The sequence below is a fragment of the Sturnira hondurensis genome, unplaced genomic scaffold (genome assembly GCF_014824575.4).
Source record: "Sturnira hondurensis isolate 20B ecotype Veracruz unplaced genomic scaffold, ASM1482457v3 Scaffold0020903, whole genome shotgun sequence".
Taxonomy (NCBI): Eukaryota; Metazoa; Chordata; class Mammalia; order Chiroptera; family Phyllostomidae; genus Sturnira; species Sturnira hondurensis.
The window spans coordinates 907,367-962,964 of NW_028093534.1; the positions used below are offsets into that span (position 1 = coordinate 907,367).

The 55,598-nt window shown below is 50.4% G+C and overlaps 2 protein-coding genes across 4 annotated transcripts in view; both read left to right on the plus strand.

Moving 5' to 3' along the window:
* Nucleotides 1–4,755: 4,755 nt before the first annotated feature.
* On the plus strand, nt 4,756–35,171 carry GALNT6 (polypeptide N-acetylgalactosaminyltransferase 6). Of its 3 annotated transcripts, XM_037030898.1 has the most exons (14): nt 4,756–4,843; nt 6,756–6,853; nt 8,955–9,092; nt 11,381–11,502; nt 14,761–15,353; nt 16,860–17,032; nt 23,393–23,542; nt 24,601–24,835; nt 28,379–28,496; nt 29,821–30,021; nt 30,567–30,698; nt 31,269–31,370; nt 32,420–32,572; nt 33,536–35,171. In XM_037030898.1, exons 5-14 carry the CDS (start codon nt 14,863–14,865, stop codon nt 33,647–33,649), a joined length of 1,869 nt encoding a protein of 622 aa, XP_036886793.1. In that variant the 5' UTR covers nt 4,756–4,843; nt 6,756–6,853; nt 8,955–9,092; nt 11,381–11,502; nt 14,761–14,862; the 3' UTR covers nt 33,650–35,171. The 3 variants fall into 3 exon arrangements, with proteins under 3 accessions (XP_036886793.1, XP_036886794.1, XP_036886795.1); XM_037030899.1 differs by lacking the exon at nt 8,955–9,092; XM_037030900.1 differs by lacking the exons at nt 4,756–4,843; nt 6,756–6,853 and having other exon boundaries at nt 8,945–9,092.
* A 6,985-nt stretch (nt 35,172–42,156) lies between these two features.
* Nucleotides 42,157–55,598, plus strand: part of CELA1 (chymotrypsin like elastase 1) — a 15,121-nt gene continuing 1,679 nt past the window's right edge. Inside the window, exons 1-6 of the mRNA XM_037031014.1 lie at nt 42,157–42,206; nt 42,809–42,891; nt 44,020–44,120; nt 45,001–45,126; nt 47,884–48,020; nt 49,249–49,394. Of these exons, the coding sequence (XP_036886909.1) occupies nt 42,167–42,206; nt 42,809–42,891; nt 44,020–44,120; nt 45,001–45,126; nt 47,884–48,020; nt 49,249–49,394 (633 nt within the window). The 5' untranslated portion in view covers nt 42,157–42,166. The remainder of the gene's footprint in view (nt 42,207–42,808; nt 42,892–44,019; nt 44,121–45,000; nt 45,127–47,883; nt 48,021–49,248; nt 49,395–55,598) is intronic.

Consider the following 55,598-nt stretch of genomic DNA (forward strand, 5'->3'; position numbering starts at 1 on the left):
TGAATTATACATGCGTAGACAAAAATAGAATGTATTATACCAAAATAGTAACAGTGGTTGTCTCTAGGTACCTTAATTATGGGTAGTGTATTTTCTTCTTTGTTTTTCTGTGCTTTCTAAACATATGATATTTGGGTAATTAATAAAAACAATAAATATGATATTACTCGCCCCCCAGCCCTTCTAACCCTTCTCCCTTTCTCGCACTCCCCTCCATTCTCTTTAGGTTCTTTGTCCAGACCCCAATCCAGTGCCACGATGAAGCCTGAGAAAAAAGAAAATTTGCTTTAATACAAGCAAACTCATAATGATACTTTCAAAATCTAATTCCTTGTTTATTTTATTTTCAGCTAAGAAACTGTATGTTTGAAAAATTTCTCTGGACCAAGTGATGATCTTAAATAAATTTTAATTAAGCTGAAGTAAAGTCGTAGTAAATTCTGTTTGTGTATAAATAAAATATTTAATTTAAATTAATGTTGTGGGTTTTAATATACCTATTTTTTTTGTCATTTGCAGGTCCTTCCGAGGCCCCCTGTCGGGGGTTAATATACCTAATTTTCAATATTTCAACTAATTTAACGAACTAGAAAAAAATAAGCATTTAAAAAATTACAGATAAAGCTCTGGCTGGTGTGGCTCGCTGAACTGAGCACCAGGCTGTGAACCGAAAGGTCGCCGGTTCAGTTCCCAGTCACAGCACATGCCTGGGTTGGAGGCCAGGTCCCCAGTTGGTGGTGTGCATGCAGAAGGCAGCTGATCATTGTGTCTCTCACACATTGCTGTTTCTTTCTTTCTCTTTCTCCCTCCCTTCCCCTCTCTCTAAAAGTAGGTTAAAATCTTTAAAAAAACACACACAGAGAAACACAAATATGGTATACACAGTTTTTCTTTTGCCTCAAGCTCCAATATAGCTAGGTCAGTAGAATCACTGTTCTTATTTTAAATTGTTGATGTTTTGTGGATGTTGATGTTTTGATGTTGATTTTTAATTAATTTTGATTTTTAAAAATATTATATTAAATATTATTAAATATTGAATTATTTGTATTACTGAATTTTGTGGTGCCCCCTTTTAACTTTGCATCCAAAGCAAGAACCTCACTCACCTTACCCTAGTCCTGTCTCTGCCCCAGTCATAATCCTTTTTACATTTATCTACTTCCTTTCCTAGACTATGGGTGTCCTGGGGAGAAAAATGTGGCTTATTTATCTTTGTGTCTGTGTCCTACGCAATAGCCAGCATAGAAGCTACCAAGCATGGGCTTCAACATTGTTTTGTAGAAGGTAGGAAAGGAAGAAGGAAAACAGCTAATGATAATAACTAACATTCTAATATTTACTTAGTGCTTATTGTATACCAGGCAGTGGGTTAAATAAACATTTTATTCATTTTAATCTAACAACTCAATAATAAAAATAATATGCCCACTTTACAGATGAGGAAATTGAGGCACACAGAGGTGAGGGAATCATAATGAATGAGTGGTTATGGCAGAACTTGGAGCAGCTCTGATCAGGTTTCTTGCTTCGACCGCTTCTCTTCTGGGCGTGGGAATGAGATGAGGCGGCAGAAAGGGGCACACAGGGAGAAAACAGATGAAGAAGCAGACATGGTGGAACTAAATTGTCACACGTTCATCTCAGCTATTTATTTGCTTGAGCCTCACAACCCCAAGCATCATTAACCCCACTTTACAGTTAACAAACTGAGATGTAAGAAAGTTACAGTGGCCCTGGCTGGTGTAGCTCAGTGGATTGAGCGCGGGCCTGCAAACCAGAGGATCGCAGTTCGATTCCCAGTCAGGGCACATGCCTGGGTTGCAGGCCAATTCCTGGCAGGGGGCACTCGATACATTGTGTGTCCCCAACAGAGGCAACCATACACTGATATTTCTCTCCCTCTCTCCTTCCCTTCCCCTCTAAAGATAAATAAATTAAATTTTTAAAAAAAGAAAGTTACAGGGACTTATTTGGTTCCTTCTGGGGTTAGCTACCCTCCCGGGTGGAGGACAAAAGTCACAGGTAGGGCGGACATGTTGTCAGCAGGCCACCTGCCCTCTCTTCCAACCTCCCTAGCAAGCTCAGGGTGGCTTCCTCTGCAAACTTTGTCTGCAAAGTGGAGCCAGCACCTCCTCCACTTGAGCAAAGAGCAAATCTCCCTCATCCTGCCCCACCCAGAGGTGGGTGTCCCCTTACCAGGCGCCACGTGTAGAAGGCCACGTGTAGAAGGAAGAGGCTTGATGAGGACCAAAGCCGACATCACAGCTTCAGGGAGCAGCTCTTGTCTCACCAGCTTCCACTGACCTGCTCCCCACAGCATTTCCTGCTGTGGGGTGGGGGAGCCCCTGAAGCACACGGATGTGAAAAGCAAAATCCAACACCCCAACACAAAATCTAAAATGGCCCAGAAATAAAAATAAGATTGTGAGAAAAAAACGAAATTCAGAGAATGCAGGCATGTTTTGCAGAAAAGCGTCATGATGGCGAGTTTCGGGCAGAAATACACAAGATGATTTCTGGACAGAACTGAAAGCAGGGAGGAAGGAAACGTATCTTCCATTGTACATCTTTTTAATGCTTGATCTTTTAAACCATATGCCTATATAACTTTTTCAATTAAAGCAATCTTTTTAAAAGTGGCCAGCCACCAATGGCAGGCTGAAGTCACAGTCGCTGTTGTGCAGTGAGTGGCTCGCCTGCAGACCGTCCTGAACCTGAGGGCAGGGCGGCGGAGCAGCTCGCTGTGTGACACATGAGGGGTGGGTCCCACATCCTGTAGACGTGTGCCTCCAAATCAGGCAGCTAATGATTCTGAGGACTCAAAGTCACGTTTAAAATCAGAGTCAGCTGAAATAAAACCGGATGAGTAATTTGCTTCCGGAAAGTGGTGCACAGAATACAGACCAATGCTGCTTCCTTGGGACACTGACATGGAGTCCGTGGTCATGACCCTCCAGGGGAAGAGTGTGAATCCAGCCTAGCCTGTCACCCTCAGGTCAGGCTGGGTCCAGACTGAGGCTCCAGGGCTGGGTGAGAAGCACATGACCCCTGGGAGTCACAGAGCAGAGTTAGAGGAAGGGTGGAGCGAAAAAAGTAGGGCCAGACCTGGAAGGGAGAGCCCAGCGCTCAGAGAGCAAGAGAAACGAGGGGCGTCACCCCGCGGTCTTCGATAGAGAATGTCCCTTATTCCGAGAAAGATGGCCGTCAGGTAAGACAAGTACCGAGAATGGAGGCCACTGGAGCCCTGGGGGGCTGTCGCGGGGCTAAAATGCACCGTCAGGCAACCACTGTGGAAAGTCTTTCTTGGGGAATTTAAACCCCAGAAAGTCTCGAGTGTGAAAGAAAGGGAGTTGGGGGCGGGGGGGGGGAGGGGGGAGGTTGGATTACTCAGAGACCTGGAGAAGGAAGAGGTAGGGGCTGCGCCGAAGGAGTGGACAGGTTCTAGTTCTAGAAGAACCAGAACCCTAGTTCTAGTTCTTCCGCTCCTCTGGGAACGCCCGTCTTTCAGCGTTCCCCTGATCCCGTGGGCCTGGGCAAGGTCTCCTCCACCGTCCTCCGGCCTGTCTCTCCAGACTCGATCCCTGGAAAGCCTCTGGCCTCCCGCACAGCTCAGTTCTACCGTGGGGTCCCAGATTAGAAAATAAGATTGCTTCTTCATCCAACCGTTCCCCTGCCTGTCCTGGTTCAGGTCTGACTGTCTTCTTGCTTGGACCTCCTCACTCACACCTCCGCTCCCAGGTCTTGTAAACTTAAGAAAAATTCAAACAAACTTGTGTGAGTATCAAAACAAAAGAAAAACACAATTAGTGGTTTCAGATTGTATCACAGAAAACTTTCACATTATCAGGGCTATTTGCAGTCCACTGTGCTACTGCCCTATTACGGAGATAAAGACCCTGGGAGGCGGACAGGACAGCGAGCAGCCTGAAGGGGAGGTTCCGGGTGGCCCTGCGGCGGGTGGGCTGACCTGGATCCCGATCCCAGCCCTGCCACCCCAGGCGCCATGGTCCTCAAGGTTGAGTGTGCACCAGAACCGCTTGGAGGGCTTTGAAAAACGCAAATCTCTGGGCCCCATCCCCAGAGACTGGCATTATTCAGGTCTGGGTGGGGACCCAAGAATCCACCTTCCTAACTAATCATCCGATGCTACTGATGCTGCTGGTCCGGGAGCCCCCTGCGAGCATCCGTGTAGCTGGGCGATCAGCCGCCCCCCGTGCGCATTCTGGACGGTAATGGTAGGCACTCGCTCCTGCTGCTGTGTGCAGGGGAGGAGTCCTTTGCCCGGGACTACCCCGCCAATGAGCAGCAAACACGAGACGGAGCCCCGGGCTCCTCACCACCTGCCCCGGGCTTAACCCTCCGGCGCCGCTGCCTCGGGCTCCGAGCGTTCCCGCCGCGCGGCCGCCGAGGATGCGGTTCCCTGCGCGCGCGGATCCGCGCCGCCCGCAGGACCGCTGATGCCCTCCTACTTTGGGGTGGGTGGGAGTCCTCCAATCTTTTCCGGCGGAGGCCGCACCTTGGAGGGAGCTGAGATCTGGAAAAGCTGGGCTCCTGGCAGCGGCCAGGAGGCGGAGGGGAGAATTTATGGAACCCGGGGCCGCCACCTGACAGTTGTGCTCCCAGCCTCCGGGGGGGCCCTGGGAGCCGGGGGACGAGGCGCGGCCCGCCGCGGCGCTCCGGGGCGCGGCGGGCCGCCGCCTGCACCCAGCCTGGGAGGGGCGGGCAGGACGCGCTCCAGTGGCCTCGCAGATCCTGCCCCGGCCCCGCCCTCCAGGACGTCCCGTCAGAAAACCCACGAGCTGCTCGGCCGCGCGGCGGCGGCTCGGCCTCGGCGCAACAGGTAAGTCTCGGAAGCTGCTCCCAGGGCCTCCTGCGACCCTCACAGGCCCTTGCGACCCTCCCCCTGACTTGAAACCCTGAGCTGTCCCCCTTCTTGAGACCTCCAGTCTCTCGCTTCTGCCACGTCCTTGCTTTCTCCCACCTCCTCCTCCTCACCACACCCCACAATAAAATGGAGAGGGTGGGCCAGACTGGTCCTAATCAGTCGTGGTGGCTTCTAGCTCCTCCTGTGGTAGGATCCCCTCCTCCTTTGCCCCTTAAAGGATGAGTGCAAGAAAAGCCCAGGACTCTGGCTTGTAGGGGTGGGGCAGGAGAGGGACAAGCCCTCGCCCTCCCTCCAGGGCTCTCCACCTCTTCCCTTCACTCACCCAGGCTTCTGAGTACATCTTGCGCGCCCAGCCTCCCCTGGGTGGGCCACCCTCTGTGCCCTGCTACAGGAACTCTTTCACAGAGGTGACCTCCTGCCAGGTGACCTCCCTGTGCAGACGGGGCAAGGCAGGAGAAGCCTCCTGGGGGTCTCAGAAGTCTCCCCTCTGGGGCCTTGGGCCTTTTGCAAGTGGGAGCGCTGTGACATTGTGGGGAGGGAGTCTGATGTATCTTCATGATTGTGGCTGTCGCCAACTTCCCCATTTCCCCGTCATTTGTTCCAAGCCCTAGCTAACCAAAAGGAGAAACTGTCACTTGCCCCAAGACCCTGATCTCGGCAGAGGGTAGTAGGACAGAGCTCTCCTGTGTGTGTGGATGTGTGTGTGTGTGGGGGGGGGTCACTTTGCCACCAACACTTAGAACAGACCCCCTCTATTAGCCAACAACCTATTGCAACATCCCAGGGAGCGTTTGGATACTGTGCTCTCAGCATGCCCCCAGGCCCACGGAGGTTAGCTACTCTGGAGATGCCAAAGAACCTGGGGCTTGTGGTCATTTTACTAGAGGTGGGTGTCTCCCACCCAGGCCCTGTTCTTGTGGACAGATCAGCTGTGTCCCTACCCATCACAGGAAAGGTAAAAAGGATGAGGCCGGCAAATTCACAGGATGGATGGTATATGCTACATACTTTGCTTCAAATTATCCAGCAAAAGTCCGTGTGATTGCAGGGACTTCCCTCGCTCCTGTTCCTCAAGAATCCCATTCATTTTAGGCATCCAGAGGTAACACTTTAGGGACACCAGGGCAGAAAAAAAGAACAGAACTGTCAAAGGGAAGAGGTAGTCTGAAGCTGGCACGACCACGAGGGATTCTGGATTCACCGCCATGGTCTCATCCTTGGTAATGACTGCCCACAGTTAGCAGGACGGCTGACTCCCCCCCACAGCAGCAGAGAAGAGCTCAGGTGTGAAAAGGGAGGCCCTCATATGTGTCAGATGACCTCTGAGATCGGAAACATCTTAGCCCAAGTTCAGGTGGGAGAAAACCGGACAGGAGCTATGGCCATGGGCTTAGTCCCTGTAGCCATTGCCTAGAACAGAAGTCAGGAGTAGGAGGGGCAGTAAACCCTAGCGCCGAGGGCCTCTCAGTTCCCAAAGGCAGTGGGTAAGATGGAGGCAGGCGGCTGACTCAGCCCTGTCGCTAGTTTAGTTGTCCAACCTTAGCCAAATCACATAAACACTCCCTGGGTGGAGAGCAAATGAGAAGGTGTGTATGAAAGAGCTTTGGCAAAGCTCTAAGCACTAGCCAAATGCAAGGCAGGGATGTGTCATGGGTAAGGCAATGGGTGGGCTTTGGAGAGACGTGGGCCCGAGTGCAAATCCTGCCTCTGCTACTTCCTAGCTATGAGACTTTGGTCAAGTTACTTTAGCTCGCTGTGCTTCAGTTTCCTGTGTAAAATGGAGAAGATAACTGTTACTTGACTTGGTGTGGTAAGTAGTAATTTTTAAAGTGGTGGTACTGTCCTAACACTCCCCTGGCTCTCACAGACTCGTTCCAGCGTCCCCAGCCCTGGGAGTGAAGCGGAGGACCAGAGCAGGTGCCTGTGCGCCGGGGGCCCCAGCAAATCGCTGTGCCAAAGACTTGGGTAAACTCAGCTCTTCCTGCAGCCCCTGCTCCTCTCTGGGAAATCCCAAAATGTCCGTTTTCATTTGATGGGAATGGGAGTGAGGGTTTGAATAAGGGAGAGGTCAAGTGCAGGGCAGTGACTGTCTCTGTCGAGCTCAATGCTATAATTGTGCTGTTGAAAAGGCTTGCACAGTGAACAAGGATGAGTTCAGTCTGGAGGGAAAAAGCACTCTCAGAAGACTCTTTTGTGGCACCTAAGAGCCCTGTGGGTCAGGTTATTCTTCTGTACCCTGGGCAACCTGGTCCTGAAGCCTACACAGAGATTCGAAGGAAGGAAGAAACCCAATCCTCCCTGTCAGCTCTACATCTGACATATAACAGAGAACAAAGGACAGATGAGAGCAGCGGAACAGTACAACTGAATCCCTCAGGGCAGAGGGATCCCGAAGGGGTGGGAAGGCCAGGTGGGTTGCATTCTAGAGGCAGAAACTGGGGGCCAGGATTTAAGGGCTGGGAAAAGAGCGAGCAAACAGCACCTGGGTGGCTTAGTGTCTAGACCTGTTACTCTCCCTCCTAAAATCTAGTGGGGAAGTCCCACGTGGGGAAATGTGGGTAGTGAAACTTGGTAACAAATGCACCTTGATACGGAGGGCAGGAAGATACGCCTTAGTCTAAGAAGGCTGCTTGGAGGAGGGGAGTTTGGAATCCGAATGTGAAAGAGAATAGAAACAGGGCTTGCTTAGCAAGAAGATGAGGGAAAGGCGGTGGAGAGGAACGATAGCCAGTGAGCGGGAGACGTGGATATGGCTGTTCTGGTTGTGAAAGGGAGAGGGAGGCCTGAGGCAAAGGACGCTGGCTGGCAACTTGTGCTTATCCTCCAGATGTTGGGTGATAAGGGCGAGTTCTCTTATGAGGGTTTGGGGAGGAAGAGGAGGATCCAGGAGGCAGGGAATGAATCAGCAGAATTCGGCAGCGGGTGGGGCGAACCTGATACTGAGAAAGGATTCCAAACTCTGCACTGGGGGAGTGGGGCAGAGGTGGTTGTTTCTAGGATTTCGGTGCTGCTGGCTGCAGTGGGGAAACTGGGAATGCCGGCTAGGGGAGCGGGCGGAACACACACCCTGACTTCAGGGTGCGGCACGTTGGGTCTCTGGTGGCCCTACGTGGACGGTGGGCGGAGGAGAGAAGGCAACACTCAGTTCCACCCCCACCGCAGTCCGGAGAGCAGTCCAAGCCCTTAGGGATACTTTTCCTTTTAATCCCCCTTTATCCTCCCTCCGCACCCCCCAGCCAACAGGTGATAAGACTCAATTCAAGTTTTTTAGTTTAGTTTTTTGGAGGGTTTTTTTTTTTTGCCTTCTATCAAACCTGGCCTGTCAGCAGGGTTTGGGAAATGCCACCTGGCGCCCACCTGAAGTTTCCTCCTCCATCCCCGGATCCCGAGGAGCCAGCAGCCTCTTGGTTCGAGTGCAGTTGCACATTCCTGCCGGCCTGTCGGGGCCTGCAAGGGACTCCGGTGAACACCTGTGATCTAGCTCTGGGACTTCCGGTTGGGTCCCATATTATTTTGATTTTTCAGGGACTTTCACAAAATTGTAATAAAGTGACAAATATTTACTGAGTGCCCACTGTATACATGCCAAGTGTATGTGCCAGTATATGTCTATACTGTTCTAGGTTTACAGTGTGCACAGAGTTGGGTAGGTTATTTTCAACTGAAAACCTGTTGTTTGGGTTTACTTCAGCTTAAAATGTTATACGAACATAAAATGAACCTGGATGTGCTGGGGAAAGAACTTAACAGACTAGCTACAGAAATAACCTACACTGTGTCTTTCTCGGCAAATAAGCCAAAGCAGCTGAAATGTCTTAAAGGTGTAATTATGGGGGAAAGTGAAAACCTTGCAGCGTTCTGTAAGCAGAAGGGTCGGAGCCGGGAGGAGAGGCTTGAAGGAGATGGTTTGCTACCTTGTTCTCAGCCTGCCAGCAGAGGAAGCGAAATGTGTGTGTGTGAAGGCAAGGAAGAACGGGATGATGTTCAGCCAAGGCTGCCTCTTGGCCCCCCTGCCCCCACCAGTAGGTTGAAATTGACTTGTTCCCTCCCCGTCGGTGGTGTCCAGCTCCATGCACCTGCACCCTGGGTGAGAGAGGTGACAGTCACCTCTTTTCAAGAAACCTGTGATGGAGCCTTAGTGTGACCAACCTGAACAAACATCCCTGTGGCGGTGCCTCACTTCCTGGCTGCCACGTCTCCGGAGGTGAGCCACTCAGTGGATAAACAGAAAGAAACCTTGTTACAAAGAGGTCACCTGGCCAGCAAGGGTGTGTTTTGTGTGATTTACCCTGGCTTTCATAAAAGCTGAAACTTTGTTTGGGACTTCCAGTTTGGGCGTCTTTAAAGCATTTGTTGTCTGGAGTGGGGTTTGGGATGGGGTTAGGGATCTGAGAGTAAAGTTGGGACACTCAGGAAAACAGCCCTGGCCCACGCTCAGGAGATCCAAACCCAGTCCCCAACCCCCCCAGGGGACCTCCAGGGGTAGGTGAGATGTGGGAACAGAGCAGTGGCCGTCTGCTTCTGGGAGCCACGAGCTGCGGGGCAATGTAGAAGTCACCCAACCACTCCGGCCTCACCTGTACAATCTGAGGATGCCAGACCGGCAGGCCGACCGAGTCAGAGCAGCGCTAAGGCCTAACACCAGAATATCATGTGACCCGGCGCTTGGTGGAGTGAGTGCTCTCAAAAGATCACCCGGTGAAGTGGGTGCTCACCCTTGCCGCCGTCACCAGGCTGCCCTCGTCTCTTTTAACAAGAGTTCATGGACTACTTACTATATAGTGAACTTGCGCTAGACTTTGCAAGTGATGAAGAGGCGAACACAACCTGGCCTGTCTGGCCCAGGAGGTCACAGAGGTGTGAGAGAGAACAGACTGCTCCCACACGGGGAAGGCTGTGATGGGGTAGCGAGGAGATGTGTAAACAGGCCGCTAAGGGTTGGGCCGGCGGGTGGGGAGAGGGATTCTGCTACAGGTCTGAGAAGGCGTCTGGGGGACAGGCTGTGTCAGTCACTGGCTTTCAGATCTCTGTGACTGGAGCACAGTAAGAAAGACATTTTGCCACAAAATTTCATGCCCACTTAACGTGTGACAGGGTACCCCAGAAGACTTGGGGCAGTTTTGCGCCTTTATCACATCAGAGGTATGAATTCTACAAATGAACAAAAAACACAATTTGAAATGTAATAATTTACATTTTTTACCTTTATGAATTTTTGAATTAAAAAATTCCCATCTGAGTTTGTATCGGGAAATGTTTATCATCAGTGGATTGAGACGAACATTAAAATAAAAATTTATTTTTCCAAATTCATAAAACTCAATAAGGGAAAAGAAATTTACTTATTTTTTTAAGATTTTATTTATTTTTAGGGAGAGGGGAAGGGAGGGCAAAAGAGAGGGAAAAAACATCAATGTATGATTGCTTCTCATGTGTCCCCCACTGGGGACCTGGCCTGCAACCCAGGCATGTGCCCTGACTGGGAATTGAACTAGCGACCCTTTGCTTCACAGCCCGTGCTCAATCCACTGAGCCACACCAGCCAGGGCAGGTAAGAGAAATTTAAATAAATTTTCAAATTATGTTCTTTGGAAGTCTGTAGTGTTTCTATGTCTGAAGTTATTACAGTGTAAGACTCCTTAAGACTTTTGGAGCACTATATAATATGTGTAGTAACTGAAAGGAAATGTTTAACAAAACATTGTCTATTTTACATGTGACCTACTTTGATTTTTTTGTTCTGTTCCATTCTAATTTTAAAGAATTTTTTCACACTGACTTGCAACAGTCTAAATGTATTTCACAACCTCATAGTGGGGTGTGGTCAGCAGTTTCATAGACACTGAGCTTCGGGAAGGCTCAGTTCCCTTAGACCAGTGACGGAAGGTGAATTTGTGTCCTGGCATCATCTCAGTACTGAAACGCAGGATGGTCTGAGGTGTTGAAATCCCCAGAGTAGCTGGAGGAAAAAGAACTGGGCATGAACACTCAGCAGCAGCAGGCGGGGAGTGGTGTGGGCTGTGGGCGCACTTGCCAGTGCACCTGGTGGCCGCGCCGTGGGAACGCGAAGGTGAGGGAACTACACAGGACCCCTCGGGGGAAGAGCCTATGAAGCCCTGCACTTGGTGCATAGAAGAGGGGCTATTGCCTCCCCGAGGCTGGTGGAAGGGCAACCTCCCCGACCTTGCTAACCACACTTCTGGGAATCATCTACTGGGAGGGCGGGAATCCTTAATCCCCGTCTTCTGTCTGCCATGGGATTATGTGTCTCTTCTAAGTGACTCTTTTCCTATCACCCACATGCTGAGCAAACAAACTAGAGAACAAGGGCCTTGCTGCCAAGGCTAATCACAGGTGTCTCCTTTCATTTCAGGATGTGGTTAGTACCTTGAGGAATTGCAGACTCTAGAGAGAAAGCCTTGACCACTAGGTTGGATTGAGAGAATGTATGCCAGGGAAGGGCTCAATTTAACCCTGGGTCTCTTTCTTCAGGGGAAATAAAAGGCATAAAGGCCAACCACACTTCGAGGGACCATGACATAATATCAGGAAGTGGGGTTGAAGTGACCTGGGTGATTCTGAGTGAGTTGGTCAAGGAGGCCTTCCTGGAAGAGGTGAGTCTTAAGCACTTGACTAAGCTGTTAACACTGTTGTTTCTTTGGGAGAAGGTTACATTCTTTTATTTTCCTTTTTTTTTTCCAATCTGTTCACCCACAGAGCCCTCTGGCACCTCTCCCCACCCCCTCTCCAGCTGTCAGCCTGTTCTTTATGGGACTGTTTCTGTTTCAGGGAAGCATGCCTGCAGGACAGGTTGACACTGTCATGGCAGACACTTCCCATCCTGTTCTGTGTGTGCTTCGCTGGGGCAGTTACAGGGTTTCCAAGGTGTCTAACCCCAGCAGAACTGCTTGTGCTGGCCCAGCACAGCTCGACACCTGGAGCAGGAAACTCATTCTGCATTGAGTCCCCATCTCCTCCTCAAAGCCTGCTTCAAGCCCACAGGGAGCTCTGCCTTTTCCACCTGGGCACTCACTGTCTGTGCTAGTGTTTTAATGTTATTACTTCCCAAATAGGCGATACAGTTGGGTTCAAAGTACAAACAGGTGTTCAGTGAAGATGTTTTCCCTGCTCCTCCTCCTCCCAGACAGGTGCTACCTAGACCCAGTGGTGCCAGTTTTTGTCCTCCAGCTAGACCCTAAAATCCCGGGGGGAAAGCAATCCTTTCATACCTCGTGCCCCAGCCGGACTGAACTGTCCCACCCATCACCCAAGGGGGTTTTTTCTGGCTCCACAGCCTCCCTTCACCATCAGCACTGTTGCCATCTTGGGGCACATCCCAAGCCCCTCTTAAGTGGCCATCCAGCTGCCAATCAGGTCCATCTCCCAGGTGCCTGGCCCCAGCTATCATGTGGTCCTTCCCACAGTGCCAAGCTCCCTCTGACCCTGTATTGCTCCTCATACTTCAGGTTGGTGGCAGACTGCTTGGCATGATGACTTGGTGGCAGCTGCCTCCCCAGGCCCATCCTCTACTTCTTCCATCAGACTTCATTCTCCCACAACCCCAGTCTGCCTGCTGTTCTCTGATTGGCTATGCTGTCTCCTGCCTCTAGGCCTCCGTGTGTGCCCACTTCACCTGGCCAGCTCCTACTTGTGGGTTAGTGCTCAGCCCAGCCTCCTCCCCATCGGGACCTCTTCTCAGATGTCACCCTCCCCCACCCACTGAGTTTCTTGTATCTTCTGTCTGCACCCAAGGGTGCCTCTCTTAAGTCTCACTGAGTGATCTGTATTTAAAATCTGACTCCCCCAGTTGACTGGATGCTTCTTGAAGGTTGGGCCTGCTCACCTCCGTGTCTCCCCAGTCCGGCAGAGTACCTGGCACATAGCAGGTGCTCTCCCAACACTGGCAGAGTGAACAATCTCCTCTCCTGTCTCCTAGGCAACATCTAACACAAAATAGATGCTCAGAGAGATTTCATTTTATTTGATTTTTGATGCTGCGCCTGAGTCTGATGTTGTAAAAGAAAACCACCTGTCTCCCCCACCCAGAGTGACTCATGCTCCCCCTTGAGATCATGTTCCCCAGAGCCAAGTGGCTCCAGACGGCAGGCTTCTCTGCGGGCAGGAGCTTTCGTGTTTAAGCAACATAATTAAATAGCTCAAATGAAGTTACTTTTAAGCAAGACATGCCACAGGGGAATGAGTGTGGCTTTGGCCAAGGACCAGGTGCTTGAGGAAAATTGCTGGAAAGCTGAGCAGGGATTTATTAATTATAAGGATAGAAATGGGTACCATTTACTGAGGGATTAGTGTGTGCCAGGCACTCTGCCGAGGGTTTTATGTACATTAGCTCTAATTCAATCCTCACCATGCCCTGTGAGTTAGGTACTAGTTATCCCCACTTTACGGATGAGGAAATTGAGGCTTAGAGAGATGAAGTAATTTGCCCAAGGGTCACATAGCCACTGATGAAAAAAACTAACACTTTTTCAGAATCTACTGTGAGCAGGGACAACTAAGCTTTTTCCACATCTGTTTCATTGAACTTACTAACCCTCGTAACAACCCTAGGAGGCAGGCGCTATTATTACTAGAAGGGGCAGAACTGGGATTTGTGTGCATGTCTGCTGCCATGAGCATCTGGTACTTAACGAGGGAACCTCGTGTTCCAGAGCTCTCCACAGAAAATCTCACAAGCGTCCTCTGAGCCGTGGGACGATGTGTCGCAAACACTGAAGCTCAGTCCTGCCTGGAAGGTGTTGTCATAGAATCGAGATATCCATGTCTTATTAAATATGCGTAGATGCAGAAGAATATTTATAAAATATGTTTAGGCTATAAGGAATAACAGTGCCAGTAGCGGCCACCTCCCACTTTAAGAAAAAGCACTTTACTTTGAAGTTTGGTGTGCCTTTATTCCCATAAGTTTCCTCCCTCCTCAGAAACTCTGGTTTCACTGTTCCTCTAGTTTTCTTTCTTTTTTGTTTTGTTTATTTATTTTTAGAGAGAGGAAGGGAGGGAGAAAGAGAGGGAGAGAAACATCGATGTGTGGTTGCCTCTCAAGCGCCCCCTGCTGGGGACCCTGCTCACAACCCAGGCATGTGCCCTGATTGGGAATCCAACCAGCAACCCTTTGGTTTGCAGGCTGGCACTCAATCCACTGAGCCACACCAGCCAGGCCTCTTTAGTTTGTTTTTTTTTTTATAGCTTTACCACATATTTATTTTTGTATTCATGAACAATATTTTGTATTCATTTTTGTTTTCGTAAACAATATAGTTTAGTTTTAAATTTTACAGATTTCTATAAATGGAACCATACCGTATGTATCTTCTGCCACTTGCTTTTTTTACCCAACATAACATCTGGGATGTTGCATGTAGAAGTGGTTCAGTCTTTGTCATGCTGTCGCGTACTCCAAAATGTGGATATATTTTACAAACTATTTATTCATTCTACTGCTGATGGACATTTGGATGGTTGCTGTCTTTGCCATTTTAGTCAGTGTGCCTAGAAACTTTCCAGTGCATGCCTCCCGGCTCATGTGCACCGGGGTCTGTCTGGAATATCAAACTAGGAGTGGAATTGTCAAATTGTTTCCTAAAGTGGTTATGTCCGTTCATCTCTGCATTTAGAATTTCAGGGTTCTGATTCTTCTATATCCATTATTGTCAGAATCTTAGGGCAGGAAAGAAACACTGATTCCAGTCTCCTCATTTTATGGATGGAGGAAATTTAGGTGCAAGAGAGTTAAGTGACTGGATAAGGTGATGTTACTATTCAGGAACTGAGCCTGCTCTTGAACCTCAACCCCCCTGACTCCCTCTCTACCCCTATCTTGGCTTATTTGTCTCCCTCATCTCCTCCCTTCTCAGGCGTAGGCCCCAAGGCGTGGCCACCACGACACGTCAAACTGTTTCCAGGGCCGGGCCCAGCGCTAGAGCTGACTCAGCCCGGGTCCCCGCTGGTCCCAGAGGATGAGACTCTTCCGCAGACGCCACATGCCCCTGCGCCTGGCCATGGTGGGCAGCGCCTTCGTGCTCTTCCTCTTCATCCTGCAGAGGGATGTAAGCAACAGGGAGCAGGCCACAGAGAAGCCGTGGCTGAAGTCCCTGGTGAGCCAGAAGGACCACGTCCTGGACCTCATGCTGGGAGCCATGAACAACCTCAAGGATTCGATGCCCAAGCTCCAGATCAGGGCTCCAGAGCCCCAGAAGGCACTGGTCTCCACAAACACATCCTGCCTCCCTGGGTTCTATACCCCAGCTGAACTGAAGCCCTTCTGGGAACGACCGCCACAGGACCCCAAAAGCCCTGGGGCGGACGGGAAAGCATTTCAGAAGGACCAGTGGACCCCACTGGAGACCCGGGAAAAGGAAGAAGGCTATAAGAAGCACTGCTTCAATGCCTTCGCCAGTGACCGGATCTCCCTGCAGAGGGCCTTGGGGCCCGACACTCGACCCCCTGAGTAAGTAGCACCCAGAGGTGTGGGGTGAGGCCCGGGCTCTGCTGAAATTGTGGCTGGTGTGGCCGTGGCCGTGGTTGTGGGCCAAGTACCAAGTAAAGAACTGATAGGGGTTTTTATATATAGGCCAGGACTTCCTCCACACCCTCACTCCTTCTCCTGACCAGTTGTCCTTGTCCCAGGGTTTGGGGTTCAAGACTAATTTGGTCAGGCCAGAGGGGCAGGGAAACCTGTGAGAGGAAAACACACTCATGAAGGTGACAGGGTACAGAAAGGGGAGCTTGGGGCCGGGGACTGGGCCCTGGCAGAGGGGTGACTGAGAGGGACTGATTCCAGGCCACAGATTCGGTGGCCTTGCCCTCTGCTGGGGCCTGCCCCAGAACGTGGGGCTCTGCTGCCGAGCTGTTGGGGAGGGGGCGTTTCCCGACAGCAGCCCGAGTGGTCGGGACCATGCCCACACCTCCTGACGTTCGCCCTCCAGCGAAGGCGCACAGGCCCGGGACTTGGTTCCAGCCTTGACTGGAAGCTGTGTGCATGCTCAGTCCTGGTACCGAGCCAGCGCTGAGACCTCCGAGCTGCAAGCCGCCTCACTCCCACGTGGTCGTGGCTGTGACCACACTGTCCTCAAGTCAAAAATTCTGTGTCTGTCTTGCTCAGACTTGTCTTCCCTGACACAAGAATTATACCCTTTCCAGTGTGTCATCACATGGCAGCTCCCATCCCTAAATTCATGATCCTTTAGGGTTCTGGGGTCCTCAGAACTTGGCCAAGTATTACAGTCCTAGAAGTTGGCGCCACTTGGAATTGTCACGAGCGCCTCATCAGGGAAGGGTTCAGGGCTGTTCAGGTGGCCAGAGGTGGCTCCTCAGGAAATCTTTCCGACCAGCAGGCGGGGTGAGAACGGGAGTTAGGCCACGTGTTCCTTTGAGGTCCAGGATCCGAGCGTGTCCACAATCCCCCAGAGCCGGAGTGTCAGGAGGGCAGCAGCATGGCCAGGCGCTGGAGGGTTTGAAGTGGGCAAGGGGAGAGAGACGGTCACAGGAAACTGATTGTGACAGCGGTGTCCAATCACAGGGACTAATGAGGAAACGCATTAGAGGAGAACTGTCAAGTGTAACGAGAACATGAAAATTGCAGTCACTTTTCTCAGATGTCAGATTTGCCTTTTATTACTTCCCCTCTGGGGCCTCAGGATGGGATGACGCTTTACGCACTACATGTCGCACTGAGGAAGACAGTCAGCCTTGGGAACTCCTGCAGCAGGTCGGAGAAGCCAGAGGGGGCACAGGAGGAGCCCTCCGTGTCCCCACCGGGTGCCAAGTCAGCTCTGTGGAACCGGGTTTTGGAGTGGGTTGGCTGGCACCCGTGCCGAGGCTCAGAGTGGGTGGCGAATACAGGCTGAGCTGGGAACAGGGAGCAGCAGGTGGTTATGGGTGTCGTGCACACACACGCCCAACCCCCCAACTCTGAGGGACTGGGAGAGCTGCATCTACACTTTCGTCCTTCCAGGTGTGTCGACCAGAAGTTTCGGCGCTGCCCGCCACTGCCCACCACCAGCGTCATCATTGTGTTTCACAACGAGGCCTGGTCCACGCTGCTGCGGACGGTGTACAGCGTCCTGCACACCAGCCCTGCCATCCTGCTGAGGGAGATCATCCTGGTGGATGACGCCAGCACTGAGGGTGAGGCTAGGGGTGGCCCTGAGGCGGGGGCTGGTGTGCCACCTGCTATTCTGGGAGGGAGGGCATGGTCTCTCAAGGGAGCAGGCACCTTCCCTGTCTGCTGCCTGGCACCACAGCTCATCATAAAGGCCAGGACCAAGGAGAAGGCGGGTGAGGAGCAAGAAGGTAGGGGACAGGCGGCAGGGAGGCCATATTGCTAGAGCCTGGGCTTCATTCCCACTACACCCACAGAGCTCCAAGAGCTTGGGAGTTGGTGCTTCTAAGACTCCCTTTGAGGAATCGCTGGGGGAGGTCAGGGCAGAGCCTGGGGATGGGCCTTTCCGCTGCCTCCTCCCCACCACACGGCCCCTCTGCCCCTGCGAGATTCCACCTCCGACGTGCTCCTTGTTAGAGCTGGTGATAGGTAACTGCTCACCAAACACCCTTTAAAACAATTTCACAAACATCTGGAGTATTCTGTGGCTGGCAACGACGTAGGCATGGAGGCTACCACGATGAGTAACAAATGAGGCAGAGCTTGCCCTGAAAAAGCTAACGACCCCCACCGAGCAGGTGGCTCCTCGCCATACCAGCCACATCAGTGTGGCCCATAATGCAAGCCCAACAGACAGGAAAGGGCGTGGACTTGGGAGGCCAGCACCTGGGAATTCGAGTCCCAATTCTGCCTCTTAACTCTGCGACCTGGGGCCAGATACTTAGCCTCTCTGAGCCTCAGTTTCCTCTCCTGGAAATGAAGGCAGTTGACTCCGTCCCGTGGTGAACCAGGGATCAGAGACAGGTGATAAATAATTCATGGGACACCGAGTACTTAGCATGGAGTCGAACTCCGTATGCATCAGCTTCAGTTTAGCCTTTGCATGGGAGCAGCGCGTAGCCAGGAGACGTTATTTCTATGCGCTCGGCTCGGGCGGCCCACAATGGGAGACAGATTGCAGCTGGGCCTGAAAGCGCCAGTGTCTGGGGAGAGAAGCAGCGCTGACGGGCATTCCCAGAAGAGACCATTGCACAGACGGTCTGGAGACCGTCCTGGAGACATGTGCATTTGTGAACGATTGAGAGGGGCGATGTGGCTGAAGCTTAGGTTTGTTTTAGAAAGTGACACTAAAAAAGATGCTGAATTGAAACTTGTGTCGTGCTGAAAGTATTTATTTAGAAAAAAATTAGCAGTCATTGAAGATATTTCAGGTGGAGAGTGACGTCGTCTCAGAGGGATGGCAGTTTGGGGGGAGGGTAATTGTCAGGAAGATGGGCGGGTACTCGAGTCTGGGCTGGAGGTTCCTATGGTCCCCTGAGAGTGGGATGATGAGGCCAGAACCAGGAAAGGGGCTGCGGGACTGATGCATCGTCATTAGCCCGGGAGTCTCCGGGAGGTGAGCCCTCCTCCTGGGTGGCACGTGGTGTCTAGGGCTCTCCCAGGTTGGCCTCCCGGCCGTGAACCATGTTCCCACAGCGACGCAGACCGACACCGCACTTCCCAGTGTGCGTCCAGGCCACTCCTGTAGAGCTGCCGCTGCTCCTGACCTTCCCCCAGGCTCCCTCCTGCCTTGTAGATCAGGAGCCCGCTAAGTGGAGTAAGACTGGGTGAGGCAGTGGAAGGAGCTGAGTGTGAGCACGGCCCAGTCCATTTCGGTGGTGAGTTCACCTGTCCCCGGGGAGGGCAGACACCAGCGGCACTTATAAAGCAGAGGCAAATGGGCGTCACAAATTTAGTGACAGAGCCCAGAGCGTCTGGTGGACTAGGAGTGTGAGATTAGGCTTCCCGAAATGGAAGGACAAAGAGCTTAGCAGAGGTGGGCGGGGCTTCAGAGTGGTGCCTTAGTAGCAAGGGAATGGTTGTTTGGAATGGGGCGCAAGTGTATCGGCTGCCCTTCCTCTCAAACTGGGCTCTCTGGTCACCCGTCTCCCCCCAACCTGTGCTTCCCATCCCTCAGATTCTTCTCCGCTTGAATCCCGTGGGGCAAAAGTTCTATCGAGGGGTGTCCAACCTGCGGCCCACAGGCTGTGTGCAGCCCAGGATGGCTGTGAATGTGGCCCAACACAAGATCGTAAATTTACTTAAAACATTATGGAGATTTCTTTTTGTGGTTACGTGTCACGGTGTATTTAACGTGTGGCCCAAGACAACTCTTCTTTTTCCAGTGTGGTGCAGAAATGCCAAAAGGTTGGACGTGCCTGTGTCCAAACTGTTTCTGCTTGTCCCTCAGAATTTTTTGAGCCCATAAGGTACAATGCCCAGTTGGGCAACTCCTCTGACCGGACTGGACAAATGACGTAATGCCAGGCTGGCATGGGCAGCATCTGAGGGGAAAACAGCCAGCGCCTAGAAGGGTGGGCTTTGCAGCAGCCCCTCGATCCCCTCCAGAGCACCTGCCCCCAGCAGGCCTCCTCTCTGGTTATCTCCTGGGCTCTCTCTTAAGGCCGATGTCAGCATCTTTGGACTCACCTTGGACTCACCTGCCTGAAAATCCTACATGCATCATTCTTAGTTTTCTGGGTCCTGGCCTCCTTTGAGAATCTGTTCAAAGCTCTGCCCGTCTCCCGAGAACAGTGCAGAATTGCTACCACAAGGTGCACACACATCTACATTTCTGCACCACGATTCCAAGGAGTTGGTGGGTCCTAGGATAAACACTACCACTGGGAGGGCTTTCGGACACTCGAGATACTTTCAGCAACGTCCAGTTCCGTGGGGAAGAGGGCAAAACTCAGATCCATGGTCAGAGGTCTCTGCAGTCCGCAGCAGGGTAAAATTTTCCACACATTTGACCATTGGATCAGATTAACTGGCTCTGATTACACACACAGAGCAGAGCTGTGTCTCTGCTGAAATGCAACGCCCGTGCTCTCTGCCCTCCTAGCCGGTGCTTGGCAGTGCTCTGAGACCACGGGTGTGCGGACACCTGGGGCTGGGGTGGGGGAGGCCCAGTGGCAGGCTGGGGAGCTTTTTCTTACCTACCTCAGAGTCTGAACGCTGGGCACAGATTTCACTCCTGTGTGGCCAGGTCTACTCTTGGTCGGGTGCACTCCACAGGCTTCTGAAAATGGGCCCCTGTCAATCTGTTGTGCTCCCAAAAGGGCACATCCATATCCAAAGCCCTGCCCTGCCCCTGGGGGAGACGGAGCCTAGTCTTCCCTCCTGTGGGAATTTGCTAGATGGATGGGAGGAAATCAGACACATGCCCAGGACCCGCAGAGCTGAGAAGGGAGCAGGACCCCAGTGAGTAAGTTCCTTAGGGTGAGAGGAGGAGTGAGGAGGCGGGCTGGGCCAGGAAGGGCCTCCGCAGGAGGCAAAGGTAGGGGGTCGGCAGGCAAAGGAAAGGAGAGAAGGGGCCGCCAGGCGTAAGGGAAGGCACTGCGTGCAACCCAGAAGAGGAGACATTTGGGGGGCACTTTGAATGTTTAACTGTTTGTATAAACTGGATTTGTTTATCCATTCACCTGTACCCACCGTCCCGGGGACTGTTTCTACATGTCGGCTGTTGTGAGTAATGCCGTCAGCATCAGCGTGCAAATATTTGAGTTCATGCTTTCACCTTTTTGGGGGGTACATAACCAGAAGTGGAATTGCTGGACCATGTGGTAATTCTATGTTTAATATCTTTTTTCCTTTAAAATAATTGGTTTTATTATGTTGAAGTCACAAATATTCAGCTATGTTTAATTTGTTGAGGAACCACAATGCCGTGTGGATTTTTTTTATGGATTTGTTTTTAAGTGCAACTTTAAGATGTTATTCATTTCTTTTGAGAGAAAGGGAGAGGACGGGAGAAAGAGGGGGGAAGAAACATCAGTGTGTGAGAGAAACACCTACTGGTTCCTCCTGCAGGCCCCTAACCTGGGGGCCTGGCCCGAGACCCGGGCATGTGCCCTGATTGGAATCGATCTTTCGGTTTGTGGGACGACACCCAACCCACTGAGCCACACCAGTCAGGGCAAGGGCAACTTTAAACCACTGTGGTGACGTGATCCGATTTACTTATTTTTTTAACGTACTGATTTGAGAGAGAGAGAGACACTGATTTGCTGCTCCACCATTTGAGGCATTCGTTGGTTGCTTCTTGTATGCGCCTTGACTGGAGAGCAAACCGGCCACCTCAGTGCTGTGGGGATGGCGCTCTAGCCAACTGAACTACCTGGCCAGGTCCTGATAGTTTCACGAGACACCTCTGCCACTATGCCAAGAACAGGTTGGGAAGCGGCGTAAAGGCCAGGAGACCAGTGGAGGCATCATTGCTGGGTGACAGGGGGACCGAGAGAGAAAACTGGCAGTACTTGCTGATGGACTGACCACCAAGGATGAGAAAAGGGGAGACTCCAGCACGACTCCTCCGTTAGAGCAGCCAGAGGGGTGTGGGTATGGTGCACTGACATGGGGCGGCCTGGGGTGCAGTGTGGGAGGAAATCTGGAGCTCCACTTCGGGCGTGTTTGGTTTGTGGTTCTGTCAGACATCCGAGTAAAGAAGGCAGGGCCTGCAAGGGCCGTCTGCATGCTGATGAGACTGAGTTTAAGGGGTGTGTGTCAGAGGTCACAGGACTCTTACAGACACCGGTCCTGGGGGATGAAGCTGGGCTGGCGTGGTGGGACATTAAACTTAGATGAGAAGGCTAGTGTCTAGGGGACGTAAGAGAGTACAGATGGGTTCCCTGTGTCTCCAAGCTCAGCTCTGATCCTGGAGGAAGGGGTGGGAGAAAGGCCTTGCTCAGGCCCCCTGAGGTTCACAGCTTAGTGCTTTGCAGCCTCTTACCACAAAACCCACTTCCTGTGATGTTTTGTCCCCGAGTTGTCTCCATCACCATGAACTTCCTGTGAGCCCAGTTAAGCAAGTTCCCTGGGGAAACATCAGCCACGCTGAGAAGATGAGGCTCCTGGTTTGGGCTCCTCCCTTCTTTCTGTTAGAGCCAGCACTTGGGGGGTACCATTGAGTCTTGGAGCTCCTTGGAGGAGGGACCCAGACCAGGCCCCTCCCTGCCCAGGGTCAAATCTGGCACCTGGGCAGTGCGTAAGCAGGTGTATACTACGCGAGTGCTGGGCTGAGGCTGCCAAATGAGGCTAATTTTAATACATAAACCTTGGGGACAATATCCCCTATTTCAGTGTTTTAATTTTCATAGAGAATATTAAATAAGAAAGTCAACATGAAAGCACCTAGTTCAATGACTGAGCACATAGTAGGTGCTCAAGTATCAATATTTGGGCATAGCATGTGTGTGTGTGTGAGAGAGAGAGAGATCACCCCACCCCAAATTCATTCCGGGCCCCCCAGTTTGTACAGCACTGTGTTCGGAGCCAAGTCTGAGCAAGGCCAATCCACAGCTCGAAAGAGAAAGGACACAATCAAATGTCACACCTGCTCTCCACCTCCACTTCTGACACCACAGGCAACTCCATTCTGCACAGTTAGGGACAGAACAGTGACATGGATAAACCCGAATAGCAGTTAATAAAACATAAGTGAGATTCGGAGAATGTTTCAGGATGGACCGCTTTGGAATGTAGCATCTGTAGTGCCCTGAGGGTTTCGGACCGGATAACAGGGCTGCAAGGTAGCCCCGACTCAGAGGGACTGAGAGCTCAGCAGAGACGCCCCTCCCTTCAAGAAGCCTTCTGCACCCCCAGATTCAGGTTGGCTTCCCCCCTGCAGGCTCTCTAAGTCCTGCACTACCTCTGGCAGGTCACTGTCCCCTGGGTGGCTGGGCTCACCACTGCCTGGCCGGTGGCAGGCACTTGGTACATGTTCTTAATTTAATTCAAAAGCTGCTTGGCATCTTTTTGTTTCTCAAAAAATTGTACATGCAGAGGAGGTCATAAAGAAGATTAGAATAAGTCTGCTTGCCGCTCGCTGATCCAGGAAATAAGACATCAACAAGTGTGTGCCCTACCTGGCAAACTTACCTAGAGGAACCGGGGAGGTAGGGAACCAGACACTAAGGACAGACCGGGTGCGGAAAGGGGAGGAGGCCCGGGTCTCGGCTCTGAAAGACGGTGGCTGAAAGGGCGCGGAGACCGAGAGAGGCACCTTTCTCGGAAGTTCATGCTTGGTTTTAGATCAAAGAAACACAACCCTGAGATCCTGTCGCGGACATTACAGAAGGTGCCCAGTGGGTAAACAGGCATAGGATGGACACTGCAGAGCCAGCATCCTGGGACGGTGGGCTTGACCCCACACAGGACTTCCTCCTTCCACCCCATCCCCCACCCTCTGCTTCCACAGAACAGCTCCGTGCGGACGTGCGGGTTGGTGTGGGAGGATTAAAAACTCAGGCCTGCTAGAGGCCTGAGAGCGCCAGGGCTTGGTGCCCGCGGGGGATTAGGTTTGCAACAAAGTGGTGAGCTGACTACAATGACACTGTCCCTTCCAGAGCATTTAAAGGAGCAACTGGAGCAGTACGTGAAGCAGCTGCAGATCGTGAGGGTTGTGCGGCAGGAGAAGCGGAAGGGGCTGATCACAGCCCGCCTGCTGGGAGCCAGCGTGGCGCAGGCTGAGGTGCTCACCTTCCTGGACGCCCACTGTGAGTGAGAGTGCTGGCCTGGGTGTGCTCCAGGCCCCCTCCCTGCCCCACGCCCTGGCAGGACGGAGAGCTGTGGCCGAGGCCCCTTCCTGCTCTGTTCCAGGAGTGAAGGCAGCTTGGGACTCGCCCCAGCTTTTCCTAACCGTTTCTCACTCCAATCCCAAGGACGTCTTATCAGACACACACAACCCTGAAACAGGTGGTCACCCCACAATTGCAGGGAGTGAGCTCTGGAGCCCCAGACTTCCCTGTCCCCCCAGATCTGCACCTTGCCCTGAGCTCAGCCCCCAGAGAGGCCTCCAGTTACCACCGGAACTGATCTGTGTGGGGCTCTTCCTGTGGGGCCACCTGGCCAGGGAAGGCCTCCCTCTTCCCCCAAACAAACAAAACCTCCCACCATTGTCAGGGAAAAGTAACTCCCCTAAGAGTAGGGATGCGTGTGGGGGAAAGCCAGGGACATGGGAGTCCGAAGACCCAGGTTTCCGTTCTGGCTCTGCCACTAGCAAAGCCTCAGTTTCCTCATTTGTCAGATGGAGAGGATACCAGCCTTACTCACCAACAGAATTATTACTCTGAGGGCCAAATTAAGTCGCGTGTGTGTCACTGAAAATCTCAAAGGGCAAGCTAGTGAAAGGGGTTGTTAATCTACAACTGGAGCTGGAGCTTGAGGGGTAGATCTTCCCTGGCCAGAGGACACCGCATTGGCACTGCTCGGGCAGGGAGGGCTGATTCAGTGGAGGGGCTGGGGACCCGAAAATTCCCACCCAGGGCCTTCCCTGTGCTTCTGGATCATTTGAATGGACTGTGTTGCTCCTCTGAGACCCCTGTTCTCCCCTCCAAAGCTGCCTGCATCTCTAGATGGGGCAGGGGAAGGGAGGAGGTTCTCAGGAGATCTCTCTCTGATCTGTATAGCTGTGGAGCCTGCCTGTGTTTACCTCCGCTACAGCTAGGAAATGAATGGAGAGTTCTCTTATCCTCCTGGATCTCCCCACTGGCCTGGGGCATGGGCTCATCTGTCATCAGAGCCCTGACAGCTGTCCCCCCGGTCTGGCCTGCAGGCGAGTGCTTCCATGGCTGGCTGGAGCCCCTCCTAGCTCGCATCACTGAGGACGAGACAGCGGTGGTGAGCCCAGACATTGTCACCATCGACCTTAATACTTTCGAGTTCTCCAAGCCCGTCCAGAAGGGCAGAGTCCATAGCCGGGGCAACTTTGACTGGAGCCTGACCTTCGGCTGGGAGACTCTGCCTGCACATGAAAGGCAGAGGCGCAAGGATGAGACCGACCCAATCAAGTAAGGACCACGGCCCCGTGAGCCCCTGACCTGGCCTCCATGGTCTCAGGCCCACCTGTTCTGGGGACCTGGGCCATCTCAGGTCAATGTTTGTTAGGTGCTCTGTCAAGCACTTGACATATGCTATTTACTCTCCATCCCCTATGGTTAGCCTGTTTTACAGGTGAGAACATTGAGGTTCCTAGTGACAAACAGCTGGCCTCAGATCACGAAGCTAACAGAGGATGGAGCAGGGGCACCCGGGCTGGCCTGTCTGACCCCACACCTCTGCTCCTAACCATGGCACCAGACTGCTTGCTTTTATCTGCCACCCACTGTGTGCCAGGCACTGGACTAAGGGCTTTACACGCTTCATGCCATCTCTTCTTCCCTACACGCAGAAGGCCGTGACTGGTGCTTGCAGAGGTGCTGAGACGTAGTGGGGAGTGGCCATCCTCAGGTAGCCATTGTAGTAAGAGGGGGTGGCAGGTGCCCCCAGTCACTCTCCTGGAAAAGACTGAAAACATTAAAAGAATAGACAAGTGTTCTGTAGTTTGCAGCTTGTTGCACTTGTCCTAAACATTTCTGGTAAAGGGCCAAATAGTAAATATTTCAGCTTTGCCAGCTACATACAGTCTGTTGCGAAATAGCCCTTGTTTGTGTTTTGGGGTTGTTTTTTTTTAAGATTTTATTTATTTTTAGAGATGAGGAAGGAGGAGAAGGAGAGGGAAAGAGAAACATGTGGTTGCCTCTCGCATGCCCCCTAGTGGGTACCCAGCCTGCAACCAGGCATGTGCCCTGACTGGGAACATGTGCCCTGACTGGGAATCGAACCAGTGACTCTTTGATTCATAGGCTGGCACTCAATCCACTGAGCCACACTAGCTAGGGCCCTTTATGTTTCTTTTAAACAATCCTTTAAAAATGTAAAAGCCATTCTTCTCCCCAGAGCCTCCCATAAGGCCAGGCCAGATTTGGCCCCTGGGTTGTAGTTTGTCAACCCTTAAGCTATCTGGTGGCTGTATGGCAGCTTCCTCATTGTTGCATGCCCACCGAGGTTAACCGCCCCCAGTCAGCTACCCTGTCTTCCCCTGTCCGATGGCCTGCCGGTGCTGCTGGAGACGACAAGTTTATTTTAACAAGTGTCTCTGCCACACTGAGTTGGGGAGTCACTTTTAGAGTAACCTGTTATTATCCACCTCTCTTTCCCCATACTGGCCAGGAAACCTCAGGGTCGAATGAGTATATAGCTGGGGTGGAGGGAAGCAGAGGCAGGAGATACAGTGAGCAGAGATTAGAGGGAAGGCCTGAAAGGAAGAGAGCTTGGGAGTTCTTCCCCTTCCACGCCGAGATCCTAAAAAATGCTGTTCAGCATCCAGTGGAGAGGTCTCAGGTGGGTGCTGCAGAAGTAATCCCAGGAAGCCTGAACAGCCCACGGCGTTGACTCCATGAAAAGGAGGAGAAGCAGCAGAAAGGGGAGAGGGGAAATGAGAGGGCAGGAGGGAGAAAAGAAATGAGAACTGTTGGCCATCTCCCTGTTTCACAGATGTCTTTTGTTTGGTGTGTATGGCAATAAAGCCCCCCTCGCCCAAGCTGGGGGCCAGGCACACAGTGGCACAATCGGGGACAGGGCACCTGGCCACCACCCATCACCGACATCCCGGATTCCAGTGTCCAAGGACCATACAGCTGGGAGATAAAGCCCCAGTGTTTGAGCAATGAATCTGCTCCCTGGTGGCACGCACGGCTTGCCCTCAGCACTGTGCACAGGACCTCCCCCCCAGCAGGCCTGCAGGCAGCACCCTTTCCTCCTCCACTCTGAACTCTAAGGAGGCTGAGAGGCGGGGCCAAGGATGCAGAGGATCCTAAGAAGTAGGCTAGGAAATACAGGGTGTTGCCTGTTGGTTGTGGGTCTGCAATGAGGTTCCCTATGTCCTCGGAGGGCAATTTGTCAGTGGCTTCTGGGTCAGAGAGACCTCTCGAAGCCAAGGGGCAGGCTCAAGTCAGGGAGACCCTCAGGAAGAAGTCGGTTAGGTCTGAAGTGCTCATCTGGAGGCCCAGGACTTTCTGAGCCTTCCTGGGCCTTCCTCGGCCTGGTTTGGAACCTCTGGGTCAGAACCAGGGACAGCAGGCCTGCGTGAGCACGAGGGTTTCCCAACTGAAATTTCCTCCAGAAANGGAGGGCAATTTGTCAGTGGCTTCTGGGTCAGAGAGACCTCTCAAAGCCAAGGGGCAGGCTCAAGTCGGGGAGACCCTCAGGAAGAAGTCGGTTAGGTCTGAAGTGCTCATCTGGAGGCCCAGGACTTTCTGAGCCTTCCTGGGCCTTCCTCGGCCTGGTTTGGAACCTCTGGGTCAGAACCAGGGACAGCAGGCCTGCGTGAGCACGAGGGTTTCCCAACTGAAATTTCCTCCAGAAAGCAGCTGCAGGGGCCAATTTCAGGGCGCTAGGGCAGCCACAAGGTTAACAACAAGACCGAGCTCCTGCGTAGTCACTTTGACAGATCATTCCAATGACTCTGATCTGCCCCTGCTGTGTGTAACTCACCACAGTGGGTTCCGGGCTTACAGAGATGGTATCTTTCTGCCTGTTTGTACTACAAGCAGCAGCAACAGAGGGGGCAGCAAAGCCCCATCCAAGCGAGCCTGCTCAGGCACAGCTGCTGATTCAGTACCTGATAGACGGCCCCGGGCTCCCCCAGCCCTACCCACACCTCAGCCCTTAGCCCAAGCACTGCCCCCCACCCATAGGCAACACGGAATCCAAATTCTAGGAATGAGATGTTTTTGCCAGTTTATCTTCATGTGGGTCTGTGCCTCCCTGCTTTTGCCCGAAAACCAGAACCTTTTTGTAACCTCCAAATGCCCCTTTTAGTACCAGATGGGCTTTCGTCATCTCATTTCCTAGTCTGTTTCCAGCGTTTCCTCTGTTCAAAGCAGCTGGCAGATTTTCCCCAGTGCTCATTCAGCGTTAAGCACGGGGGGCTGGACTCTTAATAAAACCATGGCTTTCAGGGTCCCCCAAAGGGCCAGAAACCCTGAAAGAAAATGGGACCAGTCCAGCTCATAATATTCACTCGTTCATGGTTTGAATCCTATTTCCAAAAATGATTTCACATAGTTTCCAAAAACCAAGTGTCTGCTAGGCCCTAGGAACCTTGCTGCCAAAAGGCAAACAAACGACACAGCCTTACCCTCTGCCAGGAGACTGAGCTCCCAGAGAGGGGGTTCTGTCATTCTTCGCTCTCTAGGCCTAGCACAGACCCTGGTGGCTGGTAGTTGATACATCCTTGGTTGAACAAATGAATGGGGTACCTTTTAGGCGAGGGTAATGAAAATTACAACTCTCCTGGATGTGATCCCAGAAGGTACAAAAGGCATAATAAAAGCTCAGCGAACTTTTGCTAAATGACAGGTTTGTGGAAGAGGGCTGCACATCCCGGGAAAGGGGCTGGGGCTGGTTAGGGGGCATCAGCGGGGAGTCCACGCCGTTCCACGCCGTTCCACGCCAGGCTCCCACGCCTCCTCCCCCAGAAGACGCACATGCTTCTCCCTCTGTCTCTCCAGATCCCCGACGTTTGCTGGTGGCCTCTTCTCCATCTCCAAGTCCTACTTTGAGCACATCGGTACCTATGATAATCAGATGGAGATCTGGGGAGGGGAGAACGTGGAAATGTCCTTCCGGGTGAGAGTGAAGAGGGCTTCGAGGGGGGAACCGCAACGTTCCAGGGCACAGCCTGAGACCCTCTCGGGCAGCCGAGGTGTCACGTCTGGAACTGAGCTGGCAAGGTGGCTGTTTCCTGCCGTGACTGCGCCTTCCCTCCGCTCCCCTCTTTGTCCCCTGCAGGAGGGCTTTGGGGGTCAGGTTGGGCAGCGTGAAACAAGTTACCAGGCGGAACTCCTCAGAGAGAAGGGATAGTGGTGGTGACAGAAACCGGACGTCTGGGGGCCAGTGACATTTGTCATGGTGTCTGTGGGACAGGATTAGAGCTGGATCAAGAGCTTAATGGTAGAGGCCCCTGGGACAGATGAGTAAGCAGTCACTACCCTTTTTCTAGAAGAATCAGGTTCCCCTTTCCAGGTCGGAGGACAGGGGCCCTGGTAGTTTCTAGAGCCCCCCTACCCTGTGCTCAGAAAGCTGGTCATGCTGGAGGAGAAAGTGGTGGCCCAGATTCTGGTGCACCCCGAAGTCTGAGGGACTCCAGCAGTAAGGCAACTCAGGGTTAGGTCAGGAAGGAAGGATTGCCCCTCGTGAAATCCGCACCGGTTCCCACACCAGTGGAGGGGTAATCAGCAAGTAAATGAGCTCGTTTATGAAGTCACCTCTCACAGTGCCTGGGACACACTGAGCACATCTTTAATACTTGCGGTTACTGTGGCGATGCATTTCTGTTGCTACTGCACGGAGATGAACAACATTGCTCCTAAAGGAAACCCTGAGCAGAGAAGACCCAGGTGGGAAAGCTCTTACGGAAAGGTGGCCGGTCACCGTAACTCGAGGGCTCTGGTTCGAGGCTCAGCCGTGAGCCTCCCGCCTCTCTTCAGTCTCTCTCCCGGAAGCTCATGTGCTACAGGTGACACACAGGCCACCTGGCAGGTGACTGTCCTTGATTAATGATTAATGCACTGGTGCTGAGTTTCCAGGAACACCTGGGGGAGCTGATAAAATCACATTTTCAGGCCAAAAAGCCAAGTGACCAGAGCTCAAAGTAGGTATACAGACACAAAGTTAGACGAACTGTCTTTTCTCTAACGTGGGCCCTGGAAGCCCTGTGGACCCTGCAAATTTATGTTTGGTTAAATCAGAATGAAGTAGTCGAAAGCTCGGGAGAGCGCCATCATGGCCCAGGGAGAAGCCTGGTCTCTGGCCCTTTTTGCAGGAGAGAAAGCAGCATTTCCCTGAGTTCTTGGACCTGAGGTCTGGGGCTCTGCGAACAGAGCAGAGCTACCTGGGCGGAGATCAGTGCAACCAGCCCCCTGACGACCCATGCTGTTTCCTCTTCTGGCAGGTGTGGCAGTGTGGGGGCCAGCTGGAGATCATCCCCTGCTCTGTGGTCGGCCACGTGTTCCGTACCAAAAGCCCCCACACCTTTCCCAAGGGCACCAATGTCATTGCTCGCAACCAAGTGCGCCTGGCTGAGGTCTGGATGGATAACTACAAGGAGATTTTCTACCGGAGAAATATACAGGCAGCAAAGATGGCCCAAGAGGTGAGAGGAAATGGTGCTCAGGAGGCGTCTGGATGCAGAGAAGTGCGGCATCCCAGACCCTGGTCCAGGGCTGAATGGCACAGGCCCCCCCATTGCTACCACCCGGTCTTCCCTTTACAAGACAAGACCCATGTGCTAGAGCCCAGGGAAGCTAGAGAAGGAGGGGAGGAGCCTCTGTTGTCCCTGCCGGGAGAGCCGCCCCCCCCCCCCACCCATCCTTTAGGAGGGAAGGGCAAGAAGTTCGGAGAAAGAACCTCTTCCAGGAGGACTGGCTTTACTCTGAGAGGCTCAGACTGGGGCTGGGAGGAATCTGGGAAGTGACGGGAGATGAGGGAGTGAGGGGGCCAGGGCTGGGGGTCCCGGAAGCCAAGATGGGGTTTGGGGTTAGATGTGAGGCTGGGTCAGTGGTTCCTACAGGTCCTGAGCAGGAATGAGCCTGAGACCCATCCTGGGAAACAGTGACCCCGGGAACTCAACTGCTGCCACCCAGACGAGAAGGTCAAGGCTAGAGGAACTGACCTTTATGGGGCTGGCTTCGTTGACAGAAATCCTTCGGTGACATTTCTGAACGACTGCAGCTGAGGGAACAACTACACTGCCGCAACTTTTCCTGGTACCTGCACAATGTCTACCCAGAGATGTTTGTTCCTGACTTGAAGCCCACCTTCTATGGAGCCGTGAGTCTTGAGAACCTTCCTCACAGAGTCCCCTGGAGAAGCTCAGGACCACTCACCCCACAGAGATGGCAAACAAGAATTTAATTACTCTCCCCACACTCCCCTCTCCAGAGGGAAGACTCTGGGGCTTCCAGAGGCAGTGAAAACCCAGAAGCAGTGGTTCTCACTCACCTGCACTAGAATCACTTCGAGGGAGTGTTCCACCCCAGGCTGCTGCTTCACGGGGGGGACTGGGCTGGAGCCTGGGCCTGCCTCTCTAATAAGTTCCTAGGTCTGGGGCTGGTGGTCTGGGGAAGCACACGTTGAGAGCCCACACTCATTAGGAAATCCCCACGTGCTGAGGGCTTCTCCCAGGGACCTGGCTGCCTGGGAGGTTGCCCAGCCGGCCCTGGCCCAGCCTCTGGGCTCTGCATCTGTTTGATACTAACTCCAGGCATCTGGGTTAATGAGGAGAAGAATCGGGGGAGAAATCTAGTCCTGGAAATTTATCCCAGCCTGGGCCTGATACCATGACCTGCAGAACTCCCGACTGTGCTCTCCTGGTTCCCCTCTCTGCTCACTGTTCTGCAGATAAAGAACTTCGGCATCGACCAGTGCCTGGACGTGGGTGAGAACAACCGTGGCGGGAAGCCCCTCATCATGTACCCCTGCCACGGCCTCGGCGGCAACCAGGTGCGGAGCCCAGCCCTCCGGGGGGCAGGCCCAAGAGAAGCCTGTCTCTGGCATCTCCTCCCTTAACGAGCCCCCTCTCTCCACTGGAAACGGTCCTTTCCTGAGGCCGAGGGTGGGGGACATCCAGAGAGAAGAGGAGATGCCATCCCTGCCCCCAGAAAGCTCCCAGTCTGAGGAAGAGTGCGTGACACCGAGAGACAAGATGTGAATTCTGGGTCGGGGCCACCCGGAGAGCACTGGGCATCAGTGCTGGTGCTGGATTGGGGTGGAGGGGAGAGCTGTCATCAGAATGGGAGGGTGAACACCCTTGCTGGAGGGTGTCATACCCTAAGTGACGTTAGAGGGAGTGTGGTAAGCTTTTGAGCACTTTCCCTCACCTACACACAACTTCTACCTTCAGTGCCTCCTCTGCCCAGAAATGACACTCACCCTACCACCCAAAGACCACCCCAAAACAGCCTCCTCCGGACATTTCAGTCCGCTGGCATCCTGAAAACCTGCCCCAGGCCCCACAATGCCCCAGCTCTTCCTGAGGAGCAACTAGTAACCTCCCCAACCCCAGTCTCTCAGTCCACCCTGACGCCCAGCGTTTGGTAAGGAAGAAGCACTTGAACTGCAACTAGAGCTCTGTGTGTGTGTGTGTGTGTGTCTGTCTGTCTGTCTGTGTGTGTGACTCTAAAGCAATCCCTGCACCGCCAGCCTGCACCATGATTTCAGGTGGTGCCTGGTGAACCTTTTCCTTTTCCTTATAATCCATTAGCAAAAAAAGAACTAGCATATCACACACGTGACTTCACACACAATGCTGAAAATGAAGCTAAGTTAAAATTTTAACTCAATGAAACACAGTAAGTAACTAGCATTCTAGTATAATCCAGATACCACTCTAAAAAACCCCAAAGGTCACACGTGAACCACTGATGTCCTGTCACCTGCTCAGCTGCCCCCCCCCAGGAGACTCCGTGGTTCACATCTTGGGGCTGACGGCTTTGGGGGACGGCAGGCAAGCACTGCCTGACCCTCAGACCTCCTCTCACCTTGACTTCTAGTACTTTGAGTACACAACCCAGAGGGACCTTCGCCACAACATTGCAAAGCAGCTGTGTCTACACGCCAGCGCTGGCACTCTGGGCCTTCGGAGCTGTCAGTTCACTGGCATGAACAGCCAAGTCCCTAGGGACGAGGCATGGGAATTGACTCAGGTAAGTCAGCCCCAAAAGCTCAGCATCAAGAACCTAAGGTCGCCACTGTCCCCCTCCTCATTTTTTACATCTTATGCCTGAGATACCAGGGGCTGGATCAGCACAATGTAGAAAGCGTGGTGAGTGTGGGCTTGGTCACAGGCGGGGTTCCTGGGGCTTAAGAAATGTTTGGTGATGGCCGGTTCCGGCTGACATAAAGAGAGGGTTAGGGGTTACAGTCTGTGGCCAGCTGAGTCGTAGCTCAGATATTTTTAGACTGAACCTAAGTGACAAAAAACGAAGAGTCACTCATGGCTCCTGCCTGGCCTGTGCGTGCCAGGCACAAAGCTATGTACTCACACACATTGGTTTATAATATTTCAGAGGCTCTTCCCTCTTCAGAGGCAGCGTCCCATGTCTACAGCTAAGCCAACTGAAGCTCAGCACGTTTGTGACTGACCCAAGACCCATCAGGACCCATAACTAATAAATGGCAGGCCTGAGATTCAAACCTGGCTAAGTCAGACTTGAAAGTGTAGATTCTTTCCATTACAGCACACTGCCTTGGGATTTATAATGTAGCTTCTACCGTGCTGAGCCCAAACTAGGCGCCCCCACCCCATGAACCTCTACATGCTCCTCTGCCCAAATCACCAGTCACTGGCTCAGGGGAAGAGGAGCCTAACCTTGGGGCTACAGGGAAGGGAGGAGTAGATACAGTAGGAGGCAGAAAGGGGAGGTAGGCAGCAGTGGCTGGGTCTTTAAGACCGGCCATGGGGAGGAGGCAAACCCTGAGAGCATTTTTCAGTCAGTTCCAGGTCCCTCCTCTATTCCAGCCATTCAGGCTGAAGCTGGGGGTGGGCAGCAGGCACCAGACACAGTGAAAACTCAGGAACACATCCCGTCAGAGTGACTACAGGCTTGATCTAGTTGCACCGTTACAGGGCCGAGGCCGGGCTGACTGTTTGCTGTGTCATCTTCTAGGACCACCTCATCAGGAATTCAGGATCTGGTACCTGCCTGACGGCCAAGGACAAAAAGCCCGTCATGGCCTCCTGCGATCCCAGCGACCCCCACCAGCACTGGCTCTTCATCTAGGCCGCAGATCACCCCCTGTGGGGGGTCCCACAAGCCTCTGAGGATACAGGGTTTTGGGGGCCCTGGTATTTGGGAACCCACTCATCAGCTTCTCTGTAGGCCTTAAAGAGGGAGCTCCAGACCTAATTTTGGACGTCGAGGCAGGACCTCCTACTCCTGGCCGCAACGTGGGGCCCGTGTTCTTTACGCTGATGCCGGGCCTGGAGCTTTCCTTCTGTCCTGGATACAGAGACTCCCCAAGCAGAGAGAGCTCCCGGGGCAGGGCCCGAGGCAGCAATGCCGAATTCAAGAAAGGACGCCTGCAGCTACATCCTGCATCCTGGTCACGTAGTGCACCCACAGAATCCAGCGACATGGTGTACGCTAACAGAGATGCCTCTGTTGGGGGCCTAAGAGCGTCTCCTTTGCTCATCGTACCCCACGTCTGTAGAGCCGTTTATGGAAAGTGCCCTGACAGGAAATTTTTATCTTACTTCGTCTGACAATAACTCTGTGAGAAGGGCAGGACAGGAACCGGCATGCCCACTTTACAGATAGGGAAGCTGAGGCAGAGAGGGGTGAAGGAGCTTCTCTGTAGTCTCACAGCTCGTGGATGGCTGCAGCCAAGACTGAGGCTTGAACACTGAACCAGGGCGCCTTCCACCACAACACAAGAACACTAAACAATCAGCCATCAGCCTGCCCGTTCTCGCTTCTCTCCCTTCTGGTCACGTCTGGCTGGCTGGTCTCCATAACTTAGAACAGTGGAGCCAGGTAGCCAGGAGGGAGACCATGACGCTCATGGAGCCAGTGATCCTCAGGTTTAAGTCCCAGAACCCTTTTTTGATGCCCCATGTCTAATGTGATAAAGGGCAAAGGAGCCCCGGGTGAAACCGAGGGTGGATAGGGGCAGTGCCCATCGGCCCCTGAACTTCTGAAATTCTCTAAGACACTTTGAAAACTGTCATCTTAGCGCAGGCTTATCACTTTCCTACTATAAAACCGAGGGCAAATAAGTGAAGTAATTTGCCCAAAGCCACACAGCAAGGCATTGGCAGCCCTGGGGGAGGGCCCAGATAAGGCCTACAAGAGCCTTGGGAAGTCTGAGGAATCAGGGACAGTGTATACTCACAGGTGACTGTGTGACTGGCCTTGTCTGCTGTACTCACATGACGTTCCCACGTGGACCACTCATAACAATGCCTGTCAGCTCCTTTCCCAGCAAGTTGGACTCCACAAGCCCAGACACAAGTCCTTCCAGGTCTTTCAGTAGCAGGCTATTATCTCAGGCATCGCCACGTGAGGGCACCATGGGACCATAGCTGCCTCTCCTTCCCAGCAACTCATTACTGCAAGTTTCCTAAGTTCCCTGAAGAGGCCAGTGGAGGAAACACTTTGGGAGTAGCCCACCCAGAGGGGGAAGGCAGGGCCTAGCCTCTCCCAGGATGTGGCCTGGAGTGGGAAAGGGGAAAGGTCTTCTCCTGAAAGAGAAGAGAGTTGGACGTGAGCTCCCCAAGGAAATAAAGGTTTTATGACATTGGCATTGGATTGTTTTTCCCCCTTTGTTCCTTAGCTGATCCTTTTGGAGAACCAATTGATTCAGGTGGTGAAGAATAACACACATCTGAAAAGTCCCGTCACAGCCACTGGCTCTTGTTCCCGATGTCCCCTGGCCCCCAGCCGAGCCTCTACACCGGGTGTCAAGGCTGTATAGACTTGAGGAGTTGTAGAACGAGGCCCTTCTCCCGTGGAACGCACACTCCAGCTGGGAAGGCAGAGGTTCAAGCACATCCCGAGTGTTCGGAGATGTGCTGGCTGAGTTAGAACAATTCTTTCCACTTCGGGGAATCAGGGAAGGCCTTACAAAGATGGTGACATTTGACTTGAGACCTCAAAGGATGAGTCCTCGGGTGAGAAGAAATCAATAAGCAAAGACCTCAGACAAGAAACGACCTAGCATGAGAAGGGTCACAGAAGGACAAAGGCACAAGTGGCTCTGGGGACCCAAGAGGACACCAGGGCGAGGGAGCAGTGGGTGCAGCAGCTGGAAGATGGAGACCACGGTGTGACCTTCAGGGGCACCTGTACCTTCATAAAATATATTTTAAATTATGTTTATAATTGCATTGGTATAAAGATGACTATAATCCAGACTGATGGTATTCGTCGTATTTCTTCTGATTTTAAAAGGAACTAAAACATTTTTGTGGGCCCCTAAACATATCGTGGGCCCTGGGCACTGTGCCTGCTGGGTAAGTCAGCCCTATACAACAGGGGTGCGGGACCCCATCAAAAATGAATGTCATGAATGTCATGACATTGAATGTCATGCCGGTAAGTCAGCTGAGCCATAAGGAGCCACCATTCCTAACTCTAATCCCAGCCCTACTCTTGGTTTTATTAAACATCCAACCATTTGCCAGGAGGTATTTGCGATTTATCCCAGTATCTCTCACACAGTCTGTGACATCACCCAACAGCTCTCCAGCGCAATCTTTTTTTTTTTTAAGATTTTATTTATTTATCTTTAGAGGGGAAGGAGAGAGGGAGAGAAACATCAATGTATGGTTGCCTTTTGTGCGTCCCCTGCTAGGAGTTGGCCTGCAGGGAACTGGACTACAACCCAGGCATGTGCCCTGACTGGGAATAGAACCATGATCCTCTGGTTTGCAGGCCCGCGCTCAATCCACTGAGCTACACCAGCCAGGGCTCCAGCGCAATCTTATGATACATGTCCAACCAAGGTGCCCTGCTGTGATTCCTCACCCCCACCCCAAAGCAGCACAGCCTCTCTCAGGGGCAGTCACTTCAGAGTAACTCACAGGAAGTGAGAGATGCAGCGGAAGAGAGAGAAGACCACATGACAGGCCTACAGAGCAGGCCCAGGTTTGGGAGTGAGAGAGGACTAGGGAAGGGAAGTAGTGAAGGGGAGGGAGAGAGCACTGACAGGTGGTGGAAAGGCTCACGAACCCAGCCGCACGGCCTCTCTTTAGCCAGCGCAGGCCTTGCCCTGGCCTGACACCTGCTCTCTTCCTAACACCCGCCCTCTGATCACTCCCAGGGCCGACCTGACACCTTCGAACCTCAGTCCCAGCCCCACGCTGCTGTCTCCTGGCTCTAGAGGACTCTTACCTTTCTTAGCACTAAATGGGTGCTCCCCTGTGGGGATCTATTTCCCACTGAAAAGTATTGGTGCCATTGCCAAATATAGCTAACTGCCTGATAATTTATTATTTACCTATTTTTAATTACAAAGTAATTCTGTAGAGAATACAGAAAAATAGGAGTTTAAAAAGCAAAATTTATCTTCGCGACGCTGTCACACCTATCAGTTAGTTCTCTAGACGTGGTGACTTTACGGCTTGGGGTAAACACTCCCACACTGTCCTTCAGTGAATCTGCAAATACACACGTGCACAATACCATAGTGTTTGCAACCTGATCTCTTTGTTAAAAGATTTTATTTATTTATTTTTAGAGAGGGAGGGAAGGCGGGAGGAAGAGAGGGAAAGAAACACCAATGTGAGAGAGAAACACCAATTGGCTGCCTCTCGTATGCACCCCAGTTGGGAACCAAACCTGCAACCCAGCCGTGTGCCCGGGTCGGGAGTCAAATTGGAGACCTTTTGCTTTACAGGATGTTACCCAGCCAACTGTCCTTGATATTTAATATATCAAGGACATCTTTTCATGTCAGTTTATTTAAGTCTAACTCATTCTTTTAAAAAGCTGCAAAGTATTCCACAACATAGTTAAACCCAATTTCTTTCACCTTCCTGTATTGATGAACACTTAGATTTCCGCCAATTTTGCATCAAATTTTAGTGACAAACTATACTGTAACCCACATCCTTACACATTTATTTTTTTTTAAATATATTTTATTTATTTATTTTTAGAGGGGAAGGGAAGGAGAGAGGGAGAGAAATATCAATGTATGGTTGCCTCTGCCAAGGACACACAATGAATCGTGTGTCCCCTGCCAGGAACTGGCCTGCAACCCAGGCATGTGCCCTGACTGGGAATCGAACCGCGATCCTCTGTTTCGCAGGCCCGTGCTCAATCCACTGAGCTACACCAGCCAGGGCGCCTTACACATTTATTTTTGAGCTTGTGTTTATTTCAAAAGGATACATTCCTAGAATTAGAATTGCTTAGTCAGAAGAAATGCCATCCCTTGAAAGTTCAGCCAGACTTCTGGTCAGGATGGTGGAGTAGGCAAATGCTGTGCTTGCCTCCTTCCATGGCCACATAAATTATGACTAAATTACAGAGCAACCACCTGAATCACCTGGAGACTAGCTGAACAGGACTCCTGTAACTAAAAACATAAAGAAGAAGAACCTGCTAGGAGACTAGCAGAAAGGGTGGAGACATACATGGTCCCGCACCCGCATGTGGCCGTTAAAAACTGGTAGGAATACCCCGCTGTGGAGGTCCCCCCACTGAGGAGCAAGGGCAGGCTTCCCAGCCCAGATCACCAGCGCTGGAAAGAGGAGTCCTCACCACAGCTGGCTGTGAAAATTAGCAGGCGTGCAGTCCTGGGGAAAAGCAGGGCTGCTATAGACGCAGGGGTCCTCCTGGAGGCAAGCCCACACATGCAGAGTTCAAAACACTGGTTACAGGGTACTTGATGAACTTAGGTGGAGAACAAATTATCTCGGTGGGAACTTCAACAAAGAGATAGTAAACATGAAAAGGAGATAAAAACGGCATAAAAGAACCACTCACAAATGAAGAATACCACAAGTGAAATGAAAACTACATTAGATAGAGTTAACATCAGATCAGATGATGCAGAGGATCGAATCGGCGATTTGGAAGGCAGTGTAGCCAAAAACACCCACTCACAGCAGCAGAAAGGAAAAAAGAATAAGAAAGAAATAAGGCCCCTGACAGGTGTGGCTCAGTGGATTGAGCACCGGACTGCCAACCAAAGGGTCACATGCTTGAATTGGGGGCCAGGTGCCCAGTGAGGGGTGTGTGAGAGGCAACCACACACTGACGTTTCTTTCCCTCTCTTTCTCTATTTTCCCCTCCCTCTAAAAATAAATAAGTAAAATTGTTAAGAATGAATGAATAGAACAGAAGTAATATTAAAAGATATCACTAAAAATACTTTTTTTTACAAAAGAAAGAATTCTCACTGACAAAGGCAAACATACAAAAGCAGTGGATCAACCAACACTAAAGTGAGTACAAAGGTTGAAAGGCAAAAGTTGGAAGATCCCACGTAACTACAAACACACACAAAAGAGTCTAAAAATGATGACAAAAATATCAACCCAGAGGCTTAAGTAAAAATGACAGTGATTTTAGAATGCAGTCAAACTGAAGTGACCATTGTCTTAAAATATACTACTGTAAACATAGCCTGGTGTATATATAAAAAGCACATGGCAACCACAAACGAAAAAATCTACAAGAGATTTGCGAGAAATAAGGAGAAAAGAATCCAAACACAACACCACAGAAAGTCACCAATGTGTAAGAACATAAGAAAGGAATAGAGGATTACAAAAACAATCAGAAAACAACGAATAAAGTGGCAGTAGGTACATACCTATCGATAATTACTTTAAATGTAAATGGATTACATGCTCCAATCAAAAGAAGAGTGGATAAAGAAGTGGTACACAGACACAGCGAAGTATTGCCTGGCAATAATAAAAAGGAATGAAATCTCCCCACTGGTGCCAACATGGACGGACCCAAGTGAAGTAAGTCGGACTGTGAAAGGCGACACCATATGATTTCACTTACGTGTTTAATCTAAAAACAAAATAAATGAACAAATAAAACAGAAATACACTCATGGGTACAGAGAACAAACGAACGGTTGCCAGATGGGACTGGGGTTGGGGGCTGGGTGGAAAAGCTGAAGGGACTAAGAAGTACAAATTGGTGGTTACGACAAAGTCACAGGATGTAAGCACAGCACGGGGAACACAGTCACTGGTATCATAACGACTGTGTGTGGTGTCAGGAGGGTGCAAGGTTTACCTGGGGGAATCGCTTTTTTAAAAAATCCTCACCCAAAGACATGCTTGTTGATTTTAGAGAGGGGGGAAGGTAGAGAGAAGGAGAGAGACACCGACGAGAGGGAAACACTGATCAGTCGCCTCTCCTACGCACCCAGACACCTGCCCAAACCGGGAATTGAACTCGCACAGCATCGGTTGACAGGACGACGCTCCAACCAATGGAGCCACACCAGCCAGGGCTGGGGGATGGCTTCTAAAGTTATCTAAATGTCTAACTACTATGCTGTATACCTGAAACTAATATAACATTGAATGTCAACTATAATTTTTAAAAAAGATTTTTTTAATTTTAAACTTAAGCCAAAGCCACTATGCCTACCCCTAATAGTATGAATAAAAAAGAGTGTGACCAGTGTGGGAGATGACGCAGAGCATGTAGATTAGGTACTGATTGTGAGGGTGTTAAATGCAGTCCTAAAAAGTTTGGGTTTTTAAGTTAATAAAAAGACTGGTCTGGACCTCTCTGGGCTAGGCCATGGGTACAGAGATGGACGTGATATTGGCCCTGCCCTTAAAGGTTCACTTTGGAGTATGTGATGTTAAGGGGTAACCTTTAGGTTACCCGCACTGGGGAGGCCCTAACTTGCAGGGGTCTCCAACCTGAAGCCTGTGGGCCACATGCAGCCTGGGGTGGCTGTGAATGAGGCCCGACACAAGATCATAATTATACTTAAAACATTAAGAGATTTTTTGTGATTACTTGTTGCGATGTATTTAATGTGTGGCCCAAGACAACTCTTCTTCCAGCGTGGCACAGAGACGCCAAAAGGCTGGACACCTCTGCTGAAAGCCTTCTCTTAAACTCCTTGTCCTGGGGCTCAAGCTGTCTCCTCACTCTCGAAGGGAAGGGGCAGGGATATGGCGGGAGAACACAAAAGAGGCCCCGGTTCTCCAGCCCAGCTCGCCCTCCTCCCCGGGCTCTGCCCCTGTCAGAATGCCTGGGGGCTGGACTGGAGAGGGAGCCCTCCAGGTTACTGGGATGGTGCAATTCTCCTGAACAGCTCGAGGACCCGAAAAGGTGACGTTTGTACAGAACTTCTAACAGCTTTTTCCAGGCCACCCCTGACCCTGCAGGCATGAAAACTTGAGTGCTGGAGTTCTGGGGACTTGGCGACTTTGCTGCTTCCCTCTAGGCTTCCCAGCTTCCTGGCTTCCCTCTGCCTAAATCGCCTCTCCCCCCCCCCCAAGTCGGCCGCTCTGGGGCCTCCCACCCCAAATCTGCTGCCCACCTCCAGGCACAGTGCAGTTCCCTCTTCCCTCTTCTACCGACGCTGATGGGCAAAGCCTTTCGTCTCCCGCAGGATGTGCCCGCTCCTGGCGTCTGCCCCCCTGCCCTCCACCACCGTAACCCTCAGCTTATCTCCCTATTCTGAGCGCTCCCTCTTCTAACCCTCCCCACATCCTTCCCTGGGAGGTCTCCTTTTGGCTCTCCATCTTGTCGCTCCAAACCTGTTCTTTTTTTTTTTTTTAAATATTTTATTTATTTATCTTTAGAGGGGAAGGGAAGGAGAGAGGGAGAGAAACATCAATGTATGGTTGCTTCTCGTGCATCCCCTGCTGGGAACTGACCCCTGCCAGGAACTGGCCTGCAACCTAGGCATGTGCCCTGACTGGGAATCGAACCGCAATCGTCTGGTTCACAGGCCCGCGCTCAATCCACTGAGCTACACCAGCTAGGGCCCAAACCTGTTCTTAGTACCCTCTTCCACAAGAGTTCTCTCCACGGCCCCTGCTTTGCTGTGGCCTCCCTGCATTTACACCTGTGTCTGCGTGTGTGCAGGCGAACATCCATGTCCCACCTCCCTCTTTGCACAGGAAGGTGCTGCTGCCTCTTCCTTCCCCTTGCCAACCACGCCCCCCTCCTGCAGTCTCCGGTGCCCCCACCTCCCAGTGCACAGGATGTCCCTGGGCTTCTAGTGTCACTGAAGACAGCGAGACAGGGACGGACTCTGAGGGGAACACCCTGAGAGAAAAACCAGTCCTGATGCTCCATCTTAGTTCTGAAAAAAATGTTGTTGAGGCCCTGACTGGTGTGGCTCAGTTGGTTGGGCTTCATACTGCAAATCAAAAGGTTGCTGGTTTGATTCCCAGTCAGGGCACAAGCTTGTGTGCGGGGCAGGTCCCCAGCTAGAGGCATGTGAAAGGCAACCAACTGATGTTTCAACATCAAAGTTTCCTTCTCTTTCTCCCTCACTTCCCCTATCTCTAAAAATAAACAAATAATTTTTTTAAAAAGTTTGTTAGATGTTTTTCAACTAAAAGCAGGTGATTAATTCAGCCCTGACCTTGTTCTGTCTTTGGACAACAGATAAATTAGTTTACCTGAAAAGAAATCTTTTCATTTGTATTTCCATGTCACCTGTGATTTTCCCTGCCTTCCACCCACAGCCCTGACAGCTGGTAGGAGGAAGGTCAGCAAAGCTGCTGAAAAGAGGAATATAAAGAGGGCTTGGTTCACGGTACGTGAAGGGCAGTGGTCTACTCCACAGGCAACATGCTGGGCTTTCTGGTCTTCGCCACCCTGGTCCTTTATGGTGAGTGGGTCCTGTGGCCAGAGTTCTGGGGAGGGGACTTGAGCAGGAAGGTCAGAAAGCCACCTCTAAGCCCAGGCCTGCTCTCCAGTGCAGGGCGGGTGGGACACTCTGACTGTGAGTCTAGCAAAAGTTTCACTCTCCCGGGGCCACGACAGGAAAGGTTGGGGCCACTCTGCACCCAGGCCCCACATGAAGCAACGAGGAGATTCTTCCAGGGCCTGGGTCTCCCTACCCGTCCCCACTGGCAGGCAGAAGCCTCAGCAGGTGCCTGGCTGGGGTGAGCACTGCTGCCTTGCCCCTGGAAAACCCTGCCAAAGAGCTGTTTGGGGAGGAGAGTCAGGGAACAGGAGGGTCCCCTCAGGCCAAGGGATGGCCCTGAGCAAGGCTGAGATCACAAGAAGCCTGGTGATTTGAAGTAAATCCTTCACAACATGCCAGGGTTCTAGGGATGCCCAGGCGCTCAGACTCCCTTGCTTTCTAAGGGGGCCCCTGGTTTGCTAGGGAGGGACTGTGAATTTGCTGACAAAGCACAACTGCTCCCCTCCACCCAACCCTGGGCTGACCCCAGGCTTAGTCATCACTCACTCTTTTGCCCTGCAAAGGACACAGCACCCAGGATTTTCCGGAAACCAACGCCCGGGTAGTTGGAGGGACTGAGACCGGGAGGAATTCCTGGCCCTCTCAGGTGGGTGTTCCTTCATAGACCCAGACTTCCGATAAAGTAAGAGCTGCCTCAGACACCAAAACACAGCACGACATGCGTTTGCATGCGTCCTTACCAACAGGAAGCTCTCCGAAGCCCTGGGCTCTGGATTTTAAAGATGTGTGGGACCAGGCTCAGCTGCTTCTTCTAAATGCAAAAGGCCTGAAGAAGGGAATTTAAACAGCGACCACACTCATTCTCCTAGGCACACCCCCAAACACACGACACTGATGGTCCCTGCGACACCACGGGGCCACGTTAACAAGACTGTGTGCCAGGCATGCACTTCAGGCCCCACGTGCCCTGAAACACACACATGCGCACACACGTGCACACCCTTCCACACAGTGTGTGTCACTTACTTGAGTGCACGACTGCCCCCAGTGGCTTACCTGGCTGTTTAAGGAGTTTCCAGTTTCATAACAGGATAGCTAAGCTCTGGTTTATGCAATTCTAAATGTGCAAAACTGGCAAATAGAGAGGAATCACTGCAGTTAGAATTAAATTCCATTTACAACAGTCTGAGCCCCAGATGTCAGGAGCAGAGCTGCTGTGCGATGCGAGATGCTGGCGGAAAAGACGTGAACTGATAAGCAGGAACATTCCGGTGGCATTTCTAAGCCTTCCCTGAAGTAGCGGGACAGGGCACACCTTGGAAGCAGTGGAGGGGAAGCTCTGAGACCCAAGCTTGTGGGTCTTAGTTAATGAAGTGAATCCACAGCCGCATTTCCTTCCCAAGAGGAAGTGGAAGTGGAAGGACCTGGGTTCTCGGCCCTTAGTGCAGCCCACAGAAGGGGGGCCAAGTGCCCTCCGGGCGCCTGCCTTTACCTCCCCCCACCCCCCATACACAGCAAACGTCACCAAACAATGGAGCGTCTTTCCTGCTGCTGGCCCGGGGCCATCTACCGCCAGTTCCCACCAGCACTCCAGTAGCCACCACCAACCAATTCAGAGCGATTGGCAGGTTGAATGAAACCTATTTGCCATCTCTAGCCCAGAAAGCTGGAGAATGTTTTGACGGATGGCGGGAATTTAAGGGGTAGCATATGGTTTGGGGCAAAGCCTTTTAGGAAATACCACTTATTCTTTCTTTCTTCCTTCCCCGTCTAGATTTCCCTCCAGTACCTGTACAGAGGTAACTGGTACCACACCTGTGGAGGGACCCTCATCAGAAGAAACTGGGTGATGACAGCCGCTCACTGCGTGGAGAGGTGAGAAAACACAGACCAGCTTTTCTGAGGCGCCGGCGGGAAGAAGATGGGCCCTTCTGGAGGCATCTGTGTCTCTGACCATGCAGGGCAAGACTCCAAGGGGTTGTTTGGGGGCCTGCGTGAAGGGAGTAGAATACGGAGAAAAGTACACATTCTGGCATCAGGAAAGTCTAGCTTCAAATCCCGTTCCGCCCGCCTACAGCTGTGTGACCTTGGATGACCTATTTAGCTTCTCTAAGTCCTCCTTCCCTTGTCTCTAAGGTGGGTAACAACACCTACTTTGTGGAGTTATTGTGCAGGTTCAGTAAGTGAGCATTTCAGTGTCTAGTCACGCCTGACTGGTAACATGTTTTTCGGAAGGAGCGATGGTTCTCATTTAAGCACATATCGGAATCACCGGGAAGGGCAAGATTGCTGGGCCCCATCCAGCAGTTTCTGATTTGACAGGTCCAGGTTGAGGCCTGATAATCCGCATTGGGAACAATGTCCAGGTTATGCTGATGCTGCTGGTCCAGGGACCATTCTTTAAGAATTACTGGTCTGGAAGTTTATACTTTCCTCTAAATCCCTCTGTGGGCCAAAAGCTACTATTTCACTTATACTCACCATGCCTCCCTCAGGTTACGAGATATTCAGTCTATGATATTTAGTTTAATAAATTGGGAGTATGAAGTTGATGGTAGTTTTTTGTCACTCCCATGCGTTAGTGAATTAGGAAAAGAGATAGCCCTTCCTCACCATCCAGGGCTTTTCCTCCTCCCTCTGCCTGGGCTGGACAAAACGGGTTCCTGTCCTAAGCTGGCTTCCCCACTTCTCGCTAAGGGGGGAGGAGAAGGTTTGAGCACCTTGACTCACCTGGGGCTTTCTTCTCTCACTCCAGCCAAATGACCTTCCGTGTGGTGGTGGGAGACCACAACCTGAGCCAGAACGATGGTACGGAGCAGTATGTGAGTGTGCGGAAGATCGTGGTGCATCCATACTGGAACAGCGATAACGCGGCTGCCGGGTAAGGGCAGGGCTGGGCTGGCCGTGGGCTGGGAGGTGGAGGGCTGACTAGCTAGCAACGGGGCTTTGATTTCCTTCACATTCATCCAGAAGGACTTTGAGAATTCAGGTTTTGGAGCACTTGAGAATTTTTGAAGGTTTTGGTATTTATTTGATCTAGGCTAGATGGCATGAGTGGATCACCTGAAACTCCTTCTCTGCAGAGTTTAATGTTTCCATTTTTATAGTTATTTATTATTCATCTTATGGAGTAGACCCCATCAGCAAGAGTAAATTTCTTTTTCTTTTAAGTTTTATTTATTTATCTATTTTTAAAGTATATTCTGATTATGCCATCACAGTTGTCCCATTTCCCCTCCCTTCATTCCCCTCCACCCTGCACACCCCCACCCCTCCATTCCCCCCCTTTAGTTCATGTCCATGTGTCGTAAGTTCCTTAGCCTCTATATTTCCCATACTATTCTTGCCCTCCCCCTGTCTATTTTCTACCTACCGTCTATGCTACTTATTCTCTGTACCTTCTCCCCCCTTCTCCTCCCACTCCCCTGTTGCTAACCCTCCATGTGATCTCCATTTCTATGGTTCCGCTCCCTATTTAGCTGTCCTCTTAGTTTGCTTTTGTTTTAGGTGTGGTTGTTAGTAACTGTGAGTTTGCTGTCCTTTCACTGTTCATATTTTTATCTTCTTTTCCTTAGATAAGCCCCTTTAACATTTCCTATAATAAGGGCTTGGTGATGATGAACTCCTTCAACTTGACCTTATCTGAGAAGCACTTTATCTGCCCTTCCATTCTAAATGAAAGCTTTGCTGGATAGAGCAATCTTGGATGTAGGTCTTTGGATTTCATGACTTGAAATACTTCTTTCCAACCCCTTCTTGCCTGCAAGGTCTCTTTTGAAAAATCAGCTGACAGTCTGACAAGAATTCCTTTGTAGGTGACTGTCCCCTTATCTCTTGCTGCTTCTAGAATTCTCTCCTTCATTTTAGTCTTGGCTAATGTAATTATGATGTGCCTAGGTGTGTTCCTCCTTGGGTCAACCTTCTTTGGAACTCTCTGAGCTTCCTGGACTTCCTGGAAGTCTATTTCCTTTGCCAAATTGGGGAAGTTCTTCTTTATTATTTGTTCAAATAACTTTTCCACTAGGGGCTGTTTCTTTTCCCCTTCTGGTACCCCTATAATTTGGATGTTGGAACGTTTAAAGATGTCCTGGAGGTTCCTAAGCCTCTCCTCATTTTTTTGAATTCTTGTTTCTTCATTCTTTTCTGCTTGGTTGTTTCTTTCTTCCTTCTGGTCCACTCCATTGATTTGAGTCCCAGATTTGTTTCCATCACTATTGGTTCCCTGTGCATTTTGCTTCATTTCACTTAGTGTAGCCTTCATTTTTTCATCTAATTTGCAACTAAAATCAACCAGTTCTGTGAGCATCCTGATCATCAGTATTTTGAACCATGCATCTGATAGGTTGGCTATCTCTTTGTCGCTTAGAAGTATTGGCTCTGGGGCTTTGAGCTGTTCTTCTGCTTGAGCCATAATGTTTTGGTCCATTTGTGCCTGTTACATATGAAGGGAAGATCCTTAGGTGTTTACCACCTCGGGTCTATCCAGTTTCTGGGTTGTGACTGGGGGTGGGGTCAGAGAGGAGCAATGGTGCTTGTTCTACTCTCTCTGGGATTTTGGTGCCCTCTGCCACTTCCCACAAGCAAATTGGGCCCTTCTGGTGCTGGTTCTCCGGTGGGTGGGCTTATGTATGTTCTAGGATCCCGTGGGTTTCTCTAGTGAATTCTCCTGTGATACTGAGAATCTCCTGAGCCTCTCCCAGCACCTCAACCCCCCAAAAGTTTTTCCAGTCAGTGCTTTTAGGCTTTATTTCCTATTGCTGGGGCCCTGGGTTGCGTGGTCTATCTTGTCCTTTTTATTGCCTAGTTTATCTGTGCGCAAATGTGTGTCTGTGGTCAGCCAGCCACCTTCTAGGCCTTACTGGGTTTTTGTTCCATGCCTGCCCCAGTCTGTCAACCACTGCCTTTTCCTGCCGGGACCCCTCTCCACTAGCCCCCGACTCAACCCCTCTTACTGGTCTGAATGAATGGTTTGTTGTTGTCAGACTTCAGTACAGTTCAATTTTCTCTCTGTTTTGGTTGTATTTTTATTTCTAAATCTTTGTTTTCCCTTAATTTGGTTGCGTGAAGAGGTACGCTATTTCCACCTACGCCTCCATCTTGGCCGGAAGTCAAAAGTAAATTTCTTAAAATGAAACTTACATAAGAAAACTCCTCCCAGACTGAGCTGTACACTTTTGGAAAAGAAGTAGTTGAAATGGCGGTCAGTTCAGCATAATGTGGGGGTTGGAGTCGGTTCAAGTCATTGGCATATTTCTGTGGAGCTTTCAGAACTGCACAGATTTTTACATCTTTCCTCCTGAGCACTCTTCCCTGCTACCATCTTCACTCCACTCTGCTCCTCCCTGATTCCCCACTTATAACTGAAAAGTGTAGTAAGCTCCCCTCCCCAGAGCTGCAGAAATCAGAGCTGGACTACGCACAAAGACCTCACCAGCGCGTGCTGCTGTTAAACACACAATGTCCTCATAATCCAAATGTATAATGCATCGAGTTTGCAACTTAGCCAGTCAGCCCTTCTTCTTCAAAATCGTTGGTTCCCAACTTTATGGGGACAAAAAGGCTCGGCGAGGGCCTGCCCCTGCACTAACCCCAAGGATGGCCTGAGCCCGCGAGTGAGCAGTCTCCTCCCTTCCCGCAGCTACGACATCGCCCTGCTGCGCCTGGCCTACAGTGTTACCCTCAACAGCTACGTCCAGCTGGGTGTGCTGCCGAAGGAAGGGGCCATCCTGGCAAACAACAGTCCCTGCTACATCACAGGCTGGGGCAGGACCAGAAGTGAGTTACCTACATGGCCGCCACCCATGGGGTACAATTTCTGTGGTCCTAGGTATTATTCATAGCCAGAGACCAGAAACCAAAGGAACCAGAGATAAAATAACTGGGACATGAAATCAAAGTAAGACTAGGCCATGGAATCAAGTCAGAGATTCATAGACTCATGACTAACACAAACAAGCAAACAAAATATAATACACAACTTAGAGAGCAGTATGTACCAGCCTTTCATTTTATACATGAGGAAACTGAGGCCCATAGAAATGACAGACCTTGTACAAGTACACATGACTCATTAGCTGGGGCTCGAACCTAGGTATCCTGGCTCCCACTTTGGTGGGTGTTACCCCATCGTGCTACCCCCATAGACGGTCCCCGGTCTTTGGGCTGGAGTGAATGACAGCGGCAGCTGTAGGGTTGGAGAAGTCAAGGCAGAGGAGGCCTCAGCCCCCTTCTGGTCATCACTGGAGGGTTTCTGATAGGGACCGTTGGCCAGATAACAGGGAAAGGTGGGAGAGACTGCGAGCAGAGACGGTTAAGAAGGGCAGAGCCACGAGGCCCGACATGGAAGTCTCTCGGCCACCAGGCAGCATTTGAGCTCAGGAAGGGAACATGGCCTCGCTGTGAACAGCCAGTCTCCTGGGAAAGTCTGGAGCTGAGAGATGTGCTTCTCATCCGGCTCTGCCCTCAGTTCACTTGATGTCATTGTGATTCAATTTCATGGTCTTTAATATGAAAGGGTTGTAAGCATCCAAAGAAATAATTCACATAAAAAGGCTTTGAAAAGTTAAAGAGCCAGATAAAGACAAGCTACACCAAGTTCTTAAGAGATGGAAACAAAGGTGCACAGTCCCGGTTCTGCTTCATGTGGTTAACAGTGTGAGGAGAAAACAGGGCAGGCAGGTATGGTATCAACAAATAATTCTAGTTACTTAACTAAGGTATCCATGAGTTAAAAAAAAAAATCAGGAGTGGGATTGGTTGTTTAGAGCCAGGGAACAATAATCAAGGATGACTCCCTGAAGGAAGGGGCCTCTCTCTTTATATGGAGGAGCCGCTCCATATAAAGAGAGAAAAAAGGAGAATCTGTGACATGCAATGAGCAGAGAGAAGGGCTTGCCCTGAGTTCAGCATTCACTAGGGCTTGGGAAGGTTTGGGAGGATGTGGGAGGTTTTTCCCTTGGACAGCATCTGGGGCTGATCTCCAATGCTGTGTGTCCTTGTTCAGCCAATGGGCAGCTGGCCCAGACCCTGCAGCAGGCGTACCTGCCCACCGTGGACTACGCCACTTGCTCCAAATCCTCCTACTGGGGCTCCATCGTGAAGAACACCATGGTGTGCGCTGGAGGAGACGGAGTGCACTCTGGATGCCAGGTGAACACTTGTAGGAGGCGTCACAAGTCCTGCCCCAGGCCCATCCCCTCTCTGCCTACCACCCCCACCTTTTCCTCACCCCTGTTCCACCCCTACTCACACTCCATATGCAGACTCAACTTTCTAGTCCAGTTTCTGAATGAGAATGATTCTGTGCTAGTAATTCTATGCTCACAGGATCTCAAAGTTGAAAGGAACTTTAAAATGCATCTTGACTAGTACCCCCGCCTCAGGAACTTGTGAGGGGCCCAGCATGTGTGTGTTCTTTGTATATGTGTGTTCTTTAGAATTTGTCTGTGACCTAGATTTTTTATGGAGGCAGTGGGGCTGGGCCTGGAGCAATGCTTGTCATTTCGTACAAGGTGGCCCCCTCCCACCAGTCCCAATTATTCCGGCAGCTCCTCTCCTGCTGCCTTTCACCCCACTAGTACTTACAGCCATACATACGGGAGACTATAGGGGGGGAAAGTGCACAAAATGGTTTTATAGTTTTCATATAATAAATAGGATCTTATTTATTTATATAACAAATAGGTCAATCAGCAATACACCAGCTTACAGATTTCTTAATGCAATTCGGCAAATATTCTTGATTATCTACTGAATAAAATGTGCACTGTGCTAAGCACTAGGGATACAAAGATAAATCAAACTCGGTAGAAGAATGGGAAGAGCAGACATATGATAGAGCACTGTAATACAATATGGTTAAAAATTTTTTCTTTTAACTGTTGTTCAAGTACAGTTGTCTTCATTTTCCCACCACTCCCCCCCACCCCAGCCATCCCCACTTCCCACGCTTGATCCTACCCCCTTTGGTTTTGTCCATGTGTCCTTTATACTTGTTCCTGAAACCCCTTTCCCTTCTTTCCCTCGTTATTCCCTCCCCTGTCCCCTCTGGTCACTGTCAGTTTGTCCTTTATTTCGGTATCTCTGGTGATATTTTGCTTGCTTGTTTGTTGGGTTGATTAGGTTCCACTTATAGGTGAGATCATATGGTATTTGACAATATGGTTGAATGTTATAATAAAGATATGAATCAGGTGATATGGGCATACAAAAAATAGATACTTGCCTCTACCTGTTGGAGTCAGAAAAGACTCGCCTTCCCTGAGAAAGTGGAGTCTGTAGTGCCCTATAGGTTAAACAGGAGACAGAAGGAAAGACATTCAGCTGGAGAGGGAGAGAGGGAACAGCGTGAAGAAAGGCATGGCCCACAAACCTAGTAAGGCATGTGGAGAATTGAAAGGTGTTCCCTACAACTTGCAGTAGCAGAGATCGAAGTCCATAGCTTCCAAATCCAGCCTGTTGCCTGTTTTTGTTTGGCCCATGAGCTAAGAATGGTTTTTACATTTTTAAATGGTTAAAGGGGGAATAAAATAATAATATGTCATGACAGATGAAAAATATAAAATTTCGATGTTCATGGAAAATATTTCATTGGAACACAGCCACAGTTGTTTGTTATGTGTTATTTACGGCTGCTCTTGCAGAATTGAGTAAGTTGCGACAAGACTGAATGGCCTGCAAAGCCTGAAGTATTTACTAATTGGCTTATTATAGAATGTTCGCTGACCCTTTGGGCTAGAACGTAAACTATTGCCATACTAGGAAATGTCAGCTGAGGGCAATAGGAGCCACATGATTTAAGGCTTCAGAGGTCATGCTGAGGACATGAACTTTGTCACTCATATACTAGGAAATTATTGAAGAGTTTTAAATAGAACAGCATGATCAGATTTGTCTTTTAGAAGCACTCTCTGATGACAAGATAATCATGAAGAGGACAAGATTAGCAAGGAGACTGGTTAGGAGACTATTGTAATTGTCCAGGCGAGAAATGTGAGGGCCTGAATCGTGGAGAAGAAAGGAGGAAGCTATGGAACAAATTACAGGCATTTGGCTTCAGTGATTTGGGAAAGGGTTTTGCTCCCTCAAATGAGACAGTATTTGCCCTGACCAGTGTTGCTCAGTCAGTTGGATGTTGTCCCTCAAAGTGAAAGGTCGCTGATCCTATTCCTGGTCAGTGCACATGCCTGGGTTGCAGGTTTAGTCCCCTGTGGGAATGCATACGAGAGGCAACTGATTTGATGTCTTTCTCCCTCCTTTCCCTTCTCTCTAAAAATAAAGAAAACCTTTTTAAAAGTGAGACAAGATAGGATTTTGGAGGAAAGATGATGAGTTCGGTTCTGGATAAGTTGAGTCTGATATTCCTGTGAGGTATTCAGGTATAGTTAATTAGATATGATTAGATATGAAGACAGTGGAACCTTGGAGGGGAGAGCTTGGCTAGACATACCCTTAGTAGCAAATGAGATCCCCTTTGGTCCCCAACACATGGGGAAACTTCTAGAGAAGGAAAAGAACAGTGAGTCAGAAGAACTATGATAACATAAATACTTGAGTGTTTCAGGGAGATAGGTAGAAGACAAAGCACCCGTAAAGACCTAAGATGGATGAGAGGCAAGAGAAAAATAAGGGTTTTATAAAACCTCAGAAAGCACTGATAGGTCACACACACCAGCCAGGAGCCACAGCGGATCACCTAATGTGACTACTTGGCCGCGGGTGAATCAGCGGCACTGTGGCCAGAACAGTTCCAGTGAGGCAGGGATGGCAGAGGCTAAAGGGTAAGGAGGACGTGGCGATGAAAACCGTAGCCGGGAGATGGAGACCACTCTTCCGAGCACCTTGGGTGAGAGAGAGGAATGAAAAAAGTCTGGTAGCTTCGAGAGGGATGACAAGTCAAGGATGGGGTGGATCTTTTAAGAGGGCAGAATTTTGAGTGTGTTTACTAGGCAGAGAGGAAAACAAAGGGATGGCACAAGATCCTGGAGATGTCGCCTGGAGGTGACAAAAAAGAGGGAACCGAGAGGACAGGTGGAGCTGTCTTTGCACAGGGAAAGGGGTGCCCCATGCGCATGAATGTGAAAGAGTGTGCACACTGGGTGGGTGGAAGCTGGCAGATGTTCTGCATTATTGCTTCTATTTACTCATGAGCTAGGAGTCGGACTGGATGCTGAAAATGAAGAGGAAAGGGCTATGTGGGTCTGGATTAATTAAAGTGAATGGGAGAAGCATTGGTTTCCAAAATATTACTGATTGGCTGAGGTTAGAGATTACATAATAGCCATTCATTTTATTCAAAAACCCAGTCGTAGAGAATGGGTTAACCCAGAACTAAGTTTTCCTGCATTACCGAGCAAAAGGACAGGCCTGCTGATCAAACGCAAGGTCCAAGCCAGGTGGAGGAGGAAGCGAAGCCAGCAGCTGGCAGGCAGGCTGTAATAGCAGAAGCAAAAGATTAAATACAGGGTTTTTGTGAGTACTTAGCACTATCGAAGTTGACCAAATCATCCTAGTTTTCCCAGAACTTCCCCAGTGTTAAAACCTAAGTGTTCTGTATCATAGGAACCCAATATGCAAGGAGGGGCAAAAAAAGGAACCAAGGCCTAAGGCACAGGTGGCAAACACAAGACCAGAGGCGGAATCCGGCCCTCCACTTTGTTTTATACGGCCTAGCACCTTGTTTCTACCTGGCAGCAGCAGCACTGAGCTCTGGCTTACCTGTTGAGGAGTGGTTACATTTATATGGCCCTAAAATTACATTTGACCCTTCGAAGGCAACTGCAAGGCTGATGTGGTCCTGAGTGAAAGTGGGTTTGGCACCCCTGGTCTAAGGTGACCTCTTCCAAGTCCCCACCAGCCAGCTTAATTTATAACTTCTTAAGGCTTTAACCTTTTTGAGTTAATTCACTTCACTCTGCTCTCTTCCAGGGTCTTTTTAAAAAAAATAATATAATTATCTCTTTAGTCTCCTTTATTGTCCCTTGTATTTTATTTTACTGTATTTTTTGTCTTTCATGACACTGACATTTTTGAAAAGTCCAGTTGTCTATAACCAGTTTCAAAGAAAGGTAGCCAAGGTGCTCATCAGCCTTAGGGCTTAAAAGCTGAAACAAAATTTAGATTAAGATGTTATCTTTATCCACTTAAATCTCGTGACCCTTAGCCCAAACCCAGTTATTATCTTCTGCTGCTTCAAGGATCAACAATCACCAAGACAAGAAACTAAAGCCAGGTCAGTTCTGGAGGCAAGGTGTCCAGTCAAGGTGCCTGCAGGTTTGGTTTTCTTCTCAGGCCTTTCTCCTGGACTTTTGGACAGGGACCTTCTTGCCGTGTCTTCTCGTGGCCTTTTTTTCTGTGCATGCTGTTCTCTGTGTGCTCAGATTTCTTCTTCTTTTTCAGGGTCTTGAACTCTGAAAATCTCGAGTAGTTGTCTTCTGGATGCCCCTCGAAATGGACAATTCTCCAAGACAACTGTCTCTGAGTGCCTTCCCACTGGAGCTTTCCAAAGAGTGTGTTCCTCTAGGTTTTCAGACTTCTGTGTCCCGGGCCCTTTCCTGAGAGTGAACTCATTGAACTCCACTTATCTCAACCCACGTGCCCCACTGAGCTCTTGTCCATCTCTTCCTCCCGTCCTGAAACCCTCAGCCTTACCCTCCATCTCTCCAGAGCCTCTGTTTCTTTTCAGGTTAATTGGCATAAGAGAATAGCATTACATACAATTCAGTTACCCCTCTGTCCTCTGGCCCAGAAATACTCTCAAATCCCTATTAGAATTTGAGTAGAAGAGATTTAAGTTGTTTTGTTCGTTATGAATACAATAATCTAAATCAAACATCTTCTTTGCCTAAGCAATAGTTCAGGTAGGGTACAGCTAGCCCCTTTTAAATTGCTAATTTGAACTTTTGGTCTCTTTCCCTAGTTCTTTTTTTTAAGTTTTAATTTTTCATTGAAGCTATAGGTATTAAATTGCTTAAGGTGGCAAATAAAACTATGAGGCTTAATAAGGGGAAAGATTTCTTTTACCCCTGAGTTCTTGTTCCCCAGAACAGACCACTTTCAACTCTTTTCCGCTGACCTTGGTTTCTACGCCATATCTCTCTAAAAATATACGGTCACATTGCTACTTAAATTTTCAGTTCAGGCATTATGAGATATGCAATTTCCATTCCTTTTACGCATATATACTTCCTCTAAGCATGAACTCTTCCCATCACCACCTCAACCTCTGAAAATAATTTGTATTAGAGTAACATTTAATGTTTATTATAAGAAATGCTGTTCACAACCAAACCATGCATTCTAGGATTACTTTTCATTTCTTGCATAGTTTTGTTTTCCCTACAAAATAACTGACTTTTTTTTTTTTAATTAATTTATTTATTTATCTTGGGAAGGGAAGGAGAGAGGGAGAGAAACATCCATGTATGGTTGCTTTTCGTGCGTTCCCTGCTGGGAACCGGCCTGCAACCCAGGCATGTGCCCTGACTGGGAATCGAACCGCGATCCTCTGGTTCACAGGCCTGTGCTCAATCCACTGAGCTACACCAGCCAGGGCCTGACTTTTTTATTTGCATAGCTTATACTCAACTTATTGCTGATTCAATCCCACACTCTCCACTAATTAGTAAGTGACCAATTTTATCTTCTCTTGTCCCTAGTGTTCTGTCTTGGTAAAGGTCTGTTTGCATTGGTCACAAGAGACACTTCCTAAGTTTTTTTCATTTTGGAAACTCTAGAGCTTTGTTTCCAAAAATGTCTATTTGTTGATGATTTCCTCCCCTCCATTTTTCTTTTCTCTTTCCAGAATTAGTTGTTCACATATTTGCTTCCTAAACTGGTTCTCTTATTTTCTCTATATTTTGTTTGTTCTACTTTATCTTTCAACACTTTCAATATTTCATTCCTACTATCATATTCATAATTTCCAAAGGCTGTTTTTGTTTTCTAAATGTTTTGTTTAATAGCACACTGTTTTTATATCATGGATGCAATATTAATCATAGTTTTATTTCTTGTTTTCTTCTCCCTGCATAATCTTTGTTGCCTTTGTTTTTTGTTTATTTCTTAGTCTCTTTCTTTTATTTTTGTACCACAGACTTTCTTCAAATGTTTCATAATCCTTCACCACCTGCTCTTATCTCAGAGTGGGGTAGTGAAAGCTGACAGGCAGCTCCAAACCTCAGGTGGAGTTCAGCTGCAGTGAACTGCTTTGTCAAGTGATCTGGCGAGGCCATTTCACTGGGGGATTTCCAACGTCAGTGTCTTTAGATCTTCCCTCTTTTGTTGGCCGGATTGTCCCAAGAAATATCTTCCAACTTTGTATCTGGAGTTATAGAACTGGCATTCTGGGGACTG

Bases quoted from the DNA above. Each gene is read 5' to 3' on its own strand.
- GALNT6 (XM_037030898.1), top strand. From the start codon at position 14,863: ATGAGACTCTTCCGCAGACGCCACATGCCCCTGCGCCTGGCCATGGTG. The intron at 17,033-23,392 runs GTGAGGCTAGGG...TGTCCCTTCCAG, and splicing joins GGATGACGCCAGCACTGAGG to AGCATTTAAAGGAGCAACTG. The intron at 30,699-31,268 runs GTGAGTCTTGAG...ACTGTTCTGCAG, and splicing joins AGCCCACCTTCTATGGAGCC to ATAAAGAACTTCGGCATCGA.